Source organism: Pinus tabuliformis, chromosome 5_2 (genome assembly GCF_031772625.1).
Source record: "Pinus tabuliformis cultivar Carrire ecotype Pingquan chromosome 5_2, CPIR1, whole genome shotgun sequence".
NCBI classification, from domain to species: Eukaryota; Viridiplantae; Streptophyta; class Pinopsida; order Pinales; family Pinaceae; genus Pinus; species Pinus tabuliformis.
The window spans coordinates 724930006-725002094 of NC_142306.1; the positions used below are offsets into that span (position 1 = coordinate 724930006).

The 72089-nt window shown below is 37.0% G+C and overlaps 1 protein-coding gene and 1 pseudogene across 1 annotated transcript; one reads left to right on the top strand and one right to left on the bottom strand.

The window, feature by feature from the left end:
• Positions 1-22749: 22749 nt before the first annotated feature.
• Positions 22750-36057, bottom strand: LOC149161257 (microtubule-associated protein RP/EB family member 1A-like; annotated as a pseudogene).
• A 5218-nt stretch (positions 36058-41275) lies between these two features.
• LOC149161258 (uncharacterized) lies at positions 41276-42406 on the top strand. The gene has a single exon (XM_089434816.1). The coding sequence runs from the start codon at positions 41276-41278 to the stop codon at positions 42404-42406; it is 1131 nt and encodes a 376-aa protein (XP_089290942.1).
• Positions 42407-72089: the final 29683 nt, after the last annotated feature.

Sequence of the window (72089 nt, forward strand, 5' to 3'; positions counted from 1 at the left end):
ACAAATGGGATAATGTTGGGTTGTGTTATATTCTTTCCACGACTAGCCCACATAGTTAACTGGGGGGTTAGAAGGGGGGCAAAGCCCCCCCTTCATTGCGCCGATTGCGTAGCGGGGGGAATCACAGGGGGTTTGAGAGGTGCAGGTAACCCCACTCTATGGGGTCCGGGGCAGTGTCCCGGAAAATTTTGTTTTTGGACCCTATATTAGGTTGGGTAGACCTACCTATGGTTTTGTGCATGATTTTCACACATGGTTTTGGATGCGATGGTTTTCGGTCCATGGTATTGGATGCTTCGGCATGTATAAATATGTATTGTAACATTGAAAGGAAACTAATGAAAAATCAAGCTGGTAGTCTCGGTTTTGGGATCCAGGGGAAAATCTTTGTGTATATGTGTTTTATGTGTTATTCTCTCACATTTTTTATTTTCTGTGTTTTAGAATTCACATGCAGTGAATTTCTATACGGGGTTAAAACCTACACTAAAACCATTCTTTTGCTTAAGGGCAACAAAAGCCTGAGTTACCTCATGATCCCTTAAGTTATAGTCACTACGGTATTGACTAGGAGGGTACCATATGATTGGGGTTCTATAACATCATCCTATCCAATCTGGCCCCATTGTTAAAATCATATTGCTATATTTATAAAAACGGGAAGAGGCAACTTGGAAGTTTTGATATCCGAATGGCTCTTGGCCCCTTACAGCATTACTGGAAACTTCCCACCTCTGCCTTGATGCAACCAAGGCTTCTTCTTTAATGTCCTGGAAGTATTCCTCTCTGGCCTAAATGATATCAATATGGAGTGGCCCCAATTTTCCTACGACACCGTATTTTTCATAAACTGTTTATGCCAGACAGCTAGTAGTAATGGTTGTGTAGGCTCTCCTCTGACCCATAGGTCAATGCCATACTCACGCCGTTTGAACATGTTGTGAGCCTTGGCTCATTTTAGCTGATTATCAACAAATGAGAGGAAAGCTTGAAATTGAATGTCTCCTATAAAAGGGTCTGGGTGGCTATTCCTGTTATCCTCTAAAAAAAACTATGCATATAAAGTTCACAAAGTAGGCGCTGAACCTTCCCATCATGCTCTCTAAAGCATTTGATAAAGTCAGGAGTGGTTTTGATTTCTGCTGGTTTACCAGCCTTAACGGCCTTAACTTTTAACAGGAGGTATCTTTCCATGAGAAATAAAGCATAATTTGTGGCGGGGGCTCGGTAAGATAGAGTGTTTGAATAGAGAAAACAGACAATCTCCATTTTCTCTCTAGATTTTTTAAATTGACCCTCTAATTTTTCAACCTTATTTTGCTCAGCCTTATATTGAGAAAAGGTCTCATCTTCAGTCTTGGTAAGTGCTTCAAACTTCTTCTTTAGCCCTTGATGTTCATGCAGAGGAACCACCTTTTCCTTATGCTGAGCCAGTTCTTGGTGAACTATCAGTAGCTCATTCTGTAATTTTCTGATAACGGCCTCTCTTACCAAGGGGGTGTAAAGGGGTGTTTCATCTGTTTGGACCTCTACATCTTGGGTCTCTGCAGGTTCAGTCTGCATAGCAGCTTCAATTGCTTCCTAAATTATAAAATCAACTTGAACATTTTCTTCAACATCTTTTTGGACAGTAATGTCTGCAGTTGGGTAGGTCGTTTGAGTTCCCTGTGAAAAGATACAGGGCCCCTTAGTTTGTATGGCAATATCTTCTCTCATAGTTGGCTTAGTCTAGTTTTCTTTTGGACAAACCTCAAGAAACTCTATCTGAGTCTCAGCATCCTTCGGAGAACATCATTCTGTTTGTGGTCGTGCAGTTTCCATTTCCACTTTCAATTTCCTTATTCTCGTTGCTTCATTTAACCAATATTTCAGCTACCTGCTTACTTGCTTCTATTTCCTATACTTTTTTAGCACCTTTTTAATCCTAGCTCTGTAGGGCTTCTCTACTCTAGGGCCTCCGTCTGAAGCCGCGTTATCCTCTACTACCTGTACAGGCCGCACTATGTCATCATCAGGAATGTTCTCAATTGGAACTGTGTTTTCTGGTGGAATTTCTCCTTCCAACTCGTAATTATTATGTATTTCATTTTCAGGAGATCCCAATGCAATGGTATCTCCTGAACAATTATCATTCTCATGGTCTTCTCCTTGGTAGGCCTTGTCCACAGGGGACTTTGAAAAGGAAATATCACTTGGTTGATTGGCATCTCTCAAGTTTTCATCTTCAGGGTTTCCTTCTGCTGGGGGGTCCACTGGACTGGTGCCTACTGCTTGAGTTTCCTTTCTGCTGGTTGTTCCTTCATGTTCCTCGGCTTCGAGGGGTGTTTCCATAGTAGGAATTGACTCCCTCTGTTCCTCCATGGCATCAGTGCATGGCTGGGTTTGTTCATGACCAGAATTGACAGTAGGGACCGACCGATCAGGGGTGCAATTATGTTTTTCAATGTTCCTTGGAAGTTCCCTACCTTCGGTAAACACTCCCATGATTCCCAAAACCCTTGCCACTTTGTTATGAAACCAGCTCAAGAAAAGATAGAAAAGATAGATAAACACCTTAGAATTCAGCCTCTTTGAGGGGGCAACCTCCTTTACATTACATAAATGAACAATTCTTGGATGATTCAAATGACAAAACCTTCTTTCTATATATAGGAGTCTAAGGAGTCACAATATAATCCAGCCGACCTAACAATAATAATATAAAGCCACAAAATAACAATAGTGGGCTTCTATGGGCACAATAGTAACAATATGGGCACTACATGGGTACATCAATATAATAAGTGGGTTATACTAATAACAATAAGGAGTTACACTAGTAGTATAGGGGCCTAACATGCCCCTCTCCTTCAAAAAGCGTTGTCCTCAACGCTTGAGTAGTTCTTGATGCTTATGTATAAAATTCTTGTCCTCCCATGTGGAATATTCAGCGGGTAAGTTCTTCCACTTGATGAGATACTCTGAAATTGATCGATTTCGTAGCTATCGGGTTCTTGTTTCTGTGACTGCTCTAGGTTCCAATATGATTTTTCCTTCCTCTTCAATTTCTGGCAATATTGTTTGAATTGGGATCTTTTGCAACTTTTGAATAAGTGGCCATACTTCTTCGTCCTTCTTCCATTCATCCCTTGCTTCGTTTATCCAATCTGGTTGGATAATATAAATAGCACAAAACAATGCTTCAACATCCTCATCCTTGAAGAGTCTTCCCATTCAGTAAGGTCGCCATTTTTTAAATGCATGTAGTATTGCCAACATTTCCTTCTCATAAATAACTTGCTTGAGATGTAGCAGTAAAAATACCCAATCACCTACATAAAAACATTTTTCACTACGATGTTGATCTACCTGTTGTTTCGTTTGATTTTGCACCGAAGTGGCGTTATCCTTTAAAAGTTGGAGAACTTGTTGTTGATGCTCGATGTGATCTTTCACTGCTTGAACCTTTTTCTTCTTGATATGTCCTTCTATCTCTAGAGTTTGAGGAGTGTTAATTTCTTCCAATCCTTTACAAGATATGGTCGGATTCATTTCTTGATGCTCGATGTGATCTTTCACTTCTTGAACATTTTTCTTCTTGATACGTCCTTCTATCTTGATAGTTTGAGGAGTGATAATTTCGAACAATGAATTACAAGATATGGTTGGATTCATTTCTTCTTTCTCGATGTGATCTTTCACTTCTTGCACCTTTTTCTTCTTGATATGTCCTTCTATCTTGAGAGTTTGAGGAGTGGTAATTCTTGCCAATGCTTTACAAGATATGGTCTGATTCATTTCTTCTTTCTCTGGGGTGGGGTCCTGGCATATATCTTCTTCTTTTGATGTTTCTTGATCCTTTTCTTCCTCCTCTTCATATTCTATGTAAAATAATTTCTTCTCAGCACACTTATGACCTCTAGTGCATTTGCTATCACAATTGTAACAAAGCCCTTTTTCTCTTTTTTCTTCTAATTGTTGTGGTGTAACCCTTGTAAGTTGTGGAAGGCTAGGAGAAAAAACACTTCCATCTTTATAGTTGTGAGGGGTACGCTTCTTGGTTTCCATAATGTTTCTTTCCACTATGTCACAAAGCCCTTTTACTCTTTCCAATTGCTGTGGTGTTGCTCTAAAGAAGGTGTTGCTCTTTGTATCCTCATAATGTGCTATCATTTCCTCCATGAAAATTGACCACGTAACAAGTTGTTTACGAGAACAAAGCCCTTCGTACCATAAAAATTGATCTGGTTCTAAATATGAAGATGCAATACATACCTTTTGCAATAGTTGTACACCATGTAGATCAAAATATTGCTCCATCTGATGTATCCAATTTACCGGATCCTTGCCATCAAACTTCCTCATCTTGCTTTTTCTTGATTTTAGGAGCTTGACCTTGAAATGACTGTAACTCTGTACTTTCGGATCTTTAATTTCTGAATTTGTGATCTGTAGTAGCCCTTTGTGTCCTCTTTCCAATGCCACAAGTCTGACCCAAATTGGATGCTCCAAGAAAGAGTTATGTGAAATCTCCCACAGTGACTTTCTTATAGACTAGTTTAGTAGAGCGAACTTGTACGAAGTGCCCCGTGTCACTGCTTCGACCTTTGGATCTGAAACATGCATACAAGAAGCTAAAGTCCATCCTCTTTCTGTACCTTCTTACAAAATTTCAATCTGATCCCCAGAGAGAAAGTTATGACGATTTTCCCTCGGTCACCTGTTTTGAATGTAATTCAGGAGTCTGTAAAAAGACCAACTTCCGCAGATCATATCTCTGCAAATATCGCGCAAAAAGCTCTGAAATTCGGACCCAAGGTTCAGCACGATTTCTTCTTAAATGGGTTTTTTTTGCAACTTCTGAAACGTCACATAAAAAACGTTATAGCGAAAATGCCACGATGACCTGTTTGGAGCAGCGAAACCCTAGAATCCAAAGCTCTGATACCAAATGTTATGAAACCAGCTCAAGAAAAGATAGAAAAGATAGATAAACACCTTAGAATTCAGCCTCTTCGAGGGGGCAACCTCCTTTACATTACATAAATTAACAATTCTTGGATGATTCAAATGACAAAACCTCCTTTCTATATATAGGAGTCTAAGGAGTCACAATATAATCCAACCGACCTAACAATAATAATATAAAGCCACAAAAATAACAATAGTGGGCTTCTATGGGGCACAATAGTAACAATATGGGCACTACATGGGTACATCAATATAATAAGTCGGTTATACTAATAACAATAAGGGGTTACACTAGTAGTATAGGGGCCTAACACACTTCCTCCTCATAGTCTTACAAAGGAGGGTCTTATGGACTAAGAGGAGGTGTGCGGGATGGTTCGGCGTCCTCTGCTTGGATTGGGATGTGCCACTGGGCTTTTACTCGGACAGAGCATCTACGCTTAGCTGATTCTAGGGGTACAGAGGGGCTCTTTCACTTTAATAGTTTCTTTGGGCCTGGGGCTCTTGGCCCTTGCTGCTCTGTTTTCTCATTTTCCAGGGGTGGAGCCAAGGTAGGATTTATGATACTGTCCCATGTTAATTATTGTTGTGCCAATCTATTTGTGATAATTAACTTAATTAACCCATGATGGCTAACTACACTAGGTGGGTCCTTGGTTGTCCGTACCCGTCGGGCAACATCGTGTAACAAGGAATTTAGATAAAATGGTAAATTAACTAAAATTATTTGCTTTGAAATGGCTAGAAGTTTTAGTTGTCGGGGCTTTACCATGTCATTTTGGTCGTTGTAGGTGATATATCTTTGGATGATGACCACTAGCTCTTTCCACGGTTTCTACAACGCCGAAGGATGAATTCCTTTCCCCATTCAACTAGCCGATCACCTGGGTCCTAGAATGCTTCAATTGTGCTGTATAAAAGGACGCGTTTGTTTGCCCATTTCGTCCCTTTTGCCGGAAGTCGAGTGACTTTGGCTAGGACTTCTTCAAAAACCATCATACTTATGCCTTTGACCACTGTACTACCGTTCTACAGGTTTTGCAGAAATTCCAACGTTAGCTCTTCATGGAATCCCTACAATCTATTTAAATATTGCAGCCAGCCAACGCATTCAAGGATTTCGCGAGCTTGATCGAACACCATCAATACTAGAGGTTCACTCTGGATTACTCTTTCTGTTGGCATTATGATGCATGTGTTGTACTTGATGGAAACCCACTCATATAAGAACAACTCACTTATATACAACTAGACGAATCTACAGAAGAGATATCGGATGTGACAGAATACATGGGATGCAGGACAGCTCAAAGGAATCAGATGACAGTTCTCAGTATGACAAGTTAGCTTTGCGATCAAGTCCAAAGGGGGAGATTGTTGGCATTATGATACAAGTGTTTTCCTTGATGGCAAGGTGACAAATTATAGTGCAGCAGGTCAGTAGCAAAGAATTGATGATCAGACTACAAAGAATGAAGAAAGATGAGTATATACGCAGGTTCACTATATACCAAGTTGCGTACATAGGCAGGTTATACGCAGGTTCACTATGTACCAAGTCGAGTATATACGCAGGTTCGCTATTTACCAAGTAGGGTATACATGCAGGTTCTCTATATACAAAGACATGTATACACGCGGGATTGCTGATCAAAAGTCGCGTATGCGTATGCACGCACTTTCATGCATGGAAAAGCGCGTACATGTGGGAAAGCTTATTTTTGGGTCTGTGGTATTTAGACCTATGGTTTTGGTTCTTGGTATTGCACCCAGGTATTGGGTCCCTAGTATTTGTTCTCAATGGTTTTGGACCATGGTATTGAGTAAGGCCTAAGACTATAAAAGGAGAAGAAGATCATTAGGCAAATGAATTGAAAAAGTCTTGAATATCTGATGAAGTAGGAGATCTAGTATGCAGGTTATGGGTTCATGATGCTTTGCTAAGGAGGAATCTAAGTGGTAGATGGAGAACAAGATCTAAGGATAGATCGGGATCTAAATGGCTTGAAATGAATCATCTCTATACGGTTTGATCATGCTTATTCTAGATCTGCATACTGATGCATGTAATGTTCTGTAAATGTTATGATATGGATGTGATTGATGTCTGGAACAACTGCAAAGTTATGCGAAAATATTTGTAGATCTGTACATGGGTTGGCTTTGGTGAAAGCGCATATGTACGCGGGTTTGGGTCATCATAGTAGCGTATACATTATGATATATGATATTTGAAGTTGCAGTTGGATCTAGTTATTGTTGCAGAGTTCTGTTGGTTGTTCTGTGTTCTGGTGATTGTGTTGTTGATAGGGTTTCAGTGTTTTAGTGATTCAGAAATTGATGATGCTAGTATTGATTGATTTTGTGCTTCAATGTTATTGATGGGTCCAGTATGAAAATTGGATGAAACGTGGCCTTTAGATTATGATGATGTGTTCCATGAGTATCCAGTCTGAAAATTTATGAAACGTGGTACCTGGAGGAAGAAAGAGAAGGTTGTAGACTTCTGTAGGTCAGCACCTACGTACTAGTACATCAGCTAGTACAAGAGCAAAGGGGGTGGTAGCTCCCTTCCAGTAGAAACTAGAGAACGAGTAAAGTTTGGAGCATTTCAGTAGGCAGGCACCTACGTACTAGTAAATGGATCGGCTAGTACAAGAGCTAAGGGGGTTGTAGCTCCCTTCCAGGAGAGTCTGGAGAACGAGAGAAGGTTGTAGCCTTCTGCAGGTAGAAGCCTGTGTATTGGTATAAGACTGCACCAGTACAGAAATATTGTAAAATGAAGTTTCTTATTAAAAGAAGATAGAGATGACTTGCAGCAGGTGGTTTTCACCCACATTGGGTTTCCACCTTATATCATGGTGTTCATGTGTGCTTCTTGTGTGTGATGTTCTGTTCTGTCTTACTTCACCTACTTCCTGTTAATGAAGTTCTGATGCACTAAGTAAAATGGATTAACTGAATCATAAGTATTATGGATATATGCTAGTTGCATTAGACACAGTTGTGTATACACGCGGGTTCCATTAACTGAAGTAGCGTATATGTATCTAAGTATGGAAATGAAAAAGTTTTATTGATTTGATAATACTGATTCACCCCCCCTCTCAGTATTATTTCCAACACTTTCGCCCATAGCTGCTGCACTTGAGGCTGGTTCTTCCGTATACCACTTTGTTTTACCCCTGTAATGCAACACAGGAGCAATGTATATTATAGCAACTATCAAGGAAATGATGCTGCTTAGATAATTATTATTGTTTTTAGTTAAGTCGTTCATCCTGTCATCCATACTTAACACAAAATCATAAGTTTGCATGCCCGCCATAATGGTTGCCATTCTTCGACCAATCAGAGTTTTCTTCTAATTATTACACATTCATGCTCATCATGCAGTTCGTACTTCGGAGGTAATTCAAATGATTGTCACACAGTTATCCATAACTGGAATACGTGCCATCCATACGCAGGCCACCCCACTCTAACAAGAAAAGGGCGTCCACGTCCTATCAGCACGTGGAAAATAGGCAAATAAAACAATGCGAAATAAATGCTAGCAACCAATCTAAAAAACACAACATGCAAATCAGTAAAGCATTTAAGCAATATTCGCGATCAGACGTGAATTGGCCAAATCAAATAAAAACAACAATTTTATGTCATTATGTCAAAGAGTTGTACCGTGAGCGGAATTAATCACATCAGCATAATCGGTGGTTTATGTTTAATGACTGTCATTTAATGCTCGGACATATGGAATATAATAAATATAGATTAAAGTCACCATGCTATTCGGCTTGTAAAAGTGCTACCAAATGGAAATTTTCGTTAGAAATAAAGTCATAGGTGATAAGAGGTAGATGTCATATGGAAATATAAGATGATACTCCAATACCACAAGCAGAGCCACTGCTGCCAGCAAGCATTCATAGCCTCGGCAGGGTTGCTTTTTAACCCTCCCAAATGAGCCAGAGTCCTTCTTACAGTTAATTTTTCTTTCTTTTGTCACAAAGAGACCACTATGCTGGCATGGTGACCAGATAACCATAGTGCCACTCACCAGGGTGTAACAAAAATGATCAAGCTCGCTTGTGATGAGACCCCCTATTCTTCTGACAAATTAATTATTAAGAAGGTCATTACCTTGGTTTGGTAGCCAAATTGGAATGTCACCTGTTACATCCTTATGATCATGGTAGGTTGGCTCGTGATGAGACCCCCTATCCTCTTTGGACAATGTTTTAAGCATTTTGCTATTTTATTTTCTTTTGGAATCTTTCTTGTAGAAAAAGGGAGGCTCATTTTCTCCTTAAGAGTCAGGGATGGTGTAAGAAGTAAGAAGATGCCAATGGAAGTGTTATACTCTTATCCCCTTAAAATTATATCGATGAGTTTTATCCATTTGGAAGTATAAACATAAGCTAGCATGGATTAAGAATAATGAATCATTTCATGATGTGTCCAAAAGAAAAGATGTTCAGACAACCATTGTAAACATACACTGTATTAGCTTATGGATAAAGATAACCAACAAAAGGCTTTTAGAAGTCATAATGATATTGTTAGTACCATTTTTCTTTAGAAGCACAAATCAAAGCAAATGGTTCTTATTTGCAATACAAAAGAAGAAGAAAATGGCATAATGATCATGATAAAAATGAGAAAAATTCACAATTTAGCTCTTAAAAGGTGTGGTTCAATCGATCAATCGTTTTATAGTTTGAATGGCAAAATCAAAATAGAAAATAAAAAGTGTTGTTCAATTGATTGAATGAAATTTTTTCAATCATTTGCATAGTGAAATCAATCAAAAACAAAAATGTTGTTCAATCAATTGAATGAGAGTCGTTTAGTTGTTCGAACGGTGAAATCGAAATAGAAACAAAATGTGTTGTTCAATCAATTGAACGGCACATGTTCAGTGGTTTGAACAACGAAAAAAAACAAGGAGAGTTTGTTGTTCAATCAATTGAACGAAAATCGTTCAATTGTTTGGGCATCGAAAATAAATAAGAAAAAAATGCGATGTTCAATCAATTGAATGTCAATCATTCAATAGTTTGAACAACGATAGAAAATAAGAAAATTGCGATGTTCACTCAATTGAATGGAAATCGTTCAATAATTTGAACAACGAAAACAAATAAGAAAAATTGCGTTGTTCAATCAATTTAATGACAATCGTTCAATAGTTTGAACAACGAAAATAAATAAGAAAAATTGCGTTGTTCAATCAATTGAATGACAATCATTCAATAGTTTGAACAACAAAAAAAATAAGAAAAATTGCGTTGTCCAATCAATTGAATGACAATTGTTCAATAGTTTGAACAACAAAAAAAAGAAGAAAAATTGTGTTATTCAATCAATTGACTGGCAATCATTCAATAGTTTGAACATCAAAAACAAATAAGAAAAAATTGCGTTGTTCAATCAATTGAATGGCAATCGTTCAATAGTTTGAACAACGAAAACAAATAAGAAAAAACTGCGTTGTTCAATCAATTGAACAACAATCGTTCAATAGTTTGAACAATGAAAACAAATAAGAAAAATTGTGTTGTTCAATCAATTGAACGGCAATCGCTCAATAGTTTGAACAACGAAAACAAATGAAAGGAAAATGTGTTGTTCAATCAATTGAACGATAAACGTTCACTTGTTTGAACATCGAATAACAAAAAGGAACATGGGTTGTTCAATTAATTGAACGGAAAACGTTCAATTGTTTGAACATCGTAAAACAAAAAAATGTGCTTGTTCAATCAATTGAACGGCAAACGTTCAATTGTTTGAACAATGAAAAACAACAAAGGAAAATGTGTTGTTCAATCAATTGAATGACAAACGTTCAATTGTTTGAACAACGAATAACAAAAATAAAAATGTGTTGTTCAATCAATTGAATGACAAACATTCAATTGTTTGAATAGCGAAAAACAAAAAACAAAAATGTGTTGTTCAATCAATTGAATGACAAATGTTCCATTGTTTGAACAACGAAATGCGACAAAAGAAAACTGCGTTGTTCAATCAATTGAACGAAAAACGTTCAATTGTTTGAACAACAAATTACAGAAGGGGAAAAAAGTGTTGTTCAGTCAATTGAACGACAAACGTTCAATTGTTTGAACAACAAAAACAAAGTAGAAAAAAATTGAAACTTAAAAAAAATTCACATTTACCTGGTGATGCCTACAAAGGTATGTACATTATTTACAATTTTTAAGAAATTTCAATTTTTTAAAGAAACAGTTGTTGGGTTATCATTCCTTGCAACTAGAATTTGCATGGAGGGGTTCTCGTGTACCTTCTCGTAGAAAGACTCCTTGGTAACTGGTTGATGATAGAGGCGCAATCAATGCCCGTTTACCTTAAAGGAATGACCGGATCCGTATATGGTAGTCAAGGTAGAGTACATTTGTTATGTACTTCTTGAATCCCATAAGGGCCGAACCATCTTGTTTTCAACTTTCCCTGGAAGTCCTGGAATCTAGAATCATACAGAAGTGCCCAATCCCCTTTTTGAAACGTTTTCTTCTTGATAAGGCTATCATTCCATTTTGCCCTTTGCTGCTGTATTATTGCAGTTCATTGAAAAAAAAGCAATCGAGCCTCATCTAGTTTGTTAATCTACTGAAGACGCTTGGTTTGGGCTTCTGTTAAATTTAGACCCACTTCCTGGGCCGTCCTTAGAGTCTTTATTTCGAATTCGATTGGAAAAATTGGTTATTTTACCCAACACAATCTGGTAGGGAGAGTATCTAGTAGTATTCGTCCAAGTCGTACAATAGGTCCACAAGGCCTCTGGTAGTCTAGCATCCCAATCTCGCAGGTGCGTTGAGAATGTCTTGGTCATAATTGCTTCTATAACCTTGTTAGTGCTTTCGAGCTAACCGTTTGCCTGCGGGTGATATAGAGAAGTGATCATGTGTGTGATATGATTGTTTCTGAGAGTGGCAGTAATTTTGTGCCCTGTGAATTGCTTTCCTCCAACTGTGATCACCTCTCGCATTAATCCATACCGCAAAAATAGCCCAAAAAAGAAGTCAATCACTGCTTCCTCTATGGCTCGTGGTAAATCTATTGTTTCCACCCATTTTGTCACATAATCCATGGCTACCAATATGTCGGCCTTCTGATTGGATGGTGGATGGAATAGACCTATGAAGTCCAATGCCCAATGATCGAAGGGTTCTATGAGAAATTGTGGCTGCAGAGGCATTTCATTAGATTGTCCAGGTCGGCCCATCCTTTGGCAACTGTCGCAGGCGCGGGCATATTTTTTAGTATCCTTAAAAATAGTGGGCTAATAATAGCCCATTTGTAATACCTTATGTCCTCTCCTTCGGTCTGCAAAATGTTCCCCACAGGGTTCGTCATGGCAAGCCTTCAGAATGTCATGGATCTCATCCTTGTGGATACATTTGCATACACACATGTAGGCTCCTGTATGAAACATATATCCGCCTATCTAAGAGAACCAGGCGCTGCGCTGAACAATTAGTTTTATTTCTCTTGTCGTTAAATGTTTAGTTAGCTTCTCTACTGCCAGATAATTTGCCACATCTACATACCATGGCGTCTTAACTACCATGGAAAATAGGTGTTCATCCGAGAATTGGTCATCTACCACTAGTGGATCATTAACCTTCAGGGTTCGAGATAGAAAATTAGCAACTAGATTTTCCTTTCCTGAACGATCTTTGATAGTAATGTCGAATTCCTGCAAAATCAATAGCCACCGTGTTACTCGACCATTTGTGATTGGTTTGTTAGCTAGATACAGAATGACAGAGTGATCAATGTACACAAAGACTTGGTAGCCGGTTATATAGTGTCTAAATTTGTTTATTTCATAAATAAGAGCTAAGAATTCTTTTTCTGTCACTGTGTAATTGAGTTCTACAGCAGTGAGATTTTTTCTAATATAATATATAGCATAAGGTTTCTTGTCCTCCTCTTGGCCGAGGATAACGCCTATAGCTACATCTGATGCGTCCGTGGAGATGCGGAAAGGCATATACCAGTTTGGTCCACGTAATACTGTTGTTGTTGAGACTAGTTTATTTAAACTTGCAAAAGCTATGTCACACTTGTTAGACCAACTGAAATCAACATTTCCAGTTAGAGCGTATAAGGGTGCCACAATCTGTGAAAAATTCTTAATAAACCTGCGATAATGACCTGCATATCCTAGGAAACTACGTACCTCTATTTCGGTGCAGGGGGTAGGCAGTAAAAGAATTACCTGTATTTTTATTGGATCTACCTGTATTCCCGCTACAGAGATCTAATGTCCTAGGATCACGCCCTCGGTCATCATCATGTGGCACTTGACATTGCTTAAACATAACTTGGTAGCGATGCATCGTTCTAAGACCTTTTCTAGCGTTTGCAATGCTTGATCAAAATCATCCCCATATGGAGTAAAGTCATCCCTATATATTTCCAATCCTCATTTATTACATCAGCAAAGATGCTTAGTATATCTTTCTGAAACGTGGCTGGGGAATTGCACAAGCCAAATGGTAATACCCTGTATGCGAATGTGCCCCAGGGACAGGTGAAGGTTGTTTTGTCCTGGTCTTCAGGGGCAATCTGAATTTGATTGTAACCACTAAAGCCATCTAAAAAGGAGAAGAATTGCTTCCCTACCAATGTATCGAGGACCTAATCAATGAATGGGAGGGGGAAGTGATCTTTCTGTGTTGCCTTGTTTAGCTCTCGATAGTCTACACAAATACGCCACTTCCCATTTTTCTTAGGGATGACCACCAATGGAGAGACCCATTTACTGTCTAAGATAGGATAAATAAAGTTTACATCCAGTAGCTTCTGCAATACCTCTTTCACAATATCCTTGAGGTGTGGGTTCAGCCTCCATTGAATAGTATAGGGGCCTAACATGCTACCGAATGGGTCATGCATCCTTCTCTGTATAAATGTGGTGTGTACATAGTTGTGGGTCTATCCCTTTCATATCAGGATAATCTTGAGTAAAAGCCCCCTTATTTTTCTGCAATACCTGGATAAGCTTTTCCTACTGTTTGCTATCCAGATCAACATTTATATTTAGAACTTTGCCTAGTTCGATCTCAACTGGTTTGTTGTTATGAACAACAGTTGCCTGAATATGCTGGTTGTTTGTATCATTCAAGGGATCTTTCATGGCTTCATTATTAAGGATTTCTTTCAACATATGACACTTTACATTACTCACATTAGTTGGCTGATTTATAAAATTGTTGATAATGTCATCTTCACTCTGATATTTAAATTCCAATGCTTCCGCTACTGTGAGTGGTGAACGGATGCTCTCTTCCAGGTACACTGGTGGCTGCTTACATATTTTTACAATGGGCAAACTTGGCCTGGTAGGAGGATATAACACTATAATTTTTACAAAATCTCGCTTTGTAATAGTCATTCTGCCATCTCAGAAGCCAATATATGCATCAACTGTTTCCAGCCAAGGTCAACCCAGAATCAAAGGATACCCATCCAACCTACTCCTTGGGTTTATAACCAGGAAATCTACTCAATGTTCCCATGAGTCAACAGAAACTGTGATATCTTGTAAGGTCCCTTATGGTCTTACCACCGATTGGTCAACAAGTTCTAATAAAGTGGTGTTTGGTTCTAAGGCTGTAATACCAAGTGCTTGACAAGTTTCTATTGTTAATATGTTAATGGCAGCTCCTAGGTCAACTACTGTATTTGGAAAAGAGAGGTCATATATCTGAACTATTATTATGGGGTTTCCAAGATCTTCGTACTTTATTGGAGTTTCCTCTCCCAAGAGTAGATCGTATAAGGTTCCTACAACATGGATAGTGGGTGAGGCTTTTACCTTCCTCACAGGATTCCTTAAACACAATTCTTTGATTTTTTTGGCATAGACGGGAATGTCTTCAATAGCCTGGAGGAGAGGAATCTTAATACACAATTCTTTTACTTCCCCTATAAGGTCGATATCAGGGTAGGCAATCGGTTTAGGTATCGTTAGCCTTTCGGGGAACGGAGGAGAAGTGACTATAAGTTTTTTAGGGTCATCATGTTGATTTGTTTCTTCCCCTTGCTTTGATTCAATATTATTTATAAGTGGTGGAACATGTACAGGTGATGGAATATGTACAGGTGGAGTTACATTTTCAATTGAAGGTTGGTCCCTATTTTCCTTAGGGGTAATGACACGTCCTGACCTCAATCTGAGCTCATTACATTCTTTCTACTCAATCTCATACTCTGGGTTTCCAATAATGTGTACCAACTGGACTGGTTTGTTATTAGGATTCGGGTTCGGCTGAGTTGGTAACTTTGGTCGCAGAAGAGGTTGAGAATTCCGTTTTAATGTATAAGGAGCTGACAGTGCAGGTTGAGGCTGAGGGCCTGTCCCGATAGGTACATTATATATCCCCAAAGGTCACTGCTAGTTTGTATACCAATTCAGATTTTGAGAGGTGGAGGCAAGCCACTGGGATTGATAGGGATTGCCTTTCCAAACATTAGTAAAAGGAGAATTCGGCTAGCCATTTCCTGGAAAATATTGTGCTGGCCAGGATGTCATAGGGAATGGAGGGCTTTGCCAATTTGGGTAGGGTGATTAGCCTTGCCATGCTGCCCCAAGATCTTGCTGTTGATTAAACTGTGAGGAAGGAAAGAATTGGGATGCGTCTTGTGACATACCTATAGGTTTAGCTTGCCATTGTCGACGCTGGTTCATCAAATATACCGGTTCTGTTTCTTCCTCTACTTCTTTGAATACTGCTTTCAACCCGGGTAATGATGGACATTGTTCAATGTCATGATCTTTAGTACAGATGGTGCACATTTGAACCATGTCTAACGGGCATTCCCGTTGGCTGTGCTTCTTTCGACAACATGGGCAGAAGATGGCCAAATTTTGTTCTGCTAAATCTTATTTTTGTTTAGCCTATAGGACATCCAGCTGTGTTGTAAGACTGCCCAAGATGTCCATCTTAAAATCTTCCAGGAGGTTTCTGATCTCCATCTGTGCTACACCTCCACTATGTGGTTTTCTTCCTCTACTCATTGGATCTCCGCTAGCTTCTCCTGTACGTGTGCTTCCCCGCAAACACTTGATACACAAACAGATAATTTCATCATAATATTCCTCAGAAATATCTCCTTTTCCCATTAAGTTTAGAGTTTCTACCCATTCCTCTTTCATTCCTTTAATCAAGATAGCTCTTAGGACTTCTTTTGGTAGGGCAGTGTCTGGAGACCTCTGCAAATTATAATTAAATTTCTCTACATATTCTTCTAGTGTTTCATTATCTTTTGCAGTCATCTTAAAAATATCATCTTTCAGTTCCCTAGTTTTACAAAAGTCCTGGTATCTTTTAAGGAAGGAGGTTTTCATTTCGTCCCAAGAATTGATGGTTCGCCCACCTAGACCCATAAACCATCTCAAAGCTACCCCTTTCAGAGTGGAAGGGAACAATTTCAGCTTTTGGGGGTCGGTGGTATAGTCATACCCTCTACAGAGGACATCAAACTCAAACAGGAAAGCATCAGGATCCTCTGTGATCATCCCATGGAAGGTTGGGATGCTCTGTAGAGGAATAGCCTTCATAGGGGCATTGGCCACCTAGTCGACTATGGGGTACTCTAATGTCGAGGTTTGACCTTGGGGTGGCTGATCTTCCATTTGATCAAAGATATGCCAATAATATTCGGGGATTTCAAGGGGTGCTTCTGGAGTAAGCAGAGAGTTAGCAACTCGAGCTGGCTTTACAACACTTCCTAGGTCTGGAATCTCAAGAGATCCTTGTTTATATAGTTGTGGTTCTACTTTAGCAGCCCCACTAGTTTCTCCTTTTCCTTCTCTTAAGTTATAGGATTTTCCCTCTTGTCGAGGATTAGAGTGTAAGCTTATTGTAGCTTGAAAACTATGTTCCGATCCTCCTACTTGGCTTTGAATCTCAGCATGAGTTGCAGATGGTGAGCCTGCTGCTTGAGGGATAACAATAGAACTTTTTCCAGGTATAGCCTGGAATCCTACTGATGCTTGAGACTCTGCTCTTCTTATGATTTTGTCTATAAAGGTCATTCTCCCAAGGTTCACTGGTCCTTTGGGTTTTGTGGGTTTTCGTGGAGGATTCTACTCTTTTTCAATCTTTTTATTTCTAGTCATTCATAAAAACAAATTCCTATTTAACCTCTAAGGTTTTGCTGTAAAGCAGGCAAGTAAGCAAGCACTGTACTTGCTAGGTACGCAGGTTCTTACCTTTTGTCTTTAAAACCCAATTCTCCTACAACAAAGAAATAAAAAAAATCACTTGAAACACTCTCCCCGGCAATGACACTAAAATGTTGGCTCAATAAGATGTATTTTTACAGGCAATCTTAATCCTTACATTAGTTCTCAACCCGACATAAGACTTTTTATCTCAATAGTGCCAACACATTATGTGCAGTGAATCTAGAGGTTATCTAATGACGAATAGTTGCAATCACTAAAGGATAATTCTTCAATTCAATTCACACAATTCTGAAAAGAACTATCTATGGAAGAAATACTCTCAACACGCTCTGCAATTCTATGCAACTTGTTCCAAAATCAATTGAAATTGAATGCAAATAAAAATTACACTTAGAATCGTTCAAATAAGCTTAAGACTAATCGCACTTAATCAAGTAAAGAAACTATAACCACTGAACAACACTACCAATCTATAACAACCCAAATCAATCTGCATTACTCAATTAAACAACAACAGTAAGTGAACAACAATCAACAATAAGTAATTGAACAACAAATAGCGATAAAATATTCCTAAATTGCAAAAGTTCTATATTGCAATCTGTAGAAGTTAATCAGTCTTGTCTTTCAAGATCTTTGATAACATCTATTCAAATGAACAACAATATGCTATCAACACGAATTCACTCATTCTAATCAAAGTGCTACTTAAGTATATCTCACGACTTCACTCTGAATCTAATTGAACAACAATATAAATCAATATCACAAATCTTCATGATAAATGAAATAACTAAGCATTAAATCAATTGCAAAGACTGAATATAAAACTATAACGCAAAGGAGCAGTGGAACTTCTTGTGACTGGGCCCAGGGTCACCAAAAGTCTCTGCTTAACAAAAACTTAGAATACGAAGATGTATCAAACGCAACCTTCTTTCATTAATTTCGAGTAAAAACTAATAGAGTCACTGATATAACAACGTATATGTTTCAAAAGTATAATTACAAATTAGAAGTCTGAATTGTATCTAATTTCCTTTCAGCCCTATATATAACATAAAAGAGAAACTTGGATAAAAGCGAATCCTCAAGATCAGGGGATCCTGAGGATTTCGCAATATAAAATCTGATCATGTGATAAAATAGGAATGTTTGAACTGATCTTCCGCTTCCTTGTCTGCCCAAGATGCCATGGATTTTCCCTTTTATGGCCTCGTGTTGTTCTTCCAACTGAACAACTTTTGCCCAATCCACATCTCTGCATACAAAGATAGCAAAGAATCAGTTTTTCGTACTAGATTTTCCTATTCTATCACCAAATAGTTTCATCCAACTTTAGTTGATATTTTCCTCATTTTAATCTATAAATGGAGATAATCATATAAGGATGAATGATAAATGAAGCAGTTTATGAAGAGAAATCATTCCTTTTTCCTGTCCCAACAAAGGTGGAGAGAGCTACATAATAATTGATAATTTCTTTACTCAACTTGTGAATAAATACAAAGAGATGCAATCTCAGTTGGAATAAATATGGAGGGGAGGCATAATAATTTATACTTCACTGACTCAACTTATGAATAAATATAACGAGGTATAATAAAGGTGAAAACCATGCAATTATTACCACTCACTCTTTCATGTTTGTTTGTTTTTTTTTCTTTTAATGAGCCTAGGTGTAGCCCAACACTTTTATTGGATGGAAGAAGAATGGCCAATCCATAGTGGGATGTTATCACTAGGATTGTGTGAGGCCCAATCTAGCCTGAACGTCCTTTGGGATATTTTATTCCCCCAAAATGGCTTCCATCCTCAACCCCTCCCCATGAGGTTTCAACACGAGAGTTGGGAGAACCAAACCCCTCTCAAACCAACTAGTCTACACCTCATGGGTACTCACTCTTCCATTTTATTCACCATCCAAATCATTATTATTGGATAACATTGTCTTTCTCACATAAGGCCTTCATATATGTGTGTGTGTGTGTTTTGGATTTTTCTTGCATTTAAAAAATAAAATCCCTCATCTTGAAAAAAATAACTTTAAATATTTATATAGAGAGAGAGAGACTTTATTTTTTAGCAGATGAGAAATTGTACTTTTTAAATGTAAGAAAACATATTAATTATCGAAACCGGAAGGTAATTAAAAAACCAAAAGACCTAGAGACATTTAGCAGTAGCGATTGTCTACTTATTTTTAGATTCACCAATGGATTATTTCAAGTGGCATGGTTTTCCTTAAATAAACATGTTGAGTTAGTGTGCATTTATGGATAGAAACCAATGATGATCATCCTTACTACTAATTAAGATTTGAGTTATGATAAGTTTTGTCATCTCCAAAAAATAAAAATAATAGTATGTATTATTTGATGTGATTCTTTATAAGCATTTGAATTTTCCAAGAAATACATAAATGTTGCAATCAGTCTGAATTGAATATCTTGCAATTATAATCATATAGGTAACTTTCCATGTGCATTGGAAAAACCTTTTACTTTTAAACTACCTTATACATAACTTAGCTAGAAGATCTGACACTTCCATTTGGTTGACCTACCCTAGCTTGTCCCATACATAAACTCCCGTAAAGCTAGGAAGCCCATTCCTTCACCTTAAAATGAGAGGCAAGGCTACTAAGGTTATAGTGGGTGGCTTTCTTAGATCTGTTACCTTTTCAAGATCCGTGTTGTGCAAATTATTGTAGATTACACATTTTTCCATAGGGTCTCAATGAGGAATGTTACTCGTTATAGGGTCTGGGCAAGAGAGAATGATGAACAAGTTTGATCCATCAAAGGAGCAAAAAGTTTGCTATTTGTCCTTTGAAATCTACCAAACTCCTCTCTATAAGAAAATGATCTTCTTGACAAGGACATATTTCTGGTTTCATTTCTTCACTACTACTTCTTCTACTTTCTACTTTTCTTATTTCTCATATTGGTGCCATTATCTGCTACAAGATTCTTATGTGCTCCATTATTGTTTAAATGTACATGTAAGCTAGACTCTCCTTTATGAAACCCTAGACAAGATTTGATTATGGGAGATATTTGACTACTAAGCATACAATCCAAGATCTTGGTGCCCTTCTCCTACTTGATATGATTTTCTTTATATTCAAGTTGCTTCCTCATTGAGATAATATTAGCCTTAATCTTTCCAGCTCGACCCTCTCTTTCTTTTTGTTGGCTCCTCATAATATCTTCAGCTCTTTTTGCCTCTTCTAACTAGGTATTCAAGATGATGACTTCATCTTTAAGTTCATTCTCCTTCTCATAAAAATTATGCATTATTTTTTCTTGATCTCTACATATAATTGTTAACCTCTCTACTTCAACAGTTATATTTCAATTACAACCATGTCCAAGTCACATTCAACTTCAAGGAGCATCATTCTGTTACAATCATCATCTTGATTATTCAAAGATGCATGGTTAACATCAAATCCATCTAATACACAAATAAGAAATGATTCATCCTCATTTTTACCTTCAAATCTACCATGTTGAAACACATTTGGTTCTCTTACACTTTCCTTTTATGATATCTCCTCTCGATGATTTGTTTCTCCATTTGAACTAAAGGGATGAATCTCATTAGGATGAGACTCTTTCATCTAAGAGGAAATTTTCTTCTTTTTCTTCCTCTCCATTGCTGCTACTAATGTTGCCTCCATAAAACACCTACAACCTATCTTAGATCTATTACCTTCTCAAGATCTGTGTTGTGCAAATTATTGTAGATTACACATTTTGCCATAGGGTCTCAATGAGGAATGTTACTCGTTACAGGGTCTGGGCAAGAGAGAATGATGAACAAGTTTGATCGTGACAGAAATGGTAGAGCACGAGCAGAGGACAAGGGAGTGGGAAAAGCATGAGTAGAAGACCAGATTTCCACTATTTACAGATTCACTAAAGTTTGAAAGGATTGTGTTTCTTAAAAATTTAGTGCATTAAAGTTGAATAATTTTATTTTAATGAAATCTGGACTTTAACCATTGTTTCTTTCCCGTGTCAAGAAAAATTATCTACACTAATATTTTCACATCCATTAAGAATATCAACATCTATCCTTTCGAATGTTGAAAAGAATAAACTCCAATAATCCTTTCATTTTGATCACTTTACTACAAGGTAACTTGAGTGAAATTGCAATGATCAAAGATCTATTATATTCCCAATTCGCTTCCATCGATTGTTGCTACATTATCCTTCAAACCATTAGGTGAAAAATATAGTGGCAACTATATTTTTTAGGAACTATTCAATCAACTATATGGGTTATTAGATGTGGAGGAACTATTCGACCAAATTGAGTGCCAACATCAAGTCACAAGAATTTTGTCTTTGGTTGGGATTATTGTAGCGAGAACCATCCAAATACAAAAGATGAATAAGAGAAGATGCAACACTTTCTTTTAACTACATCAGATCGTTAGGGTTTAGGATTAGATTTCAAAATCAAGCTCTCTTTTTGGATTCCTAAAACTACAATGGAGCAGATTTTCTCAATTGTAAAAAATGGTGTAGTAAGTAAAGAGATAGAAAGTGTGAAACAGAGAATATGCATGTGAAAGAGCTATGAAGTTGAGCAAAGGAGTAACACTTAATGAGGAGTGATGCTAAAAGAGGAATATTGTAGGATTAACCCCTAATGAGGAATGTTACTAATTATAGGGTTGGGTAAGACAAAAAAATGGATAGGTGTTGGGCATGGAATCCCCCCAAGGCATGTTTTGGGGCTTAAAGCCCAAGTTTTGACCAATTCTATTGTAAAGAATCTGCGATTTGTGGGCGCGGCGCATGGAGTCATAATAGAGTCATAGCGTTGTCTGCCCTTGTTTTTGTAATGTGAGGTCGGTTCGAAAGATCTACCCATGGTCGCAACCATGGGATTGTATAAATAGAGCAAGGCTCTAAGTGTAGAAAATAGTTAATCTAATCAATAAAGGAATCGATGGAATAGAAGTGTTGAGTCAAAGTGTAAGTCATGTCTTTGGGTCGTAGAGTAGCAGAAGGATCTACAGCTGACTGCGTAGGGAAAGTCGAATTTGTAACCATTGGAAGCATTAATAAAGAGAAGTTTTATCATATTTTTATGTATATTTTCCTGGTTTTTGTTTTATTGGGTATGAATTGCAAGTTTATTATTTATTTGCTACGCGAACTCATATGAATGTGTTGTATAAATAAATATAACTTACGGCATCCATTTACGTGAAGATGACTAACTGGTGTAAGAAGATAAGTAAGATCTCAGGTGTGACTTAGGGGAATAGTGCAGAGTGCGGCTCCAGTAGCACGGAAGTCCCACAACCCCTAGTTAGGGCTACGCGAAGGCCAATATATCAGGGTGCGAAGGCTAGGGAAGTGTGCGAAGTAACCTGTGCGAAGAGACTCTCAATTGGAGCCAGCTAGGCAAGCAACATACCTTCCATCTCGAGACCCAGATCCAGAGCCAGACCCATAGCCAGCAGGACCAGCTTAAGAAGCAGAGATAGAGACAGAAGTAGCTACTAGAGCACGAGCAAAGGTAGCGGGGGGAAAGGCATCGTAAGCTTAAATAGCAGAGCCTATTTCATTTCCAGTACCAGGTCCAGATGAGGAAGTAAATCCGGCAGCACCATCGCCTATTGAACCAGCAGCAGTAGGGGTCACAACTGTAGCTTCTCCAGTTCCTGGTCCAGCAGCAGCACCACCACTAGCAGCCATTGATGTATATAAAGCAGAAGTATACTTTGCACCTGCCCTCGCACCTACATCAGCACCATCACCAGTAGAACCATCAACTGGATCAATGCCTCAAACATTTCAAGGGTGCGACAACCTGGTTCCAGCACCTCCCCATACTACTTCGGGTGAGACCTCAGTCCGCGTTCTGTAGACAGTTGTCGTAAGGGCTAGTAGTACAGGGATTTGTTTGGCTAATTAACTCCAAACCTCGGTCAGGCCCTAACAAGCCAACAAATGGTTCCGTTGCTGGGACCAAGATCTACATAAAGATGTCTGATGTTGTATCATTGGAATCCAACTAAGAAAGGAATTGAAGATTGGTTGGATACGAAGATTCATGAGTTTGCGGCACAGGAGAACAGGAATTTGTGACTATCAAAAGAAGAGTGGTTAGATTACTACTTGTAAACAAAGATCCATGAAATTTTCTTCGCGTCTTTCCCTACTGAGCTGTACAAGTGGATCGTGAAGCCAACAAATAGCCAAGGAAGGTGCGAGCTTGATGGACCTATTGTGTGGACTCTAGAATTGGTGCACAGATTGGAAGCATCAGAGGATAAGCTCGCGCGTGCTGTTGACCACTGGCTCGATCGAATTATAGGAGGATTTATTACTGAATTCATGGTAGATACTTCAGTCAGCTACAGTGAGGCAGAGCGATGCTTCCTCAAAGGACTGTGAGGTAATTACGTTAAGTCTTTAAACACTTGGATTAAAATGCTACTGCGTGAAAATTGGGTCGTGCAAATAAATTGATGGTTGTGGCTACGCGAAGTGGGAGAATTTATAGAAATCAAGGTAGTTCAGAACTAGAAACTAGCCACTTGATTTCACCTCCATGAGGGGAGGGGGAAGAGCTCGCGAAGGTCTCACCAAGAAGTACGATCAATTTGATAAGGCAGAGGATTTCGTGCATACCACCCCCACCCACACCACCACCAGTTTCACCATCTTCACCACCATATTTGCCCATACCACCATTGTGATTCAATATGACAAGCGTGATAAAATTGCCAGTATTCAAGGGAGTAGGAAATGAAGATCAAGACTAGTTTTGGTTCATGATAAAGGCTGTATGGGAAGCGCAGGGAGTCACGGATGACAATCTAAAGAAAGCCACGTTGGTTAGCGCTCTGCAGGATCGTGTGTTGACCTAGTACATTAAGCATTCTAATGACAATCCGAATACAGGGATCGCAGACATCCAAACTACGTTGAATAGGGAATTTAGCAGGCCGAAGTCAGAGGCGCAGTCGATCATTGGGTTCAAGGAAATCAGAATGCTACCAGGTGAGACCCCTTGGGATTTGGATCAAATACTAAAGTGCACAATTCATGAAGCTAACATGAAATTGATGAACGGACAACACCGCGAATGGTTTGTAGCATCGTTAACATCACATTTAAGGAATGCGCTATCAAAAAAGAGGCTAACAACTCAGGCCAGGGCCTTGGAGATCGCGATGAGACTACATGAAACCTCGATATAGGATCCTAACCTGGGATTTCAGCAGATCCACGCGCAGTTGAAAAATTCATGCCATGAAATGCAAAGTCTGAAACAGGATAGGACAGCTCGCCCAGAGGTGCGCGACGAGGTATGGTGTGTAAAGTGCAAGGGTCAGGGACATGACAAGGACCACTGCTCGGTGTTTGCAAATTACCTCGCGGGAGGAGGAAAAATGCCATTGAGACCAGAGGCACAAGCAGGACCTAGCGCGATGCCTACATTATGGTGCATGATTTGTCAAATAGGGGGAAAGCATGCTACAGACAACTGCCATTTATTGCAAAAGTACACACAGAATTCACAACAGTTGTTCTGTAATTTATGTAGATCAGTGGGACATGATGAGCACACTTGTAGAAGCTATGAACTAATGATGGATAGGACTCCTACCTACAGAGTTCAGGCCAAAACACGGGCCCTTAACTAGAACGCAGGGATGGCAAACCGGATTTCAGGGGTGCGAACGAAGCCGAGGTGGAGGAGGACCTGGAAGAGGCCGCAGACAGCTGATATGCTACAATTGCGGAGGGCTAGGCATTATGCTCGTGATTGTATAAATCTGATGCATCCATCATGCTTGTATTGTACATTTTTTTATCATGAGACGGAGGATTGTCCCACACTGATAGTGCGGTTTCATGATAAAGGAGCACTCCAACCTCCCCTGACTCAGAACCTGCAAATGATGAGGTCTAAGCTGCGCGAGGAAGACCCTAATGTGAATATTGTGCTATGAAAAGGAAGTACAACAGGGTATGACAAAGGCAAGTAGCTTGAAGATAGTACTTGGGTTCGCAAGGATCCGACGAAAGAACCAGAGTTTGATTTGGAGCGCGCTAAGGAAACCTTCATGGAAGCTAGGGAGAGCTTCGTTGATGCCTCCACTTCAAGAAGCAAAGCCAGACCGGAGCCAGAAATGGATCCATCGATGCTCACAACGTTCCTGGAAACATGCATGAAGCTGTTGCATGACAACAATGTTGTAAAGGGACTGCAGGAACTTATAAATGGATGCGTTGGGACTGCGCCAGGAGAACTACGTGTAGTCTGGAAGATTAGAAAGCACGTGACGAGGACGGGAAGGGAGATGAGATTGATTACATAGATTGGAGAATATGAGGTGGACCAAGTGATTCTAGACCTGGGATCAGACGTGAATGTTCTAACGAAGTAGACATGGGAGTACATGGGGAGGACTATGTTACAATGGTCTATGGAGAACCAGAAAAAGATCTTACCGATGGGAAGATTGCAGGGAATCACCGTAGATATCAAAGGAGCAAGCGCGTTGGTAGATTTCGAAGTGATAGAGATTGTTGATGATAGAAATCCCTACCCCACGCTATTAGGAATAGTTTGGGCCACTGATATGAATGGGGTGATAAATCTGAAGAAGTGCAAGATGATTTTTGAGAAAAAGTCTCTGCACGTAGTTGTACCTTTGGACCCTGCAGAAGGATTGTGCTACACAGAGCCAGTGTGCGACTTTGAAAGCGACGACGACTTGGACTGCATCTACAAGATAACTGCACGAAAGCAAGACTAGGTGAATCCCACCACAAATGGATGAATCTCATGGGAGTGTGAAAGCTCTTGTACATTGGATTCGGATGAAGAGATAGAGCGATGGCAGAACTGGTTACACGAGGTAACCACACTGAACTGTAACATGATGACGAGATCGTTGCACTGCGTATCAACAGAGGTAAGGGATCTGCCTACGTATGATGGGTTAAGTGAGGTAGATGACTTCCTGAACAGATTTTAAAGGGAGGTGTCGGAATAGCAATGATTCGAGCCTTTGAAATGGGTACTTCATGCTACGTCCACAAGGTGGTGGGGTATGCACCAAGGAAGCTTTGAGGACTGGCATGAATGGAGGAGAATGATGCGCATGCGGTTTGGAAAGCCTCAAATGCAATTAAAAGACAAGTATGATGGACGTGATGATCAACGCGTGCACCTCGCCAAGTGGACAAATGTCTATGGGGAAGATCCGCAACCTGAGTGGGTGCACCTGTTCTATCATACCCTAGATGTTATACCCATGAGTTGGTATATAGAGACAGAGCTCCACCATGGGACAAGTGAATGGGATATCCTACGCGAAGGATTCCTGTTAACCTTCACTTTTGAGGATCATTGGTGGGATACTGTTGATGATGTGCTACACACGGTAAAAATAGATATCTTTAAAATACCCCAGGAGCCAATAGAAGTGATTCAGCTTGAATGGGCGACCCATCTGAGCTACGCGCTGGAGTGTTACAATGTAAATACTGAAGAAGATGACGAGGATCCATGAAAAGTTAACAATCTAGAAATTGAAGTCTATCGCGAGGTTCAAGGGCCATTGATTGAAGACCCTGACATAACCGCGCCGGTAAAGACAAAGCACGTGAACATTGGTACGGAAGCCGAACCTAAATATGCAACACTCGGTGATTACTGGGATGACGCGAGGGTAGATAAAGTCACTGAGTTACTCCGTGAGTATTAGGACCTGTTCCCCACCAAGATCACAGACTTAAAAGTAATCATCAGAGATTTAGGAATGATGCAGATCACATTAAAGGACGATGCGAAGCCAGTTAAGCAGAGGCCTTACCTCTTGAATCCAAATTACAAGGAGAAGGTCTGCATACAACTAGACAAGATGCTCGTGGCTGGAATCATTGAGCTGGTGTAAGAATCCAATTGGGTAAGCCCTATGGTAGTGCAGGAAAAGAAGCAGAAGGGCGAGACAAGAATATGCGTGGACCTAAAAAAATTGAATGACGCATGTGTGCATGACCCATTCCCAACTCCGTTCACAGATGAAGTATTAGAAAATGTCGGCGGGAAAGAAGCATTTTGTTTTACTGATGGCTTCTCAAGGTACCACCAGATCAAAATTGCGCCAAAAGATAGGATCAAGACCACCTTTGTGACTGAGTGGGGTTTCTTTCAATACACCATTATTCCATTTCGGTTGAAGAACGTGCCGGCCATATTTTCGCGCATAGTTGTTGCTGCATTCAAGGAATATATCCACAAGTTCCTGGAGGTTTATATGGATGATTGGACTGTATTTGGATTGGTTAAGCACCATCCAACAAGCTTACGCTTAATGCTGGATACCTGTCGATGACACCAAATCACGTTGTACCTCAAGAAGTGTAGGTTCCTCGTTCCCTTTGGGAACCTATTTCGACATGTGGTTTGCAAATAGGGACTAATGGTAGATCTTGCGAAGATTGTGGTAATTCTAAATTTGGAAGCATCGCGAAGTGTCAAATAGTTGCGCGCTACCTTGGGACATACAGGGTATTACAGGAAGTTCATCAAAAGCTATGCCTGGATTACCGTGCCGATGGAGAAGCTGTTGAAAAAGGATGTCACGTTCGGCTAGAATGATGATTGCATGAAGATCCTGGATGTACTAAAAGTGAAATTGGCCTCTGCGCCGATCCTGGTCTCCCCAAAATGGGATGTGGAGTTTCATGTTCATGTTAATGCATCATGTATAGCGTTGGGAGTGGTACTAACACAGGAAGGTGGAGAGGACTTGGATCACCCTATCGCATTCGCGAGCCGCAAATTATCTAAAGCATAAAATAACTATTCCACCACTGAATGCCAGGGACTGGCTATGGTGTAAGCGCTCCAAAAATATCGGCACTATTTGCTAGGGGGACACTTCAAGATGTATATAGAGCATTCCACGCTAAAATATTTGGTCAATAAGCCTGTGCTGGGGGAGCGCATATACAAGTGGCTCTTATTGTTCCAAGAATATGATTTTGAGGTCAGTGTGAAGCTAGGACACCTGAACGTGGGACCAGATCACTTGTCGCGCATTGAGACGGGAGACAAACCTACTAGTTTGGAAGAAGGATTACCTGATGCATAGCTCTTTTCTGTGCGTGTAGCCGATGGACACTTCGAAGACATAATCCACCTTCTCATGACTGGAACTGCATCGAAAGAATACTCCGTCTAGCAAAAGAAGGAATTGGTGGTGCGCGCGGCAGATTTTTCTATCATCGCGTGGCACCTATATAAGATGGGCAATGACGAAATACTGTGAAGGTATGTACTTGAATTCAAACAAAGTCAAATCCTTGTGGAAGCACATGGGGGCACTGCAGGAGGACACTATGTAGGGCGAGTGACTGCACAAAAGATTCTTCGTGCAGGGTTGTAGTGGTCAACCCTTCACCAGGATTCAAAAGCACATTGTAAGGCCTATGATATATGTAAAAGAACAAGTAAACCATCATGGAGGGACGAGATGCCTTTGAATCCGCAAATGATGATGTAGCCCTTTGAAAAGTGGGTGATCGACTTTGTAGGACCTATCAAACCACAAGGAAAGACGGATGCGAGATACATTATCACCGTGATAGAATACCTGACTTGTTGGGCAAAAGCACAACCCGATAAAATATTGCACGGGCACAACGGCTGAAAAGTTTCTTTTCAAACATGTATTGACATGATTTGGATGTTCAAAGATCCTAATGAGTGATCGCGGTACAAATTTCCTGAATGAAACAATCTGCACGCTGACAGAAGAGTTTCAGGTGTATCATCAGAAAATCACACCGTATCACCCCCAATCCAATGGAACGGTAGAAGCATTTCAAAAATACTGGAGATTACGTTGACCAAAGTATGCAATGCGCAAAAAAGTGATTGGGACCTGCGTGTTCCTGTAGTACTATGGGCTTATAGGACAACGTGCAAGAAACTGATGGGCCAGACACCTTTCCAGTTGGTCTATGGTGTGGAAGCTGTCATGCCAATGTAGTATATTGTGCCTAGTCTACGCATAGCAACGCTCACAGGTATGACGGACTATGGACCCTTGGAAGAAAGGCTCACACAGTTGGAAGAACTTGAATAGGAATAGTTTCTGGCTAGCTTCCATCAGCAGGTACAAAAGCAACACAAAAATGCCTAGCACGATTGCCATATTAAGTTGCGCACCTTCAAGGTAAACGATTTAGTGTTACTATATGATGGTAAGTTTGATAAATTCCTGGGAAAGTTTAGAATGCATTGGTTGGGACCATATGTTGTTAAGGAGGTCACAGACGGAGGCGTAGTGCAGCTGGTAAAGCTAAATGGAGAACACTTCCCAGGTAAAGTGAATGGTAGTCACTTGAAGCAATACACGGGTGGCCCGACTATTTGGCTAGCCGACAGAAGCACAGTCTTCACGCTCCAAGTAGCCAGAAGAAGGCGTGGGACTATAAACAGATGCAGGGGATGTATGAACCGATCCAGGGAAGCAGTTCAGACACCGTGGTCTCGGAACAACGTGTATAGGAGATTCAGCAGGCAGCCACTCAGTGCACTGCCGACCTTGCAGCTATTCGAGCAGAGTTGGAGGGCCTCCGCACGAAGATCTCTGCACTGACAGAGTGAATCGAGGGTGAGTCACAATTTTTGTGTTGGGGGCCTGTTGGGCATGGAATCCCCCCAAGGCATGTTTTGGGGCTTAAAGCCCAAGTTTTGACCAAGTCTATTGTAAAGACTCCGCTATTTGTGGGCGCGGAGCGCGATGTCATAATAGAGTCATAGGGTTATTCGCCCTTATTTTTGTAATGTAAGGTTGGTTCGAAAGATCTACCCATGGTCTGTGGACCATGGAATTGTATAAACAAAGCGAGGCTCTAAGTGTAGAATACAGTTAATCTAATCAATAAAGGAATTGATGGAATAAAAGCGTTGAGTCAAAGTTTAAGTCATTTCTTTGGGTCGTAGAGTAGGAGAAGGCTCTGCAGCTGAGTGCGTAGAGGCCTAGTAGTCTGCAGCTGAGTGCACGGACACCTGCAGCTAAGTGCGCAGGGCAGGTCGAATTTGTAACCGTTGGAAGCATTAATAAAGAGAATTTTTATCATATTTCTGTGCATCTTTTCTTGGTTTATGTATTATTGGGTATGAATTGCAAGTTTACTGTTTATTTGTTGCGCAGACTCATATGAATGTGCTGTATAAATAAATATAACTTAAGAAATCCATTTACGCGACGATAACTAACTGGTGTAAGAAGATAAGTAAGATCTTAGGTGTGACTTAGGGGAATAGTGCAGAGCGCTGCTCTAGTAGCGCGGAAGCCCCACAACCCTGGTTAGGTCTGCGCAAAGGTGAATATATCAGGGCGCGAAGGCTAGGGAAGTGTGTGAAGTAACCTGCACGAAGAGAATCTTAGTTGGACCGGATCAACCCCTCAAACATCTCAAGGGTGCAGAAACCTGGTTCCAGCACCCGCCCATACTACTTCGGGTGAGACCTCAATCCACACTCTGCGGACTGTTACCGAAAGGGCCAATAGTATAGGGATTTATTTGGCTAATTAACTCCGAACCTGGGTCAAGCCCCAACAAGCCAATAATAGGTCTAAGCGTGACATAAATGATCCATTATTAGAGCATGAGCATATGACCAAGGAGTGGGAAAAGAGTGACTAGAAGACTGAAAATTTCTTAGGGTTAGGAATGCTTGGCTCTAATATCATGTCAAGCCAAGGAATAATTCATGAATTAGATGATGTTAGTATTGTTGTGAATAGACCTATGACATTACAAAATATACCCTTGGTTTAATCTTCCATGGTTGAATCCTATTCATATTTTCCTTATTTAGAAATTCATCAATTTCCCAAGGATTAGGTTTATAACAAATTCAATACATTAATGTTGAATAATTTTTTTTTTAAATAAAATTTAGAATTTACTGTTGTTTCTTTCCCATGCAAAGAAAAATCAACTCCACTAATTATTTGACATTCATTAAGAATATCAATATCTATCCTTTGATTGTTGAGAAGAATCAACACCACTAATCATTTGGTTTTCATCACTTTACCACAAGATACATTGAGTGTAATTGCAATGATGAAATATGCACTATCTTCCCAATTTATTTCCACGGTTTGTTGATACATCATCCTAATTCAAACCATTAGGTGGGAAATATAGTGACAATGGTAATGACAAGTCTCACGCAAATTATGGTAGATTACACGTGTTGTGAAATGGTCATGACAAGTCTCATACAGTGACAATGGTATGATGGTACATTAATTTTAAAGTGATTGGATTAACATTGTGCATTGATTTCAATGTAAGCACAAAAAATTATTGACAATGAACATTTATTTTTGTGTTATAGTAATTCAGCCTATTAATATTGGAGAGAAAGAGAGACAAGGTATGATGTTTAGTACAATAGCTTGAGCTAAATATTTAAATGGTTTACGATTCAACCTGTCCTTTTCATATAATTGATATGAAAACATGACAATCGATATGAAGATATGACAAAAGTAACAAGGGTGAGAATAAAAATAGTAGAAGAAAATAGTTTGAGATTAATCAAAATGAAGACTATTTGTAATTGGGGGAGATGCATTGATTTTAGTGTAGATGTTGATTTCTAATGATATTTGATTTCTTGCACCAAATGCATTGATTTCACTATAGATGATTTCTAATCCTATTTGATTTCTTGCACTAAATGCATTGATTTCATTGTAGATGGTGATTTCTAATCCTGCTTGATTGCTTGCACTAGATACATTGATTTCAATGTAGATGTTGATTTCTAATAATAGTTGATTGCTTGCACTAGATGCATTGATTTCAATGTAGATTGTTTCTAATCCTATTTGATTTCTTGCACTAAATGCATTGATTTCAGTGTAGATGGTGATTTCTAATCCTATATGATTGCTTGCAATAAATGCATTGATTTCAATGTAGATGTTGTTTTATAATCATGTTTGCTTACTTGCACTAGATGCATTGATTTCAATGTAGATGTTGGCGTATAATCCTATTTGCTTATTTGCACTAGATGCATTGATTTGAGTGTAAATGTTGATTTTTAATCCCATTTGATTTCTTACATTAGATGCATTGATTTCAATGTAATTGTTGTTTTATAATCTTATTTGATTGCTTGCATTAGATGCATTTATTTGGGTGTAGATGTTGATTTCTGATTTGATGTAATTAGATGTATGATGGTACATTAATTTTAAAGTGATTGGATTAAAATTGTGCATTTATTTAAGTGTAAGCACAAAAAATGATTGACAATGTACATTGATTTTTGTGTTATAGTAATTCAACCTATTAATATTGGAGAGAAAGAGAGACAAGGAATGATGTTTACTACAATAGTTCGAGATAAGGATTTAAATGGTTTATGATTCAACCTATCCTTTTCATACAATTGATATGAAAAAATTAGAATCGATATGAAAATATGACAAAAGTAACAAGGGTGACAATAAGAATAGTAGAAGAAAATAGTTTGCGATTAATCACAATGAATAGTATTTGTAATTGAATATATTCTTATTATTCATATTTTCTATCATTCAACACTATTACATTGTCACTTTACATTCAAATTTTTTATTTCATCATTTTCATCATTAAAGTTACTAACAATATTTATCATCTCAACAAACTGAGGTAACTAAGCAAATTTACAATTAAAATGACCAAATTAATCTGAGACATATTTAATATATTTAGCATATTTTAAATGATTATATTAATATTAGATGAATTTACATATTATTGATAAAATTAATAATATGTTCATTAGATTTTCTTTGGCCACACATGACTGAAACCGGCCTATATCCATCCTAACTCCAGATATATCAAGTGCAGACAGGGATCAAATCTCTCGAGGTACAAACCTTTCCTCAAGTTTTGCACTCCAAAAATAGGTTTTCACCTCGAGAGATTTGATCCTTCTCAAAACTTGATAGATGTAGAGTTAAGATGGACCTAGGTTGGTTATTCATAGAAGTCAGTACACTAAATGTGCGAGAAAATATCAAAACAACATATTGCAAGGGAGATTTGAAGGTTAACAAATCCCCAAGAAAACATCAATATATTTTATTAAAAAACAATTAGGACCTAGAAGAATATAAATCTATTATGAGAACCTGTAAGGTAGTATCAAGGGTCCTGATTTCAATTGAATATAAGCTCACAAAATATGATAAACAACCATCATGAAGCTATATCAAAATCATGTTAACCATTTGAAATTGGCATATCACTATAATAATATCTCGGTGACAAAAATTGCATTAGAACAATTAAAAGAGATGATTTGCACATAACAAACTATTTGTTCACAACAGAATTTTGCCCAATCCTTGCAACCCATATCCATTCAATGAAAAAGAGGTCTCTCTGCATGGATCATACCAGTGTTGATAGAATTCCTCTAGATATCGAATTAGAGAGGAAATTATTTTATCATTTTATTAACACATTATCAAAGGAAAGGTACTTTGGTAAATATCTACTTTGTTTGACTCTACACATGAGTTTCGTCACTGCCTAAGAGAAAGACTAGACTTCACAACATCTTCCACCTCATGTGTCCCTACTAATTTACATTTGTTGATCTATCTCCTTGCTTTTTTATCATCATTTTCATCAGATAGATTGTATGAATTGTATATTATTTCTTGTGCCTCAACAATTACAACTGAAATATCATCAACAAGATATAGAATCCTCTGTATTGTTGAAACTATATGCTCAAAATTCTAGGTATCAAACTCTTATTTTCTTCACTGCATTTAAATTGTGTAGAAAAAATCTATTAACAGAAAATTGTATGACTCGAGTTAGATTTGTACTTATAGGTAATGGTTCAACATCTGGATTTTAACAAAGTATTTCAATATCCATCAACTTTGCGAAGTAAAAGTCTCTTTCCTTCTCCAAGATATCTACTAAAAGCTTCAACGTTGTGATCTACATGCCTCGACTCAACAACAAATATCACATAAATAAATACGAGAAGTTGACTTATATGAGAGCCTGAACGACATTCATGTTTCTCTAGTTCCTTTGGAAGAACTTCTAACAAAGGGATCCAGTGACAACTGGAACTGGATTGGACCAACATTCTCTATGAGACAAACATGATGCAATATAAATATAGACATAAAGAGGGAAATAGTATGAAGAAAAACACAAAAATCAATGGGCTTTATACGGAGTGCGGTTTTTTGACCTTCTCATTTAGAACCTGAACCAGTGATAGGGTTACAGATGGAATGTTGGGCATTTAATACCCATAAAATGATGGTTTAGTTGAAGTTGTTCTAAAGGGTGAAGATACATATCCAGTGCTAACAACATTTTACCCCATCCCATAATGTTTAGTCCCTACATTCACAACTGGAGCTGAAGGATCATTTCGCCGAGAGCTAGCAACTGTGGTTGTTTCAGACCCCAGTGCAATTCCCTTTCTTGAAGGGTTTACTGGAGCTGCCTTCTTGTTAAATCGTTTTCCACCTTTGCAAGACTTTCTCCATTCCAATGCATTGTAATTGATGAAGAAAAAAATAAGCCACCAATTAAAAAAATGTTATCATTGCATATAAAAAATTATGCCTAGTGTAATTTGATAAAATCCAAAAAGAATCAGAAAGCAGGACAACAAAAAAGAGAAAGAAGGTACGTATTCATGACTCCACCATTTATAAAATCACAATATCTTCTTAACCATCGCATGAATTCTAGATTGTCCAGTGGGCAACCCTTTACTAGTTTGTTAACATCAATGTACTACACGAAACCTCATATTAGATCCATCCCGGTGTCTTCCTAAAAGTAATAAACAAACTAATCCATTCGATGTATTTCCCCTCTATTAATAAAGATAAAACTAGGCCTATATCTAACATGGTACAAACATAGCTACCAAAGATGAGATATAAGACTCCATTAACTATAGAACAAAAGAGAGAAGAACAATACAAAAAAGTGTGCAATGGGAGCACTTGCAATAATACATAAATCATAGAAAACAATGTCCCTAAAATGTTTTAACACAACTCTAAGAGATGGCAACAAATGAAAAGAGATAGTCATGGAGGACATAGACAACCCAATTGTAGTATGAAATCATTAAAGTTTTTTGTATCCTTAATTTCTATTTCTTCTTCTAATTCATAAATCAAGCTCACCCTTTCATATACAAATCAAGCCCATCTCTAATCTTAACAAAGCATAAAAACTATTTGATCCATCTTTCCATATTTTTAACAACTATCAAATAAACCTATATGCATGTGGCTTCTTTGAAAGTAAAAAACAAAGAAATTGTCATGCATATAATAATTTGTTCTTGAATCTCATATCATTATCATGAAATGTAGAAAATATAAATTTAGAAATAATTTTCTTACTTCAAACCATGTGGTATTTTTGGAGTGAGATATGTAATTCTATTTTTTGCTTCCATCATTTTGCTTCGAGACCCCAGTCTCACCAACTCAAAATAAAAGCAGAGTTACATTCACCAACTTTTTCAATATAATTAACAACTTATGAGAAGAAAGAAAAATCTCCAGGACAACCATACCTTGCTAATCTTCAGCGTGTTGAACGTGTCCTATAACACTTTGTAGTTTTGAATCATCTCATACTATGTCTTTGCATCAAAATTGACCTACAACAAAAGCAAAAAAAACATAATGATGTAAACAACTTTGTTATATCAAATCAAATGAAATATTGTCAAAGGTTCAGAATGGATACCTTGTGTATGGGAACCATGCCAATGTGTACAACATCCATAAGTTGAGATTAAGTTGCTCCATAAGAAGCTTGCAAGAAACTCAAATAAGTGATATTTTCATTCTCTTTTTAAATATTCAAAAAGAAGGAAAAGAAAAGGGTTTGTGTATTCTTCACAGAATAACCCTAAATGATTTGAGATGGAAAATCTCAATGCTCAAACATAAATTCCATGATTTGAATAGGGAAACCCAAATTTAAGATGGAAAAACTTAGTGCCTCAGCCTTGAGCTCTTGAACCGTGCAATTGTGCAATTACCCAGCCTCCGCCACCTTTCATAAATAAATAGTTGGTTGAATCAATGGTCAACCCCTTAGCCTAGCTCACTGAGCTCCCAAAATGCGCAATCTTCTTCCTCAATCCAGCTTGAACTTTGCATTGCGCAGTCTCAAGGCTCAAGCTTGACCCTTGACTTCTTGAGCTGCGCAATTACACAGTTATTGAGCCTCTCTCTTAGCCTATCACCCGATTCTAGCTTAGTCAATGGATCATCATGCAACATATTAGACTAGGGGTTTATCAGACTAATGTCATCTTGTCATGAGTGAGTTACAGAGGAAGGTACTATATCATACCATGACAAGATGATGACGAAGGAGATGGAGAAGGAGGCCATGATAGAAGACATTTTATTAGCTACAAACACAAGTTGATCAATCAAGAGAAAGAAAAGGGACATCAAATTGAGACAATAGTTGGAGATCAAGTTCCACTGAATAATCCTCATCTCTAATCCATTTGGAGGACATAGAAGAAGATCTTGATCCATCTTTTAGAAGACACAAAGCAAGCAACAACAAAGAATGACTTGACATTTCCATGGCATCATGCAAGTCCATGTCATAAGTGTCATGCCATGTCATGTCATGAGTCATCATGTGCCACATCATTTTGTGGAATATGTAGTTCAATATTGGACAAATAGAATGCAAAGTGGAAGTCCAAGAGTCATTCAAGTAATGTGAAAAGTCATGTAGGAAGTCAAAAGGTCATAGAGAAGTTGAACAATCACAAGGGTAACCCAAGAGTCAAAAGGAAGGTGAAGGATCACCCCATTTGTTATATATACACCCTCATGGTACAAGCGAAGGAATTTTCACCTTAGCTTCTCCCAAAATGCATCACAGAGACAAAATTATTACTTTTGGGGAGTAAGTCGTGGTTCTAATGCTCCACTTTTGGAGCTAATGATGCTTGTCGTATTCATGTATCTTGGGACTTTTACTTAGTACTTGAAGCCCGATGGTCGTCAATGGATTGTGAATATTTGTAAGACTATTCTTTGAATATTTGTGATTCATGTTTTCTTTCATCTGTACTAAAGTAGTTAAACTATTTTGGTTATTTTAGTTCTTATCTAATTAAAAATGTCTTGTAATGGTTGTAACGATCGCCGCATCTATGTGGACTATTCTTCTTGATGTTAGGTGTTTAGCTTTTCACTGGTGTGCGCCTCCACTGTGGTGGTACTATTACCTTTCTCTTAGAGGCTCACTGTTCCTCCCTCTGTAGTAGAAGAACTTTGATACACTTGCAACTAAACATTCACCAGGCACACTTACTTGATTTCCATAAAGGCACATACATGCTTCTCTATCTTGCTGACATCTAAAACTAAGGAAAAGTTATGAGAATACATGGAAATCGGGCTGATACTCTAGATGAGGCTCCTATTCCAAAGACCCCATAGGTTGATGAATTTCCATCATTGTAAAGAATTCTTGAATCAAAATAAAAAATAAATTAGTAAAAACCACAACTACTATTCATTTATGTATGGACATTTTCAAAAGGATACAGTAGAGCAAGGGTAGTATTTTACCCTAAATATATTTTTTCCTATTTTAATTCCCAAAAGGACATTAAATTCTATTTACGGGGGCTTTACTCAATGAACCCCTGACATATCACATGCGCTCATGGCATACTAAACAAGACCCCTAATTGGACTACATATTGGAAAATACCTCTAAAAATCACATTATTTAACCCCTTACCAATACGAATCCAATACACCTTCCCAATTTAAAAATCCCTACCTTCACTAGATATTGTAGGTATCCATTTTTTCATTAAAATTTTTTTATACCCCTTTATATTTTTTCATTAACTTTGAGATCCATTTTTTATACTTGCCAGTATAAAAACCCTTTATCCCCTAATATATGCTCAATATATTATATCATTTTTTCCTCATTATTTATCCCCCAATATGAATACACATTGTAAGGCATTGCTCCCCTAGTGAAGCCCTCATGCTTCTCTCTCATGATTTTATTATCCAATCATGGGAAATAGTAGGGGAGACAGTGGTTCATGTCTTATGCAAAATTACAACATGGAGATGGCTGAGTGAAGCCCTCGTGCTTCTGTCCCATGATTTTCTTATCCAATCATGGAAACAATAGGGTAGACAGTGGTTCATGACTTTTGCCAAATTACGACATGGAGATGGCTGGAGCTATTGATCAAAATTATCATAGTTTGATGCTCCTAAGACCTTGTTAAAACCCTATTACACTTTATCATATTTATATTTACCTTCTCATCTTCAGTTCCTCATGGTTATCCTGATTGATAGGGCAGATAGTGGTTCATGTCTTCTGCCAAATTACAGCATGGAGATGGTTGGAGCTATTAACCAGAATGATCATGGCTTGATGCTCCTAAGTCCTGGTTAAAACCATATTACACTTTCTCATATTTATATTTACCTTCTCATCTTGATTTCCTCATGGTTATCATGATTGATATCATCCTTCTACTGCCATGATTTTTAAATATTTGTGCAATGATTTTTCTTTGTTAATCTTCAAAGGAAAATCACCTACAATTAAAATCCTTCAAAATATCTCATATAAGTGAATAACCTATTTACCAATAGTTACTACCCACCATAATTTAAATAAGTAATTGCATAAAAAATGAGCAGGAAAAAGATGGAAATAAATATAGCATCTTCAAATGAAAACCAGCTAAAATCAAAATGCTTCAAAATAGCTCATACCAAATTAATAATTTATTTACCATTAGTTACTAACCACCATAATTTAAATAAGTATTTGCATAAAAAAAATGAGAATCCTTCAAAATAGCTCATATCAAATTAATAACCTATTTACCATTAGTTACTACCCACTATCATTTAAATAAGTATTTTCATAAAAAATGAGCATTACACTGGGAATAAATATACCTATTAGAATTACTGCCTAGACTATTTATGTTTTCTTGAATGCTTTAACATGTAGCTATCCGCCAATTATTTATGAAATTCCTCATCCCTAAGCCTCACAACACTTATTTTAATTTATGGTAGAGTTTTTCTTAGTTGATATCATTGTGTGGTTGATTATATCGATGGTATTAGTAAACTATTCACTCTATATGAGTATGAATGTGGTTTTAGAATGTTAGTATGTTGAAATTATTTTCAAAATCCTGGGCTTCTAGTCTATCCCAAAAGGGCTAAAAAATGTTCCATTAAAAAAAAATTAAAATATCCAAGTCTACTCACCAATTGTTTCTGTATCGACAATAAATAATAACACGATCACTCTTCAATTGTTTCTGTACCGACAATAAATAATAATGAGAAGCAACTCTTCGTCCAGGGCCGAATGGCTGGACAATTGAGTTTTTTACTCATTTCTTCGACCTGTTCAAAGGGGATTTGCTAAAAATGGTTGAGGGTTCAAGAATAGCGGGCAGTATAAATTCAAAGGTTGCTTCCACCAATATCGCCCTCATCCCAAAGAAAGATGAAACTGAGTCTTTTATGGATTTCAGGCCGATCTCTCTATGCAATATTTCTTATAAAATCATTGCAAAAATAATCGCAGAAAGGATAAAAGGTTCCTTATCAAAGCATATTTCATCAGAACAACATGCATTTCTAAAAGGGAGGAACATACAGGATGCAGTGGCAAGCACCCAGGAAGGACTATTTTCTATACAGAAAAGGAAAAGGAATGCAGTCATCCTTAAGATTGATCTCCAAAAGGCATACGACTGCCTCGATTGGGGATTCCTAAGGTGCTTATTGGTAAAGATTGGCCTAAATACTGGTATGACAAACTGGATAATGGCGTGTGTTGAGATGGTGAATTTCTCGGTGATCATAAATGGAATTCCTTCCCCTTTCTTTTCTGCCTCCAGAGGTCTCTGACAAGGATGTCCCTTATCGCCACTTTTATTTATACTGGCAATGAATACTCTTAGTCTTCATATAAATAAAGCTGTTGAAGAATCCAGAGTTTCTCCACTTAAAATTTGCAGGGGAATCTCGATATCTCATAACTTGTTTGTTGATGATATCATAATGTTTGGAATGTTGTGCAAGATAACATGGTCATGTTACTTCGAGATCTTGGACAATTTTCAAAAAGCAACAGGCCTTCATATCAATTTTGATAAGTCTGTTTTTTCATAACGAATCGAGCCAGGATATGATTGATTGGCTGGCGGAGCTGTTTGGAATCAAAGCCCATCCTATCGGGCGTGGGTTGAAATATTTGGGCTTTCAGCTAAAAGCCGTAGGCTATAAAAAGGCAGATTGGGGATGGATGTTAGACAAATTTTACAAGAGGATTTCCGTGTGGCAGTATAGATATCTATCTCTTGGAGGCAGAGTGATCCTTGCCCAGTCGGTTTTAAATCAGTTGATGGTATATTGGGCTCATTTATTTGCCATCCCAGCAAGCATAATTTCGGCAATGAATAAGCTCACGGCAAACTTTATTTGGGGAGACCAAGTGGGGAAAAAAATACCATCTCTCATCTCTAGCCAACATTTCCAAACCAAAGAAACTCGGAGGCTGGGGGCTCTTAGAATTGAAATCTTTTGGCAAGGCTTTACTATGCAGGACTCTATGGAGAGGCATTTTTGAGGAGGGTCCGTGGAGTAACATTATCCGTTTCAAATATCTAAGAAGGAAGAGCTTGGCATACTGGCTCAGGAGAAAGCAATTAGGCTCTTCTAGGGGATCTCCTATTTGGCAAAGCCTTCGGAAAATTGGCAAATTTTTTCTGGAAAATTTATTCTGGCATTTCCAAACAGGTAAAAATATTCTCATTGGAAAAGACTGTTTTATGAGCGGTTCTGAAGTGATTGAGATTCAGAATTCTCTGCTAAACTTTCTCCACAGAAAAGGTATTTTTTATTGGGAGAGTCTTATTGCTGAATGGAATGGTCCCATCCCCCTATGGAAGGAAGCTGAACATATGGGGATGCCTGAAGACATAGCTTTGCAGTGGGACAAAATCAAATTACGACTCAGGAACTGTGGAATCTTTCGATCAAAGGAACATGATAATCTCATCTGGAGAAGTTCTAAGGTTTTATATGAGGTCCAAGTAAAAGATGTTTACAAGGATCTGATTAGCAAAGGTCCTTCTCTTCTCAAGCCATCCTTTCCGCCCATTCTATGGAAAACAGGTTGCCCCTCAAAATTGATCCTGTTTTCTTGGCTGGCATTTCACAATAGGAATCTTTCTTGGGATAATTTAAGAAAGCGAGGTTGGCAGGGACCGGGTGTTTGCTCCATCTGTTGGGCTGAAGAAGAATCCAATTTCCACCTCTTCTTTGACTGCAAGAAGACTCGTCTTCTGTGGTGGAATCTGGAGAATACCCATGGTCTCCAGCACTTGTCTCACTCTTCTACTGCTGATGCGTTCTTATGGTGCAACCTTCAAAAGAAATCATGGAGATCATTATTCATCATTACGATATGGTGCATATGGAAATGGCACAATAAGGTTGTCTTCAATGGTAAGGTCCCCCAGTTCATGGAAATTTTATCCTCCATCATTTCTATATTTGAATCAATCCCGCAAAGCACTTCCAAGGTGCCAGTTCAGAAAGAATGTGTGATTCAGCAAGACATGTTTGATATGCCGAGAGCCTTCTTCGACGGGGCTGAACAGGATGGCCAATGTGGCTGCGGCATTTTTATTATGGTAAATGAAATCTGTCATTTTCATCTGTTCTGGAATGGAGGCAGTGGTTCAAACAGTAAGGCGGAAGCAATGGCCCTTGCTAACCTTCTTCATTTTTGTCTTTTTCTCGATCTCCAGGATGTTTCCATATTTGGTGATTCTAAGGTCTTGGTTGATGGCCTCCGTGGTAAGAACATTATAAGGAATCCGCAGCTCTCTGGTTGGATTGAGAGGATTAATTTTTTATGGAACAGATCTAAGGGTGTGTCCATTCATCATATCAAGAGGGATCTTAACCATGCCGCAGATGATTTATCCAAAAAGGGTCTCCGGGTGGCTCCAGGATTATGGTTCTTGCAGGTTTCTTTTGAGGGCAATATTATATCTATTCAGGACTTTCTCCCTCCTGATTTCTAATCCTTGTTTTGATTCTAGCTCTTTCATCTTTCTCTGGTTTTGTTTCTAGAAAACTCTGATATATCTCTCTGGTAGATGAAGGTTTATCCGCTAATCTTGCTGTTCCAGTGATCGCAGGTTCTTCATGAGTGTTTACATTATCCTGTTGCTGGAAGCAGTATTCCAGGACCCGCTTCTTTTTGCTGTCTGCGATTTGCTATGGACTGCGTGTCCGCTATAGCTTCAATCCTTTAATGTCTGTAGATGTTTGGTTTCATTAGGCAGTCTGATTCAGATATTGTTCAATCTTATTGGGAATTTGTTTGGGTTCCTATTATAGGCTCATATATGTGGAGCATTTCTGTCTTCCAGTTTTGGCTTGTGCCTTGGGGATAAATCTCTCGTATGTTTTTAAGTTATGTATGAAGTTCAGATAAACTGATATAATGTTCTTGTTTATATTACTGATATAAATGAAATGTAGCCTTTTTCGGTCTGAAAAAAAAAAAAAAAAAAAAAATCTTCGTATTTATTTCCTGCTAATCTCACACATTCATCCTTAATGCAATTCCATCTAGCTTCGCCAAATAGAAGTAAATCCAACCAGACCAATTCCATCTACCTAGTGCCCCACCTAATAAAAGTAAATCCAAACATACCTTACACACTAGACGGAAAATATATGAATGAATGGTTACTAACCACACTAATTTATAATATACTCCTGAGTTCAGAAGCCTGCACTATGTAGAATTATTAATTTAAATTGGTTTGATAGGTAGGTCATAACTATCTAAAATGTCGTTCTATTGAATGGAATTTTTCTTCACACACAACGTTTTCATATTTTCCAAATAAAATCCGTCTATAGCCACATGAAACAAAGGGAATCATTTTTTTCTTTTATATTTATTTTTTTAATTTTGTTTAAAATTTGAATATAAATTTGTTAAAAGTTTTAATTGAATAATAAGATAATATAAATATTATAAAATTTCACAAACACATTTTAAATAATAAAAAATCACAAATTTATTCAAAATTATATTATATTTTAATAATGCAAACCAAAACTCAATTAATTGATATATATATATATATATATATATATATATATATATATATATATATATATATATATATATATATATATATATATATATATCATTTCCTTATATTATAATATAGCTATTTATAAATTAATGAACTAAATCTTTAATCAAATTGATCTTAAAGAATATAAAACAACACAAAATGATAAATTTAATATTTAATTATGGTTAGAAATATGTATCAAATATTTTTTGTTGTGTATCACTTTTTGTTGTTGTTGTTGTTGTTTTCCAACTAAATTTTGGTTTGTAAATTAAATTTAAAACGTACATTTCTCTTTTGGTTTTTATATATCACTATGCCATGCCAATTCTATCTCATATATAAATCAACCATAATACTGCATCCATCACAATTGGATGGATAATTGAGACTTTACTCCGGAGTGCAAAGCACTGATTGACTAGACTATGTAACAAAATAAGGAGGGTCACATGTACAAGATTAATAGGAATACATCATCATGCAATCACACCCTACTATTCTATAGTAGATAGCTTAGGACTCCACATCCTAATTACGCCATAAGGCGTTTTCCTCTGAGATTAACTCCCCTCTTATGCCACCTGTAAAGTTGTGTGTCATTGATTTTGATGTTAGATGATAGAAATAGTTTCAACCATCAGATTGATTAAAAACTGTTATTTGTCGGTTAGAATTCACTACCCAATGGCCTCAACCATCCTTTGAAAAAATGGAAAGCTTGGTTATGGCAAAAATTGTAAGCTTGGTTATGGCTTGCACCGCAAGACAGTGTGAAATATCTTTATCAGACATAGGGCAGGGGATAAACATTAAAAATGGAAGTAACAAGTCAAAGGATTGAGACTCTTGAGAAGCATGGGCAGTAGAAATGAAGAAGCAAACTTACATTTTCCTCTAGGATTCATATTCTTCCCTACAGAGGAAGAGCTCGTGGTGCATTTCTTGTGCAAGAAAGCAACCTCATAGTCACTCCATATTCAAATAATAGCATATGTGGACCTCTACAAATATGATACATGGCAACTTCCAGGTAATTTTTCAAATAATAGCATATGTGGACCTCTACAAATATGATCCATGGCAGATTCTAGGTAATTTTTCAAATAATAACAGATGTGCACCTCTACAAATATGATCCATGGCAGCTTCTAGGTAATTTTTCATATTTTCTCTGTAAGCTTTGTAGCCCAATTCATGGAATGTGTAAATAAAAATAATTTAGGGCTTACTGAAGAGCTTCCATTGTTCTTTTATTTTTTACAGAGAAAGCCCTGATGGAGAGAAAGAATCGTACTACTTCACTGCTATGATAGAAAGTACACAAATGGCTCAAGGCCCAATCGGGCGGCTAGTTCTGGATACTAGAAAGCTACTGGTGCTGATAAGCCCATCATTGCTAAAGGAGGAAAGAAAAGAGTAGGCGTGCTGCATCAAGAAATCTTTGGTCTTCTATTTTGGGAAGGAACCCAAAGACTCAAAGACCAGTTTTCTCATGCATGAATACCGTCTTTCTGATCTTAATAGGCCTGCAAGGAAGAAAGGGAGCTTAAGAGTAATTTATTCTGGTTAGACATGGCTCTTTTCTTGGAGACATGTGTTCATATTTTGTTCCATACTAATATTTCCTATCCTCGTTTCTTCCATGTCTCGTAATATGGCCATGGACAATAAAGATATTGAGGTTGAATTACACTTATTTTCATTTTTACAATAAATTTCAAGAACATTTTAGAATCTTATAGATAGATATAGAATGGATTGCACCACAAAATCAAGTGAAATATCTTTATCAGGCACATGAGAGGGGATAAACATTAAAAAAGGCAGTAGCAGGTCAAAGAATCGAGACTTCTGAGAAGCATGGGTAGTAGAAATGCATAAGCGAACTTAGATAATGCCTCCGGGATTCAAATTCTTCCTTATAGAGGATGAGTTGGTAGTGCATTACTTGTGCAAGAAAGAAACCTCATAATCACTCCCTGTTCAAGTAATAATATATGTGGACCTCTACAAATATGATCTATGGTCTCAAAGACCAATTTTCTCATGCACGAATACCTACTTGCTGATCTTAATAGGCTTGCAAGGAAGAAATGCAGCTTGAGAGTAATTTATTTTGGTTAGACATGGTTCTTTTCTTGGGGACATGTCTTCATATTTTGTTCCATACTAATATTTCCTCTCCTTGTTTCTTCCTTGTCTCGTAATATGGCGATGGGAAATAAAGATATTGAGGTTGAATTACAATTATTTTTATTTTTACTATAAATTTCAAGAATATTTTAGAATCTTATAGATATATATAGAATGGATTGCTCAACAAAATCATGTGAAATATCTTTATCAGACCTAAGATAGGGGATAAACATTAAAAAATGTAGTATCAGGTCAAAGAATCAAGACTCCTGAGAAGCATGGGTAGTAGAAATGTAGAAGGAACTTAGATAATGGCTCTGAGATTCAGATTGTTCCCTATAGAGGAAGAGATGGTAGTGCATTACTTGTGCAGGAAAGCAACCTCGCAGTCGCTCCCTGTTCAAGTAATAATAGATGTGAACCTCGACAAATATGATCTATGGCATCTTCTAGGTAATTTTTCATTTTTCCTCTCTAAGATTTGTAGCCCAATTCCTAGAATGTGTAAATGGAAAAAATTCAAGGCTTACTGAAGAGCTTGTTCTTTTCTTTTATTGTTTACAGAGAAAATGCAACTTAAGAGTAATTTATTATGGTTAAACATGGTTCTTTTCTTGGAGACATGTTTTAGGAGTTTGTTTCATACTAATATTTCCTCTCCTCATTTCTTCCATGTCCCATAATATGGCCATGGGCAATAAAAATATTAAGGTTTAATTATAATTATTTTTATTTTTACTATAAATTTCAAGGATATTTTAGAATCTTATAGATAGATATAAGATGGATTACACCAAAAAATCAAGTGAAATATCTTTATCAGACATAGGACATGGGATAAACATTAAAAAAGGTAGTAGCAGGTCAAAGAATCAAGACTCCTGAGAAGCATGGGTAGTAGAAATGCAGAAGCAAACTTAGATAATGCCTTTGGGATTCAGATTCTTCCCTACAGAGGAAGATATGGTAGTGCATTACTTGTGCAAGAAAGCAACCTCACAGTCACTCCCTGTTCAAGTAATAGCAGATGTGGACCTCTACAAATACGATCCATGGAATCTTTGAGGTAATTTTTCATTTTTCCTCTGTAAGCCTTGTAGCTCAATTCCTGGAATGTGTAAATAGAAAAAATTCAAGACTTACTGAAGAGCTTGTTATGTTCTTTCATTGTTTACAAAGAAATCCTTGTTTGGAGATAAGGAATGGTACTTATTCACTCCCTGGATAGAATGTACCCAAATGGGTGAAGTCCCAATAGGGCGGCTGGTTCTGGATACTAAAAAGCTAATGGTGTTGATAAGCCCATCACTGCTAAAGGAGGAAAGAAAAGAGTAGGCTTGTCGTGTCAAGAAGACTCTGGTCTTCTATGTTGGGAAGGCACCCAAAGACTCAAAGACCAATTTACTCATGCACGAATATCGTCACGCTGATCTTAATAGGCCTGCAAGGAAGAAAGGCAACTTAAGAGTAATTTATTTTGGTTAGACATTGCTCTTTTCTTGGAGACATGTGTTCAAATTTTGTTCCATACTAATATTTCCTCTCCTCATTTCTTCCATGTCTCGTAATATGTCCGTGGGAAATAAAGATATTGAGGTTGAATTACACTTATTTTTATTTTTACAGTAAATTTCAAAAATATTTTAGAATCTTATAAATAGAGATAGAATGGGTTTCACCACAAAATCAAGTGAAATATCTTTATCAGACACAACACAGGGGATAAACATTAAAAAATGCAGTAGCAGGTCAAAGAATCAAGACTCCTGAGAAGCATGGGCAATAGAAATGTAGAAGCAAACCTCGATAATGCCTTCGGGATTCAAATTCTTCCCTATGGAGGAAGAGCTAGTAGTGCATTACTTGTGCAAGAAAGCAACCTCACAGTCACTCCCTATTCAAGTAATAGCATATGTGTACCTCTACAAATATGATCCATGGCATCTTCGAGGTAATTTTTCATTTTTCCTCTATAATCTTTGTAGACCATTTCTTGGGGTTTAAATAGAAAAAATTCAAGGCTTACTAAAGAGCTTGTTCTATTATTTTATTGTTTACAGATAAAGCCCTATTTGGAAAGAAAGAATGTTACTTCTTCACTCCGAGGATAAACAGTACCCAAATGGGTCGAGGCCCAATAGGGCGGCTGGTTCTTGATACGGGAAAGCTACTGTTGTTGATAAGCCCATCACTTCTAAAGGAGGAAAGAAAAGAGTAGGCGTCAAGAAGGCTCTGGTATTCTATATTGGGAAGGAACCCAAAGGCTCAAAGACCAAATGGCTCATGCACGAATACCGTCTTGCTAATCTTAATAGTCCTGCAAAGAATAAAGGCAGCTTAAGAGTATGTTATTTGGGTTAGAATGGATTGCACCACAAGACGGAGTGAAATATCTTTATCAGAAATAGGGCAAGGGATAAACATTGAAAAAGACAGTAGCATGTCAAAGGATTGAGACTCCTTAGAAGCATGGGTAGTAGAAATGCAGAAGCGGACTTACATTTGCCTCCGAGATTCAGATTCTTCCCTAGAGAGGAAGAGCTAGAAATAAACAAAACGCTTGATTTCATCTTCTGCTATTGCCATATTTTTTCAATCTGTGTTTTTTTTGCACATTTATTAGCTTACATATCGATTGATATTGATATATTTTTCCTCAATTTTGTTAATTTTTTATTTCATTTGAGTATAAAGAATACAATATGTAAATGCTTGAAGCTTCGAGAAATATCAAACCGAAAATATACATTCTTTCCTAAGCTTGTAGAAAGCACTGATATTGATTGAAGGGTCCTGTATCTTCTCTAAAATTGAGAAATCTTCTTTTGAGGCACTCAGATCATCTTCAGAAAACTGACTGTCACAAGAGTCCCCATTTGAGGATGGAGAAATTAACAGTAAATGTTTGAGATAAATTACTATGTTTTTAATTATAATGCTTTTCTGTCAGCCATTTTCTCAAGGCTAAAAGAGAGGTTTGTACTCAATTTTTTATATGAATAATTTTTATTTTTTATTTTTTTTAATATCCTTTTCTATTTTTTTGTTCATTATATGATTGATATTGAATTGATATGATGCCAATGGTGGTCACTGATTGTGGGGAGTCTTTCATGGAAAAAAAAAGAAAATAAAAAGAAAGATGAAATTGAAAATTATTGTAACATGTGTAAAATAAAATGCAAGAGGAATAGAGTTATATCAAATTTTATTATTTAAATCAGGGGTGGATGTAGCCTCGTGGATTATTTTTCTTGTGAGACAGGAGAAGAGGGTTTCTTGTCGCGGTTCTCGTCCATAAATTTATGGTGTGATTAAGGCTCTATATTTTTCCTCTTCTTGAGGAGAACTGGACAAGTATATTTTGTCAAGGTATTGTTGAATTATGCTCTTGGCTTTATGGAGGCGATCTGCCCAAGTTCTATCCTTGGAGAAGCACTTTCCGTGGATTGTGATGGATGCACATAAAACATTGTACAATACCATTGTTGTCAGCTATAAGATTAGGGGATAAAAGTTGGCTTGCGTGGCTTTTTTTACTATGTCATTGTTTCTGGAGTTCACAGTACCAATAGAGGGAAATGTCAGTAAATTATTTCTCTATGCAACAGGTTTTCTTCTATGTCATTCGGCTTTCTTAATTTACAAACATAAAATAGAGCATAATGTATAGACGTTTCATTTTTATTTCAATCTATTTCACTTTGTTTCCGAAACCAAACACGTGTATCTAATAATGAATACCATCTCTTTCTGTTGAAAATGGCAACAAGAAATGCTAAAATTAGAAGTGCTAAAAATAGCACTGCTATAAATAGCAGTTTGGGTACCAGTGCTGGATTGGGCAACAGGGAATGAAAAATGGAAGTGCTAAAAATAGAATTGCTATTTTTAGCAGTTCGGGATGGATTCCTATTTTTAGTCAGTCCCTGGACTAAAATAGGAAGTAAAATTCGAATTTGAACTTAACAGCTGCTTGAAAATAAATTAATTAATTCTCCATGAGTTAATTAGTTGTGAAAAATCAAACATGAAGTCTATGTGAGGACATGCAACAATTTATTTATTAATTGAGGAATTTATCCATCAGTTAAAGAGATAAGGATGAGTTCTAATTTGAGTTCTAATTAGTTGGCTCAGTTAACTGAGTTAAGTCCAGTTATAATTGATTTAAACAATTTGTTTAAATTAAGTAAGCTCAGTTAGTTAATGCATGCTTGCATATAACTGCTGCACTTCAGATAACTGAATATTCTCTCATGAATAACTCATGCATGTCAGTTCAGACAGAGACCCAGTTGAGATCAAATATGGGACATTGTACTATCAGTTGGATGAATATTTTTCCTATAAAGGAAGCTCATCCATGATGAGGATTTATCTCCTTCAGGACAACGTAGTTGGATCAGAGGTTAGTGAGTGTGTGAAGAGGCCAATTCACACAAGTGGCTACACTGGACCCCAATCAAAATTGCGTAAAGAAATAGGAGGCTTGGAGGGCAGACCAGAGGTTAGATAGAGGCCTTTGGCTGTCTATGAGCAGCAGAGGAATTGCAGAGAGAGCATGATAGCTTTTGAGTTGATTCTTTTTGTAATATTGGCTATATTTCCACTTGTATGATAATACAGAGTTGGGGTTTTAGGCTGAGGCTTTCCCCGGGTTATATCTTCTGTGTTATGTGTGATTGATTCCTTCTTATTAGTTATATGTGTTCTTATCGGTGTTGCTCATGTTCGATTAAGCTTCCACTAAATTGGTTGTAGAAGTATATCAAGTATTTTGCTTTAGTATATTTCATTATCCAGTGATCTACAGGTGGGAATTTCTACATGGTATCGGAGCAAAGGTGATCAAAGGAGAGAACAATATACTGAGAGGAAATTTCAAAGTTTTGAGTTTTGGGCCGAGAGTTTGCAGAGCAGATCTGAAAATTTCTATACAAAATTTTTAGAAAAAAATAGCAGATTTGGATTCCTTGCAGCAAAGTACTTAAAATAAAGAAAAAAATCGACTGAATTGAAGTTCGAAGGAGGGAGATATCGCTGATTTAAAATCAGCTCTTTTTCCAAAAAATTTCGTGACAGTGGGAAATATGAAACAGATTGGTGTGCTAGCCAAGAACTTATATGCACTTGAGGTACAAGATGCATGCAAAGCCTTGAGGAGGAAGGAAAAGGTTAGATACTTGGTAGTTGAGAGGGAGAGTAAATTACCTCTCAACATGCAGCATCAAAAGAAGTCTCAGACGATTGTGGAGGAGCCACGATTGGTGAAAAAACTTTAGGAGGTTGTGGAGCAGCCACAACTAGGGAAACCGAGAGGAGACATAGTGGAGGCATCCACTCATGTAGAGACATCTGGTAGGGGGAAACTTTGAACCAGGTGGGTAGAGGGATCACATGCAGCCATACCTCTAGGTAGGAGGTGGGGCGATGTGGAGTGATCATCCCAAGGAGGAGGGGCAGGATCCTTAAGGTGCCCAACCTCTTTGATTCGACTTTGCTACAGGAGCCTCAATGAGGAGTAGCAGGACTGACTGATTGGGTAGAGACAGATGTGGATGGAGTGGCAAAGAGAGCTACAGTGCAGGAGTCTCAGGACTATGTAGAGCTAGCAGGTTGCAACGTTGCGAGAGGCATAGGAGTGTTGCACCAGTGCAGGATGGCACAGAGAGGTGTGCAACAGTGCGAGATGCATGGAGTGTTGCAGTAGCTCAGAGGTTAGAGAGGGAGCACTTGTCAGCAGTAGGTAGAGCTTTAGCATCAGAGTATGTTTCTAGCCCAACAGAGAGGTCAGTGGGATTTTTTTTTGTTCCAAGAGTTGTTGGAGCAACCACACTTGGTAGAAGTGTTGCATGCAGAACATTCCAGAGTTACAGGATCGGGTTTGAGTTGAAGCCTTTCTTGTTGAGAGGGAGTGTTGAAAATGGCATCAAGAAATGCTAAAAATAGAAGTGCTAAAAATAGCACTGTTATAAATAGCATTTTGGGTACCAGTGCTAGATTGGGCAATAGGGAATGAAAAATGCAAGTGCTAAAAATAGAATTTCTATTTTAAGCAGTTCGGGATGGATTCCTATTTTTAGTCAGTCCCTAGACTAAAATAGCAAGTAAAATTTGAATTTGAACTTAATAGCTGTTTGAAAATAAATTAATTAATTCTCCATGAGTTAATTAGTTGTGAAAAATCAAACATGAAGTCTATGTGAAGACATGCAACAATTTATCTATTAATTGAGGAATTTATCCATCAGTTAAAGAGATAAGGATGAGTTCTAATTTGAGTTGTAATTAGTTAGCTTAGTTAACTGAGTCAAGTCCAGTTATAATTGATTTAAACAGTTTGTTTAAATTAAGTAAGCTTAGTTAGTTAATGCATGCTTGCATATAACTGTTGCACTTTAGATAACTAAAGATTCTCTCGTGAATAACTCATGCATGTCAATTCAGACAAAGACCCAGTTGAGATCAAAGATGGGACAATGTACTATCAGTTGGATGAATATTTTTCCTATAAAGGAAGCTCATCCATGATGAGGATTTATCTCCTTCAGGACTGCGTAGTTGGATCAGAGGTTAGTGAGTGTGTGAAGAGGCCAATTCACACAAGTGGCTGCACTCGACCCCAATCAAAATTGCGCAAAGAAATAGGAGGCTTGGAGGGCATACAAGAGGTTAGGTAGAGGCCTTTGACCGTCTATGAGCAGCAGAGATATTATAGAGAGAGCAGGATAGCTTTTGAGCTGATTATTTTTGTAATACTGGCTATATTTCCACTTGTATGATAACACAGAGTTGGGGTTTTAAGCTGAGGCTTTCCCTGGGTTATATCTTCTGTGTTATGTGTGATCGATTCCTTGTTATCAGTTATATGTGTTCTTATTGATGTTGCTCATGTTTGATTAAGCTTCCGCTAAATTGGTTGTAGAAGTAGATCAAGTATTTTGCTTTAGTATATTGCATTATCAGGTGATCTATAGGTGGGAATTTCTACACTTTCTAGAACCAAAAATTTCAAGAGAATCCATTTAATCAAATATATAAATAAATTTACTTATTATAATGATTAAATAATAATAAAATTCAGTGATTAACAAACTCCTAATTAAAATTTTAAAGTTCACGATGCAATATGAGGACACATACTCAATTTGTCGTCATATTTGGTTGATTATGTGTATGTGTCCTCATAATATGAAGAAGATTGTGTCAAATACTCAATTTGTCGTGTATGTGTATGTGTCCTCATAATATGACGTTGGACCATTTGAGTATGTGTATGTGTCCTCATATATACTCAATTTTCGTGTATGAGGACACATAATATGACGTTGGACCATGGTTGATTTTCGTGTATGTTAATCATGAAGCTGATATATAATTAGTGTAGTTGGTTTTAATTGAATAGTCAACATAATTTTTATGTCTATGGTGAACCATAATTACTAGGAACATCATGGCATATGAGTAGTTAATAACAGACAACATAATTTCCATGGTGAACCATAATTACCAAGAACATCATGGCATATGAGTAGGTGATCTGTTATAAACCATAGTGAGCTATATTGAACTATGGTGGATGGCCATAGTTGACCATGGACGCCTATAGTGGGCACAGAGAGGCATAACCACAGTGAACTAACCATAGCGAACTATATTGAACTATGGTGGATGGCCATAGTTGACCATGGATGCCTACAATGGATGGGCACAGATAGGCATAACCACCATTTCAATGGTGACCATAATGAAGTCATGGTTAACTATACAGACAAAATAGTGGAAATATGGTCGAAATCAACCATGGTCCAACGTCGCATTGTCACAAAGATTGTCTCGATATGAAAATCAATCATGGCCAACCATGGTCCAACGTCATATTATGAAGAAGATTGTGTCAATATATAAATCAACCATGGTCAACCGTGTTTATTTTAGGGTTTATAATATTTATCTTAGGGCCTCATATTACTAGGTCAACTGTGGTCAACCATGGCTCATTATTGTTAACCATGGTCAACCATGGTTAGCCATGGTACAACGTTGTATTGTGACAAATATTGTTTCAATACGAATATCAACCATGGTCAATAATAGATCTAACGACTTTAGGAGGATATGAAAATATAAACATAGATCTATCTTAAGTCCTGATCTACCGAATTGCACCAATTGGGTAGTCGAATTGGCTTGGGAGTAAAACCAATTTGTTGTTATGTTGTTGCATGTTGAATCTTAGTTTTTTTTTTCATTCATTTACAACCAAAGTTCTATTTTTGGCTTATAATTTGATATTTCTTGGGTATTCGAATTAGCTTGGGAGTAAAAAAAATTTGCTGTTATCTTGTTGCATGTAGAATCTCAGTTTTTTTTTCATTCATTTACAACCAAAGTTCTAATTTTGGCTTATAATTTGAGATTTCTAGTCTTTGTTTCAAATTGTATGTGTTTGAGGAAGATAAATGAGTTCCCTAAAATAAAAACAAAAAAGCCTTAGACTTGTAGGTAGGATAATTCCCTACAAAAAAATTATATTTCATTTTCCAAATTGTTGGAGAAATTCAAAATTTATTTACAAAATTGTTATAGTCCTTTGTACACACATGTTTTAAACTATAAAAAAAATTGCTTTGTGCCATTGTCTAGCATGAGGAAGTGATCAAGAATAAATATGGAGAAATTGTACCAAAACAACCTTAGTTAGCAAATCAATATCTATTTCTTCAACATAGGACTCATGATTTGTTTCCTTCAACATAAGACTCGTGATTTGTAAGGCTCAAGGAAGCAATAAGATTTCATTATAGCATGGTCCTTCTATTTTTTTGGTCTTTCAATAGTTGTCAAAGAAGCATTAATTAATGTTATATGATATCTATTGCCTTACAAGAATTAATTAGCGTTATATGCTATCTATTGCCTTACAGAGGACTCATGATTTGTTTACTTCAACATAAGACTCATGATTTGTAAGGCTTAAGGAAGCAGTAAGATTTCATTATAGCATGGTCCTTGCCTTTTCTTGATATTTTTTTTGTCTTTCAACCGTTGTCAAAGAAGAATTAATTAGTGTTATATGCTATCTATTGCCTTACAAGAATTAATTAGTGCTATATGCTATCTATTGCCATACTGAATTTGCTTTGCAACATATGGTGCAAATTCTAGTCTAGGATTTATTTCGCATAATTGTATATACACAATGTAATTAATACTGCAACATACAAGTTTAATTTCATCAATCAATGTTGTTGTGAAATGCCATTATGTTAATAAGATTAAGTAAAATGCTTAATGTGAAGGCAATGTTGATTCTGAGGGTTCTGAATCTACATGCCCTCAAAAACCTCGATGTTGAGATACAAAAGTGACGACTTATAAATTTAATGCTTTACTTATAGATAACATTTAATATGGAATTGGAGGAAATTAAGTTATTCATTGTTTGACGTACCCCATTGCACTCACTCACTAAAATGAATGAAAAGTATCATCCATTAATTGGAATTTTTAGAAGTAATTGAACTAATTTATCCATAGTCTAGTTCACTTTTGGAATTTTTTGAAGGAAAAGGTGGTGACACAATGTACAAATTCATTCAATTAATTTAATTATGAACCCGATATTGATTAATTCTTCAACTAAATTGGTGCTATTACACCTTAAACATGGCAAAAGAGCACATTAAATACCCAATGAGCCATTCAACAACTTCATGTGCACCTGACTGGAGAGTTGGTGGAGTCATCTATGGAAGTTAAAAGCTCCTCCGCGCACACAACTAGTGATGTGGAACATCATCATAGACAAATCACCTTCTGGAGCAAACCTCAGGAAACAGGCATATCAAGGACCGACTTGTGTGTCTTATGACATGCATAGGAGGAATCGAACCACCATTTATTCCTCTCATGTACCACAATTCAAGAAACTTGGGCTCAAGTTCTTCATACAATAAAAATCCCTTATACTTGGAGCAGTGACGATATTCCTAATACTCGGAAAAGGTGGTGGGAATCATCAATAGTGCTGAGAGCTTGGAACCTGCCGCTATTGGTCTATTGGTACATATGGATGTGCCAGAACAACATTATATTTAGGGGGGAAAATATAGTCTGGCCATTAACCATTCCTAAAATCTATATGAGCTACATGGAAATCCCAGTAGAGGAACATGCAATCAAGTCCCAGAACATCGCATAGGAAATCATAGACAAAGAAAACCCTTGGGCTTATTTCAATGGTGCAACACAAACACAGGGTTGTGGTGGAGGCATAATCCTACATCTGGCTAATTCACATTACTTTCACATCTACATGGGGTTGGGAGAGGGAACAAATAACTTTCTGGAGCTGCTCACACTCTGACACCTCTTATACTTTGCAATAAACAAACAGTGCAGACATTTACAAATATATGGAGACTCCAAGATAGTTATAAACTAGTTCAACAACATAACAACATGCCATGCATACACACTCAGAACTGTTTTGGATGATATTATATTTCTCAAAACTCATTTTGATCATGTCTCATACACTCATATTTATAGGGAACGTAATCAAGGCACAGACAAGCTATCGAAAGAAGAAATGCATCGTCCTCCAGGAGAATGGATGATTATAGAGAACTCAACTGAGTAGACCTATCACTTCTTCCATAGACCATATATGGATCAGGAATTATAGAGGGCAGACAAGCCCTAATTTTATCAGTTTTCTTTTTGTTTATATATTTTGGTCAAACAGAACAACAATCACCAATGGGGAAATTTTGAAACATGTAATTAATATGTATATGATCAACTGCCATCAATATACCCATCACAGGGTCATTTTGTAGTAATTTACAGTTTGTTTTACAAACTTTTCACAGCTGACTACGGTCACAGTACTTGCAGATGCATGTGGCATCTACAGCATGTAATTTTCACAAAAATTAATGGAAATTATGATATTTTCTCCCCAGGAAAAAGACAACTTCATGTGCACCTAATGAGCCATTAAAAAACTTCACACATGCTTTCGACTCTCACTCGTCCCCCAATATTGATTATCCTCAACACTCTTTACCTACAGGATGCATCCTTTTTTTTCCATTTCCATTTACAATCCATCATATTTTTCCATTTTCATTTACAACATATCATCCACAAAATGTGCAAGTTGTGAAATCCATCATCCACAAAGGGAAATCTATCATCCATGGTCTAACCTAGATTGTCATTGGATTTTAATCAGTAGCAGATGCAAAGGAAGGGCTAGTTGATCTGGTTTTCAAATCCATTGATTGAGATCGAGATGGAAACCTAGCAGCATAGGAGGTGGGAGAAGTACAAATTTCAATATTATCACCAATAGCATTTTTCTAGTTTATATCCATCATATATAATCATATAAGAGGTGTTGAGGTGAGATCTCTATCTTAATCTAGCAATTTGATTAGTCTTTGCAGATTCACTCCCTTTTTGAAGTCTTCTCACTACTCCTCCATAATGCAAGTGTTTAGTGAGAAGGTGAGAAGGTATTATTTGTTATGCTTCTATCAAGAGAATTTGTTCTACCTAATCTTTTCATTTTCAGGTTTAGTTTGGGCTGCAAATGCCATTATGGTGAATGTTTTGCTTCATTTCAAATGATGGAAAATCTGCACTTTATTTGTTGTTGGCGTTCCTTATTCAAAGTAACATGAATTGTGCATATTCTATGGCTTCTAATAAATAGACCGAATAAATGTAAATGATTTATTTGGTGGGATGACAAATTTGTGGCTTTTAGAGGAAACTGTGGGATGGAATTTATTTATTTATTTTTTATCTTATTACCAAAATAGAGCTTTACATATGATAGTTATCGAATAACAGAGATTGAGAATCTTGAGGTTACAAATATCTGGCTTCAATAATTTGACAAACAGAAAGAAAAAGTTTCCATAGTGAACATTGAGTTCCAAAAGTGAAAAAACATGAAGGTTCTTTTCTACAGAGTTGTGTAGGCCAAACCATAATAAAAGTAATTCACCCATTTACCATTAAAACCTTAAATAATACTTCCTGAGAACATGGAAGTGCCACTCTGGGAGCGACGAATGTCGAGCCAAGCCAAAGAACCCACCTAATATAACATGAGTGGCAATGGCCCACAGGCCTTGAACAACAACATTCCACAAACCTGGAACCTTCACAATTAGTGCGATGGAGCTTCCCAATGAACCACAAGACATAGGAACAATACATCCCCACACCACGAACTATAGGAACAATAGATCCCCAAACCACGAACCACGAGCACTAGCAACCACAAAACACAAACTGCTACAAGCCAAATAGGCATCCACAAACCACATATAGTTGTAACCGTAGACAAATTTGTGATTCTTTTAGGACATTATTTCATTTTGGAATTTTTTTTATGAAAGACTTATTTAATATATAGAAGTACAATTTTTTTATAATATATCATCATTGAAGAGTTAGATAAATATATGTTCTTCCAAATCAAATTAAAAACAACCCTTTAAATTTGAACGCTAAGCATGTCCCTCCCTTCACAAAATTGATAAAAGAGATTGTGTGGTCGACTTTCAAGGGGTGATATTGTTGACCTTTGAAACAAAACATTTGTATCTCTAGATTCTTTGTCAGAAAAAAGACGACTTGCTTTTGAAATTGTTTTAAGGCACTTTGCTAAATATGCGATCCGTGAAGCTCTTCTTATGATTGTTCTGGTCACTGCAGGAACCGGGAAGTCTTTCCTTATCCATTGTATTTTTGAAGCTCTTTCTAATTTGTCAAGTAATGGAAGAAGCCCTTTGCTTCTTCTTGCCCCACCAGGAATAACTTCTTTTAATAAACATGCAAAAACAATAAACTCAGCTCTAAAAATTCCAATTAAAGATATGCAACCACTACAAGGGTATTAACTTGTAGTATTCCAAGAAGAAATGCGACATGTTAGATATATATTAATTGATGAAATGATATTTCTAAGATCAAAGTTTTTTATGCAAATAGATGCTTAATTACAAGAAGCATTTCTAGAGAAAAAGAATTGTCCTTTCGGTGGCAGATCCATAATCCTTGTGGGTGACCTTGGCCAACTACCTCTTGTGAGAGATAAGCCTTTGTATGTAGGTAATACAATAGGGAAATTCTTGTGGAACAAATTAAACATTGTTGTCACTGTTGACACAATCTTTTGCCAACAAACGAATAATGAGAAACAATATTGTTTTCGTAGAGTCCTCAATAACATAAGAAACGTAGAACTTTTTATTGAAGATTGGGAGTTTCTTATGTCACGGGTTGATATGAGGTTTCATCCTAGAGAAAGAGATTTAATTAATGCAGCAGTTCACATGTTTCCAACAAATAATTTTGTCTCCTTCCATAATAGGCATATGTTAAAATCATTAAATTCTCTAATTGGACAATGTGTTGCTGAGCATTCAAGGCGTTAAAAAATCATTGGTGTTGATTATTATATGCCTACCTCTAAGCCACCTCAACTTCCAATGTTCACAAGTTTTGTTTTTGATAAGTATGTTGGCGTTCCATTTGATGCAAGCAATCCAAACATTATGCATATCACACTAGTAATAAGAGGAAATCAAAAACAAATTCCTTTGAAGATGGCATGGGCTCTTACAATCCACAAGTCATAGGGACTGACTTTAGAATGAGCGTTAGTTGATATTGGGAATAAAGAGCATCAAGGCCTTACCTTCACATACATATCAGGAGCGAAATCAATAGATGGTTTATGCATTGCACCGCCTTTATCTTCTCAATGTTATGCCAAGATAAAAGACAATGCATATGTTACAATTAGGAAGAAAGAAGAGGAGCGATTGAAGTCCATATCGCTATGACATACAACTAATAACATTGTGACCTTCTTTATAGTATGTTTTTTGAATTGCTTTTATTGTCCTCTTGATTTACTTTTAATATAATAATAATTTTCATAAATTTATGATATTAATAAATTCATCATATTCATAGTAATATTTGAGAAAGTTGTTTACATCATTTTTCATGTTGTTCAATTTACTCATTTTTTTAAGTGCCTATTGTTCTTTTCTTTGCAACAGACCATTCAGACATAAACAACAAGTTATATGAACCAATCATTTAAAATCATTTTTATAACTGATTCATATTGATATCAATATTGTGGATTCATATTACATCATGAAATGCAAAAATAGAGGTTTTGAATATTGGCCACAGTTTTATCCTATTTCCATGGTTTTTTCTATTGTATTATGAAATGAGGCTTATATTTGTAGAAATTTTTATATCATTTGGTTCATGTAACATTAGATTTTTTTTTTCATGTAACATTATAACATTAAGTTTTTTAACATAAATACAAATAGGGTGTTATGTTATATATGTGTGTGTGTGTGCACACGCTTATTTATTTGTGCATGTCTTTATTGATTTTTGTTTTGTTTTTTTATCTTTCAAATGAAGATATGGATAATAATGATGTCATCTATTATTCAAGGACAGTGCGCAATATTGTTGGAGCTATATGTTTTCATTCGTATCTTCGAAACAAGTTTGATAGAAAACATGGGTTCCAACCTGCTTTTATTGATGATCATATTCATGTGCTATATGAAATGAAAACACATGTAAAATACTTGTTACATGTGCACCAGAGGGAGTCTGGGAGGAGAAGAAGAAGGAATTGGTTCGAAAGCATTAAGTATCATGATCATTATCCTATTGATTTGAATTGGTGCTACTTTTGTCATCGGTCTGGTTGTGTTTTGGAAGAGGCCACTCCATAGATGACTTTTGATGGAGTTTTTCAAGTTCAATTTTGTAGTGGAATTATTTGATGTAAAGAAAACAAAAAATATATGTTAAGACTCAATGTTATTTCTATGGTTGCAATGTTGGTGAAATTGAATTTTTTTTCTCATTGTTGTTTTTATGTAGAAAAATGTATATCTCTCATCTTAAAATTTCCTATTATGTTGTTCTTATTTAAATCCAATGTGTGCAATTTAGACGTGTTTTTTTCATTTATGTTCCTTTGCTCCAATGGCCATGTTACTATTTTATTTTTTTCTCTTGCATTTGTGATTGTTGTGGTGTTTTGTGTGGATCCCTTCACTTTGTTCATGTCTTTCATAAATGAAAATATTGTTTACATTTATAATATTATTGTTGGGCTTTCATGTTCTAGGTGTTTATATCAATATTCTTGAGATTTATGCTATTAATACATTCATGTATTGATATCAATGTACTTATGGCTTAAAATTTATTTATTGTTTATAAGGTAGTGATATAAATGTGTTATTATTATTGTGATGATGATTTATCATGTTTTAATGCTTTATGGTTTACAATGTGGTTCTTATATTGGTTTTGGTTTATGTTTTTTATTATTGTTTTGTGTTATAGCATTATTTATGTTATAATATTGATGTCATAGATTTAAAGCTTAGGGGTTTTAAAATATTTAATATGACATATATTTTCTCATTTTCAAAACCAATCATCGTGAGCATTGTTGAACATTGTTTTATAACAAATATTTTCTTGACATGAAAACCATTATCAAGCATTGTGAATCATGGTCAACCATGGTCCAACACGGCATTGTAACAAATATTGTCTCAATATGAAAACCAACGATGGTTAAGGATGGTCATTGATATTTATTTTTTTATTTATAATATTTATCATGGAGTTTAAACAACTTAGATTTATAATATTAATCCATTGGGATTAAAATATCAATCCTTTCCATTGTTAATATTGATCCCTTGCATTTTTTGATCCCTTAGGTTTATAATATTTTTCTCTTGGGTTTATTTGTTCTTTCAATTTATAATACTAATAATTCCTTTGGTTTATCATTTTGTCCCTTGGGTTTATTAATCCCTTGACTTTAAAACATTAATTTCTAGGGTTTATTAATCGTTTAGGTTTTAATATTAGTTTGTTGGGTTTATTTATTCCTAGGGTTTATTGATTGCTTGGGTTTATTAATCAATTCTTTTTATAATATTAATGCCTTGGGTTTATAAAATAAAAAATGCATTTGGTTTATTCATCCCTTTTATTTATAATATTAATAATCCCTTGGATTTATAATAATAATAATCCCTTCAGTTTATTAAACCCCAATATTAAGGGTTTAATCCATTAGTCTTATAATGTTTAGCCCTTTAGTTTATTTATTCTTTGGGTTTATAACACTAACAATGCCTAAGGTTTATCGATCGCTTAGGTTTATCATATTAACAATCATGCAACTTTACCAATCCTTTGCTTTTAGAATATTAATTCCTAGGCTTTATGAATCTTTTGTGTTTGTAATATCGATCCCTTGTGCTTCTTGATCCCTTAGGTTTTTAATATTTATCCCTTCGGTTCACTAATTCATTGGGTTTATAATATTAAACGGTTGGGTTTATTAGTTCCTTGGGTTTATAAAATTAATAATCCCTTTGGTTTATTAATCCCTTGAGTTTAAAATATTAATTCTTAGGGTTTATTAATCTCTTCAGTTCTTATATTGGTTTGTTGGGTTTATTAATTCCTTAGGTTTATTAATCCTTTGTGTTTATAATATTATCTTGTTGGGTTTACTATTTCCCTTCGGTTTACTATTTCCTTGGGTTTATAATATTAAATGATTAGGTTTATTTGTTCTTTAAGTTTGTAATATTAATAATTCCTTGGGTTTATCATTTATTCCCTTTGGTTTATTAATCCCCAATATTAAGGTTTAAATAATAGTCCTAAGGTTTAATATTAATCCCTTACATTTAAAATGTTTATCCCTTCAATTTGTTAACGTGTTTCTTTCATAATATTAACAATCCCTACGGTTTATTGATCCCTTAGGTTTATAATATTCAAAGCCACGTGGGTTGACCAATCCATTGGGTTTAAATATTAATTCCTATGTTTTATTAATCCCTTCTATTTTTATTATTGATCCCTTGCCATTTTTGATCCCTTAGGTTTATTAATTCCTTAGGTTTATAATAGTAAATGCTTGGGTTTCTTCGTTCTTCAAGTTTTTAATATTAATAATTCCTTTGGTTTATCATTTAATCCCTTGGTTTTATTAATTCCGTGACCTTAAAATCTTAATTCCTTGGGTTTATTAATCGTTTGGGTTTATTGATTCCTTGGGTATATTGATCCCTTCCATTTATTAATCATTTTTTTATAATATTAATGCATTGGGTTTGTAATATTAATAATCTCTTGGTTTTATAAAACCCCAATATTAAGGGTTAAATATTTGTCCAACTATTTGTGATTATGTGAATATCACAATAGATTAATCTAATATGGAAATCAACCATGGTCAACCATGTTTATTTTAGGTTTTATAATATCCATGTTAGGGTTTATATGCATTGGGTTTATAATTTTTATCCCTTAGGTTTATTACTCCCTTGGGTTTATAATATCAATCCTTTCAGTTTATTGATCTAAGGGTTCATATTCCTAGGGTTTAATATTATTCAACAATGGACAACAATAAACAACCATGTTCGACCATGATCAACCATTGTCCAACATCAATCGCTTGGGTTTATTATTCCCCGGTCAATGATGGTTTATTATGATGTCAACCATGGTCCAACATGGAATTGTGATAAGGATTGTCTCAATATGAAAAATAATAATGGTCATTCATGTTTATTTTAGTGTTTATAATATTTGTCTTAAGGTTTATATATGTTGGGTTTATAATATTAGTCCCTTAGGTTTAATATTATTCCCTTGGGGATGGAAAACTGTGAGGGAGCTTAGGGTTTTTGAGCAATACAACATCTGACCCTCTCTGAACAACAACAGACCTGCAACACCTTAACTTCTCTGGCAACCACACAACCCAGTGCTCAGATCCACTATTATGGGGGGTTGTGGAGCCTCCCCCCAGCTGCAGCAGCACGATACGGATTCAAAATGAGACTGAACAGGATTTTGACATGGTAGAGCCCATTAGCATTGTACAATAGACTGAATCAACAGAGCAAGGGAAACAAAAATCACCACAGGACGTGGAGGCACTACCTCCCACTCAGTAGCAAGACAATCCGACATTGAACAGTGAGATCCCTAAAGCCACCTCGACCACCTACAAACCTATTGCAGCAGAGAGACCCAAGATAGAACTACTTGGTCATCGGATTAATGCCCAAATCCAATTTATGAAGGACCATTCTCTCATAGGGAAATTTATTGGCTTCTGGCCAACAGAGAAAGCCTTGCAAGGCTGGGTTGTGGCCAAATGGAAACCCAAAGGACATGTAACCCTGCAGCTCGGACCCAAAGGCTTCTTTACGGCTATCTTCAATTGCATAGAAGACTATAATAGAGTCCTAGACAGAGGTCCCTATTTCTTCAACTCCGTCGACTTGTATCTCAGAGACTGGATAGAAAGATTCAATCCGAACAAAGAGGATTTCAGTTGGGCACCTCTTTGGATCTTCCTGTACTCCCTTCCATTAGCATACTGGGATGAAGAATCTCTAAAAGACATTGGAAATGGTCTGGGTGACTTCATAAAGATAGTCGAAGAAACGAAACTAAGAAGGTACGCCTCCTATGCTCGCATCTGTGTTTACATGCATCTCGACAAGGCACTCTTGGACTTGGTAAGTCTTTATCATGATGATTCTGAATAGATTCAGCCAATAGACTATGAACATGTTCCTTTTCGATGTATAAAATGCCATGCACATGGTCATCTTTTCCGTGACTGCCCCCTAAATGTAAAGCCCAATACCAATACCTCCCCAGGAAGAACCGATGAGGAAGGATTTACTAAAGTCAACACCCGAAAAAAGCACCACAAAAAATCCGCTTCAGGATCCAAAAATCCCATAGCCAACTCAACCCTACCCTACACCAGTAACAACTTTGATATCCTAGCGCAATTAGCTTCAAAAGACTCTGAACCCTCCACCCATATCGAAGATCTACTCCAGCCATTTGTGGTAATTCAGCCCTCAGTCTCTCGGAAAGACCCAAATCCATCTCAGACCATGACAAGCCCAACATCCAAACCCACCAAGGAATGTGAATTGAGGTACAATGGAATGGAAATGGTTACCTCTCACCAAGAACCAATTCATTCAAATGACTTGCTAGTAGGAAGTAGTGAGCCCAAACATATGGAAGAGGCACCTGAAAGTATTGACATTGGGGATCTGGATATATTCAGTCTTGAGCAAGCTTGCAGAACGAAAGAGTTTGATAAAATCTCGGATAGACAACTACAAAGTTTGGAGGTAATCCTTTCTAGAGCACATCAATAGTGAACTCTAGGGATTCAGGGGGGCAGTCAATGGGATGGGAAAAACGCCCCCAAAGATACTAAGAAACGAGGAAGAAAAATAGACCTGCAAAGAACCATCATCATTGGGGAAATGTTGGTGGATTCAGGAAGATACTCTAAGTTAACAAAGTACTATAGGTCGTTACCCAATCTTGAATCATGAAGCTCACATCTTGGAATTTAAGAGGGTTAAACAGCCCTGTGAAGTACAAAATGATAAAAAACACGATACAACAGGAGAAACCTCAAATATTCTTCATGCAAGAAACAAAATGTAACAGTATTACCATAGGCATCATTCTCGCAAAAGCCTTGCTAGGAAGCCAGTCAGTGGCAGTGGACACTTCAGGAGCTTCAGGGGGACTAGAAATAGCATGGGATACTCAAGCTATTTCGCTCATAGACTTTCATGCGAACCATAATCTCATTCAAGTAACTTTTCATATTATCGGGACCAATATACATGGACATCTCACCAATGTCTACTTCCCTTAGGATGATGCGAACAAATTGGCATTGTTGAGCACAATTGCAAGGATCAATTCCACCAGAGCCCATCCTCTTTGGATTGCAGGGGGTGACTTTAATATGATCACAAAGCTGGAAGAAAAGAGTGGAGGCCGAGTCAGATTAGAAATGGAAAGCAGCCACTTCAAGGACATCATACAAAATAACTGGCTCATTGATTTGCCTTTTAACAATGGAATCTATACTTGGAACAATAAAAGATCGGGCTCGCTGCAAATTGCCTCGAGGCTGGATTGCTTTTTGTTATCTAACAATGCAATTCATGTAGGAGGAGACTTTACTTCCTCAATCTTGTTGCTCTCAGGATCAGATCACTAGCCCATATCTCTGCAATGGCAAAGACCTAGAAACTCCACCAGGAGACCTTTCTGCTTTGAAAAATTTTGGCTTACCCACCCGGATTTTAGTAATATGGCCATCTCTGCTTGGAAAAGTTTCAAACCCCCAGAAGGATAAAACATGTATCAATTTCAACATCGTCTCAAACATCTCAAAGCACATATCAAGCAATGAAATAAAATGACCGTTGGAAATATCTTCCAAGCCCAAAGAGCTTTGGCACAAGAAATGATGGAAATACAACAAACTATAATAACTGACGGAAGAATAGAAACTTTAATTGAAAAAGAACAAAACCTACAGAAGCAACTGGATGAAAGAAGAAAGCAAGAAGAAATCCTCTGGAGGTAGAAATCCAGAGTAAAGTGGTTAAAATAGGGAGAGTGGAACACAAGATTCTTTCACCGAACCACCATTCAAAGAAGAATGCACAACAACATCTCTCAAATCTAGAATTAGTAGGGAGAAATGATGGAACAACACGAGGATATTGAAAGAGAAATCCTCCAACATTTCAAAAGCGTTCATTAGGAACCACAATTCAACAAACAACTAGCAATAGAAAGGATCCTCTAGCATATCCCTAAAATTATCACGGAAGAACATAATCAACTACTCCTCAGACTAGTTACTCTTTTGGAAGTTGAAACAACAGTGAATCAACTCAAAGAGGGGAAAGCTCCTGGTCCAGATGGATTTACCTCCAACTTCTTTCATAAATTTTGGGAACTCATCAAAGTGGATGTTTGGCAGGTTGTGGAAGAATCTAAAACTTTGCATTGGATGCTACCATCTCTAAATGCCACCTTCATTGCACTCATACCCAAAGAAGAGCATTCTATGACACCGGACAAATTTAGGCCTATAGCTCTCTACAATTTTATCCACAAAGTCATATCCAAAGTCATAGCCTCCCGCTTGAAACCGCTGCTCCCCCTGTTAATATTACCAGAACAATCGGGATGCATGGAAGGATGACAAATTATTGACGGCATCATCCTCACACATGAGATAATCCATTCTTTAAAGCATAGCAAAAAAGCAGGTATGCTTCTCAAAATTGATCTTTCAAAAGCTTTTGACAAATTAAGTTGGATATACATGCAAAGAATGCTTACTGCCTTTGGTTTCTCTCCTACCCGGGTCAGATGGGTAATGAATATGATATCCTCATCTTTTTTCTCCATTTTAGTAAATGGTATTCCCTCTTGTCCTTTCCACCCCTCAAGAGGCATTAGACAAGGAGATCCTCTCTCTCCCTTTATTTTTGTGTTAATGGTTGAAGGGTTGGGATGTCTAATCAAGAATGCTCTTCATTCTCAGTAGATCAGAGGCATCTCTATCCATGAATCCCCATCCATCACCCATCATCAGTTTGTAGACGACAACATGATATTTGGGCACCCTTTAGTTCAAGAAGCTCTTAAATTAAAATATCTGCTTGATGAATACTCGGAAGCTTATGTAGCTAGCATCAACACAGCAAAATCCCAAATTTTCTTTTTTCACACCCCCCCTTCCACTCAATCCTCTATATCTCGCATCCTTGGTTTCTCTAAAGCCTCTCTTCCTTCCAAGTATTTAGGTGCCCCATTGACTGACTTAGCTATTAAACATGCCTCATGGCATTTTCTCCTCGAAAAGCTAGAATCCTGCCTTTCTTCTTGGACTTATAGAGCCCTTAATATAGCCATCTGTATGGTGCTAGTTAAGGTTGTTTTACAATCGATGCCTCTTTATCTTTTCTCTGTGTTAGATTTTAAATTCCAAAAACCTTCATGTAGTCACAAGGTATGGAGCAGGGAAAAATAACAACAATCAAGACCACCAAGAGATTTGACCAAATAAGAACATGACAAAATGTCTTGATATGCAAGAACAAAATGATACAATGTCAAAAGTTGTCAAATTATTTATGAAATAAACTGAACAACAATGATTACCTAAGGATCTAATCTTGGAAGAATTTCTTGAATTATTAAAGGAAGAACATTATGTTGCTCTCCTGGTTGATTTGTTGAATATGTTGAAAAATTGTAATGGAAACAGAGAAAAAGGAAAAAATGTTTGACAACTCTCACAAGGAAATCAATTAGAAGACCATGACCCACAAGTTGACTTTGAAATGCATGGATATATGATCAGACAAGTTGTGGTGGATTTGGGCTCGTAGGTAAATATTATTCGAAGAGAGACATATATTAATATGGGGTGACTGAACTTGCACAAAATGACTAATTATCTTAAATTATCCAACTAGAGATTTATTGAACCAATAGGGACACTCTGACATGTAAAAACTTCCATAATGGGGATTCTAATGATAGTTGACTTTCAAGTCATCAACTTGGTTGAAAAAATCCCCACACACCTGGCATTACTTGGTTGACCATGGGGACGAAAAATTAAGGTGACAATATTATTGGAAAAGATAGAATTAAGCTAAAGGATAACAATAAAAAGACTTTTATCCCCTTAGAACCCCGTGAAGGAAAGCATTGGGTTTAAGTTTCTAATGAAGAAGATGAAATGAAACAACTCTATCAAGTATTGCACGAGGATCACGCCAACGTTGAACCAAACGTCGATGGTGAAATTCTGATAGGATCTCCACTTTCCATTGGACAGGATTCTGACATAGAGCTTTATGAATGGTGTATTGAAAATTATTAATCCAAAGCAATAGAATGTAGGACAATTCGAGCCATTCCGACCTTAAAATCATTCCATGTTATTCAATTAAATAAATACCAATTGTACAGGAGAAAAATTGTTGAGAAACACCTTCCATACTTCTGACGAATCTAACAAATGACTCTAGTAACAACATTCAATTCAAATAAAGGGCATATCCTATTAATCATTCGAACAAGTAACAAATTCTATTGGAGAATAGGGAAGACTGCAGAGTTTGGTACAAACCTTCATAGGACAAGCCACAATATGGCGTGATACTCATTAATCTCAACGTCAAACATTGACAACTGCGAAAACATACCTGGCGGAACACTTCGAAGGGAAAAAAATTATCTGCGCAAATAAACATACAAATGTTTAGTGCATGATAAGATCTTGTAGCTCACATCCAAACTTGTGAATTGAAATGGAAAAGGATTGGCTATAAAGATGAGAAATTTTGGCCACACATATTCCCAAATATCTTGGATGGCTTACCGAATAAATGGTATATATTGGAAGAAGCCTCTGGTCAATCACTTCAATGGAAAAAATTAAGGGGAAAATTCATCAAGGATTTTGAATTCAAACCAGATGAAGTAGACATAAAGGATGTATTACATAAAATTAAAGATTTTTTTATAGAAAAACCAACCATCGAATGAAAACTAATAAATATCTCAGTAACCTGTAATTATATATCAAGGATGTCTGAATAAAGGACGGCCAGTCATTTAGAATTGGAAGAATCACCTATTACTAGTCAAAGATTTTTCCTGAATAAAAGTAATCTTGGAAATAATAAAAGAATTCAAAGAATATATAAAGCTAGTAAACAATAATATGTCATGAAATCAGAAAAATTAGACTTTCTGCTAGATTATCATAAAATAAAAGTTAGGGAACAACAACTTAATGAATCTAAAGCACATGACTAGATGGATTTCAAGATTAAAAAAATGAAAATTTGACATATCCAATGACGATTGACTAGAAATCACACGACTTGGTGATTATTGGTCAAAGAAACAAATCACTGAATTTTTCAATATACTTAAGGAATACAAAGATGTATTCAATCAGGATTATAAATATTTAAAAGGACTTATCAATGAAATGGGAGAAATGAAGATCAATCTCATTTTGGGAGCTAAACCAATAAAGAAACGACATTATAAGTTTGCACATAATTACAAGCCCATTGTGAAAAAAGAAATTGAAGGAATGCTAATAGTTGGTATTATTTGATCCAACTGGATATTGGTGGTCACTCGCCTATTCCACTTGGACTCCCAACACTGTCTCTTTCAGTTTTTTAGTTTCCTTAATTGTAGCACAACTTACTATTTTTGGTAGCTTTTTGTGTCCTGAACTTCCCAAGCCGTTTTGAGGCCCTCAACGATGTTTTTAGGGAAAACAGAGAGTTCAGAAAAGTCCCAATTTAACTCACCTTTTGTTTTCTGCCTCCTCTTCAAGATCTTCGAAATGAGGTAATATGATATCCAAAAAGAGATCATATTCCAAAGTTACAACCCCGAGAGGTTGATGTACCAATTTACCCAAACGAGGCCCACAACTTTGGCACTTCATCTCCTAGGGTTAGGTTTTTGGATGTTTAGGGTTTTCCATTGTTTCTCAATAATAAATAGGCCTTTGAGCCTCATTGTAACACAATTTAGAGGCATGTAGCCACCAAATCTCTTCTTAGAGATAAACTACCATCGCCCAAGATAGTTTATTTCCATTCTGTTTGTAAGCTTATTTTAGTATTTGATATTAATGAAATGAAGTGCTATTTATGCTGCATCTTTGTATTTATGGTTATATTTGTGATTTGTTGCGTTCTTTTTTAACTTCGAATCATGGGTATCAAAGTGGTCTACTCTTTCTTTGTTTTTATTTGCATGTCCCCAACAAGGTTAGGATATAAGGGCTTAGGGCTAAAACTGGTTGAACCTTTGCAAGACCATCCTCACAAATTACAACAGCCTCACATGGAGGAAGAGAAGAAAGATGAGTGGGCAGGAGATCCTTTCAAAATCTTGCTCAAAGAAGCCTCGAGTGACAAAGGAATGCGATGATGGACAAATTTTCCTAGATCCTTCAGCAACTACCCAAAAGTGACACATCTTCTTCCATCAATCACTCTGGAAGCACCATGTCATTTAAGGTACAAGTTAACTTTGAAATCCCCTTATTTGAAGGTCAGATAGATTCAGACTCCATAGATAAATCGTTAAATCTACTAGAATGATATTTTTCTGTTCATGATTTTTTCAGCTGGGAAAATATTACTTTTTCACTTCTCAAAGCCACCCCCCACATCAAGGATTGGTAGGAAACCTACTATGAGGAGAAGGATGATGGTACGCCCTCACTGTTTTCAGCCGCACCCACTTGGAATTCATTCTGTGACTCCATCAAGGAGCAATATTACCTTGTCAAGAGATATGATAATAAATACATAAAGTGGACCATGTTGCGGTAGGAAAGGGACCAAGACATGCCGAATTTTATGAATATTTTTCATACCCTTTGCACGAAGTTGAATATCAAGGATTCTGAGAAACATTTGGAACTCAAGTATCGCGTTGTCTACACAGATACATCCAGGACGAGATATATTTCATGGACATCTTGTCACTCAGCATGACGTATCGATACATTGTCAAGATTGAGCAGAAGTTTAAACAAAACAATTGAGATTTTGGAAATGCAAATCTAAAGCAAGGGAAAGGCACTCCCAAACCACGGAGCAAAAGATAAAGGCAAGACATGGTGACCGAGGACAACCCGTTGAAGCTGTAAGAAAAGAACAACACCCAGAAGACAAAGAAGGACACAGGAAAATGGTGTCAGTTCCATAAGATCTATGCTCACAACACAAGTCAGTGTCAGGGCAAGCAGTCATTGGTGGTTGAACTAAAGGATTTTGAATCAGTCGCATGTTCCAAATCAGAGTCAGAACCCGATAAGGGGAATGAAAAAGGGAAGCAGATCATTGACGTGGAGCCCAGTGCCACCATGGCCACCACCAAGATCTAGAAGAATGAGCCTGAAGATCTAGAGGAGGGGGAACACCTCGTCCACTCACAAATGTAGGTGAATGGTTCTCTATTGCAGTTCATTATGAACAATGGGAGCCAAAAGAACCTCATTTCAACACAAGTCGTGAAGTGACAGGATCTAACAACTAAATCACATCCACAATCTTACACCATTGGGTGGCTTCACTAAGGAGCAGATCTTTGGGTGAGCTAGCAGTTTTGCCTTCCCTACAACATCAAGCCCTTCATAGACGAGGTATTGTGTGATGTTTCTTCTCTTCAAGTGTTGGACAGCGGATCCCCCCATAGAGGGTTTTTAGGACTTAAAGCCGAGTTTTGGGTCAATGTAATGTAAGACCCCGCAAAATGCGGGCGCAAAGCGCGAGAGTCTAGGGTTTTCTGCCCTAAAATATTGTAATTTAATATAGAATGTGTCGGCCTATCCATGGCCCATGGACCATGGAAATGTATAAATAGAGCGAGGGTCTAAGTGTAGAAGGCAGTTTTGGCTAGTCTTGATCTTAAGTGATAGGGTTTTTGTATGAGA

Excerpts from the sequence above, each read along its gene's own strand:
- LOC149161258 (XM_089434816.1), top strand. The coding sequence starts at position 41,276 with ATGGGGATGCCTGAAGACATAGCTTTGCAGTGGGACAAAATCAAATTA.